Genomic DNA, 68,537 nt, shown 5'->3' on the forward strand with positions numbered 1-68,537 from the left:
CCTGCTATCTTGTTCTGAACCACATCACAGGTAGATGGGGCTCCATCACAAGAGCAAACCTCCAGAATAACCTACTTCATGTAGATATTGCAAGATAAAAGTAGTCCATGGCTATGTACAGGCTTCCTATGGGCATGGAAATGCAAAAAGTGACCAAAATTGTCATCTAGTGACAGAGCCCACAGTGATCAACCCTGAAAATTGATTTTTCAGAGAAATCTGTCCATATACATGGGACATGCAGAACTGTGATGTGAACATACAGCTGTGGTCCTTATAGGATGCAGGAGAAGCCCATATCCATACCCCTGCAAGAATACATTCAAAATGAAACCAGGTACTGCAACTGTAGCAGAAAGGAGGAAATATTTCATTGTCCCTATTGACTGATGCCACATGCTCATTGTTTAATAGTTTTTACAACAGGCCTTCAGTCTGCACATACATCAAGAATGAGAAAAACTGTACTATCTTCTCTTTTACAGAGCCCCCATGGTAAGTACTGACCATGAATATCACCCTGGACCTGCTTTGTCTCATTAATGTACATAGGAGAAAGCCAATTTCTGGAACTGGTCGGCAGAACAGTATCTCTGCCCAGCTCTGTGCATCCTGACACCAGGGCTTCACATAGTGTAAAAAACTCCCTGTCTTAACACAAGCACTGCCTTTCCCCTTTGCCTGCTTCCATGGCCTGGAAAGCTCTGCCAGCCTCAGTGGAGGTTACCTGATATATTGCCAATGCACCTGCTTTAAGAACTTGTCACTGCCTGGGGCTGCCACCTCCTGAGCCCTGTACAGACGTGACTTCCCCTTTCGCTTGCTTTCCTTCCGAAGGAGGATAGGGAGGCACGTTTCTGTGAAGATTTCTTTCTAGCTGTTCTAGACATTTTGCAGCAAGAGGCACTGTCTCTCATTAAAACAAACCTGAAGGATGCAATGAGCTGTGGCAATGACCTGATTCTCTGAAACGTTGTGGGCTATCAGGGCAGAGATGTAGACAGCAGCTGCTTCAGAAGAGGGACTCTTGACTTACATGGAAGATCCAAGATAGGTATCTACTTTTCAGTGACTTTTTTTCCATGAATCACCACGAACCTGACTCATTTTGCACCAGTATAAAACTGCCTCTTCCTCCCCTCAGCATAAGGAAATATACTCCTAATGGGAATCCTATGAAGATGTTCAGGAAATCTGAAAAACCTATTTTGTCTGCTTCATGACAAAGATACATTGCCTCTGGATGCTACCAAGAAGAGGACAGAAAATCAAACTAAGAGTACTTTCATTTGCATATCCACATCATGAAATCACATTACGTGAAGAAGAACTTCTTACTGTGCAGGTGACTGTGCACTGGAACAGGTTGCCCACAGAGGTTGTGGAGTCTCCCTCACCAGGGATATTCAAGAACTGTCTGGATGCAATCTTGTGCAATGTGCTCTAGGATGACCCTGCTTGAGGCAGGGAGGTTGGACCAGCTGACCGATTGTGGTACCTTCCAACCTGACCCATTCTGTAATTCTGTGATTCTGTGATTTGCTTTTAAAGGCCTTGTGAATCTTCTTTCCTTCTGGCAGGAAGCACAGATGTACAAATGTGACCTCACACCTTAAGATGACAGGTTTCGACAGAGTTCCTCTTGTTGTAAGTAAAGACCTATCCAGGTTTCCAAACAGCAACAAGCAACACAGAGATCAAGGTGTTGTTTCCTCATAATATAAATGAAAAAAAAAACCAAAAAACAAAACACTGAGCCCTCTTGGAAAATTATTTTACTCAGAGAACATGCATTTTCATGGAAAAGTTTTATTCGCTAGGCACTTCAGTACAATTACTTGACCATGTACAGTGAGGATGAGTTGCACTGAAAATTGATACTTTCCATAATGGTGTCTCATTACCGGTGATTCATTGGAGAGGTGCTGCTGTGATAATTAGTGTTTTATGGGTGAATGGGCCACACATTCTTTAGGTAGTCCACTTTCCTAACAATGATTTATTTAAGTGTTTGGTTTCTGATAGTCATATAAATAAATACATGGTAATGGAACATAGCGACAGCGTTTCAGTTGACAGATTTCTGTGTCTTACCATAAAACAGCTGAAGAACCAAATCTGCATATACAAATCCATAATGGTTAGGGGCTTTTATGTGGTTTTGCAGGACCAGTTTTGACTGAATGCACAAAAAGATGCAAATTTCTCATCTCCTTCAATTTTTACCTCCCAGGCTGGCTTCAAAGCTTACTTTTTAACTTAGATATTTGGAGAGGCTGATGTTGGATGAATGAGGACTGCGATGCATCTGTTGACAGCCTGTGCTGTTTTGGAGGCTGGCTTGCCCCTCCCATTCCATTAACGCACTTTGTCTGTGAAGATGCTGGGCTAGATGCTTTGAGCAATGCCCTACCAAACCAATCCTGTTTGGTCAGTAAAAGATTTTAACACTGGCTGTAGTGGGCAGCAGGGCACAGGATGCAGCACATCCTATCCTGGCTGCTTCTGCTCCAGTGGCAAAGGTCACCAGCCCCAAGAACTTGTCACTACTGCTTTGCTGAAATTACTACCCCCTGCATTTACCAGCTGAGCTACCCCATGTGAAAATGAGCCAGAAATGGTAGGTCTCTGCTAAGTCATCTTTTGAGGTGGACAGGGGTTAGGGGTTGTTCACAGCAGCAGAGAGCTGGCAGGTCCAAGGGCAGCCAAACCTGGGAAATTTTTTGTGCAGAACTGCTGCAGGCAGGAAAGAAAAAAAAAACAAAAATAAACAAAAATCAGCTGAACCAGCAGCTTGGCAGGTTTTACTTCCCTGGCCTAAGAGCCCCCCCTCGGGAGCCCCTCTTGGATCAAAACCTGTCCGAAGGCTCATGGGACAGGGTGCAGTGAGCAAAGCTGGCACAGCTCTTCCACTCTGTCATTCTCTGATCACCATGAGACAGCCAAAATAAGGGCTCACAAGTAGTCCTCATTCAATCAGCTCCAGAAAAGAATGCAAATAAGCTGAACAACAACAGCAAAAAACCCTGGAATTTTTCTGGTGCAGTTATGGTGCCTATAAACACAACTTGGGCTTCAGTCTCACAGTTTATATAGCTTCTGGAAACTCCTGAGATATGTGTAATCTCATTGAGCAAAATCCTGGCCCCACATAAGTAATTAGCAAAACTCCCACCCATTTTGATGAGCAGAATTTTGAGCACCATGAGCAGTTTTTGCTTAAATCCAGAATTCAAGCATGAATACATGAAATTAAGATAGATTATTATAGCTGTAATAAAAAATATATACAAGTGCATTCATAGGAAATAAAGGAGGGATATTTGCTAATAGAATGCATAACAGTTTACATCTGCTAGTATAGTTGCAGGGAATTAGACCAGATGTTGAAAGTCTGTCATCTTTTATTTTGAAAGATATTCTTTCAATGTATATTATCTGGTGTGTCAATTAAAATATGTTCAAGAGTAAATTTCTTCCTCAGCATTATAAACTCACTGTGACAGGGTGGCTGAGTCATGCTTGTCTGAATCACTTCAGATTTTCTGTGTTCCTTCAGCCAGCCTTAATTCCCTGCGGACATGAAGAGAGCCAGTTCCTTGGTCGTGCCAGCTGGGAGGGCATGATATGGCTTTCAAAAGCTGGCAGGCAGTGTGGGATGTCCTTCCCCTGAGTTTGTCATCAGAAACCTGTGTGCTCCCCAGGGACAGAAAGTGTTTCTTCTTGAGGTGAGACTGGTAGCAGGCTCTTTTCATTGCTTTCCATTTTCATTTTCATTTCCATTTCTTTTCATTTTCTTTTAAAGCATAAGATGTCTGGTGAATGTGCCATGCCCTCTGACTAGATGGAGGAAAGGGAGCAAAGCAAGAGACTATTTTAAGAAAGGTTAGATGTTAGTGCCCTGCACCTCAGCTCATGATACCAGCGTATGTTTGAGAGTTTCAAACTGTGGGACTCCACACAGCCCACTACTTGTTTCCTCCCTAAGACTCAATACTTTAAATGGCACTTTCTTGTGAAAAACAACCTTGTAACTGTGCTATTAGAGCAACATACAGATAAATCTTACAGAAACTTGAAGACAGGTGCTGACCCAAACACAGATTGTTGTCATACAGACCTCAAGGTAGAAGCATGCGTGTGCAGATACATGCAAGGCAGGGAGCACAGCAAGGTCATTGCTTGCATATACTTCCTAGGTGCCAAGTACAACTTTATCCCTTTCAATAGCATTTTCCATTATTTTTCTCATCACTTAGCAGGGGAAACAAGTGGTGTTTAAGAGCTGGAAGAAGGGTGGCTGTCCTGACCACTAGTCTCAGCAAAACGGTGGATGTCTTTAAACCTGTGCATGGGTGCTGGCAGCTGCTGGGTGGCTCCAGCAGAACTGGCTGCCCTCCTTGCAGGGTCACCTACCACTGCCCTCACCCACTTTGGGTCTGCTGTGTGGGGCTGCTACATGCCTAAGGTCTCCTTCAGCTGCCAGTAATAAGGCCTGACAATCTCTCCCGATAGCCCCTGACTCAGCAAGGGAGGGCTTGTGTTATATCTAACCTCATCGCTGAAACATTGGTCCACTCCTAGTTGTCTCCTCAGTAATAGGCATGAAGGGCAGATTAGCTGTCTCTCCTAAGGCTAAACTGCACTGATGTCTTTCAGCCTTGGCTAATGGATCCTGCTTTCTTGGCTCTGCCTTTTCCAGTAGTCTCTTCTGAGTTGTCTCCAGATGGGTTTCACCTTTCTTCAAGTGCAGTACCCCATAACCTTCCAGCTGAGACCACATCGGGGATGAACAGAGCTAAAGTGTTGCTTTACATGTTCTTACATAAATGCAGGAATATGAAGTTTGCTTTTCTCATTACAGCATGACACAGTAGACTCCTGTTCAGCATCTCAGATTTATTTATTTGCAGAGCTGATCCCTCTCTGGCATTTGCCATTAGTACTTTAGACGTTTCCCTGTTAAATTGCATTTTTTTTTCTTTTTCTTTTTTTAGGCGGCCATGTCTTACATACATCAAGCCTTTTGAAGCCTGCTCCCAGCACCTCAGAGGATGCTCACCCCTTGCTGCTGTCTGTAAATGCAACAGGCTCATTCTCGAGTCCATCATCGGCACCGTTGGCTGCACTGCCGAAGACACTGAGCAATCACAGGGCCACAGCAGCCTCCCGCAGAGCCTTCTTGATCAAAACTTCCATTTTGATAATGAGTTAATCAGTGTTACTCTCCAAGTAGTATTTTTCCAGCCTGTTTTGTGCCCACCATGCAGTAGATCTGTCTAGACCACACACTTGCTCCACTTGCCTGTGAGCGCTCTGCGGGAGACATCGTGACCAGACATGCATTTGCTTCTGTCAGCGAGATCTGTCACCCTGTCACATAAAGAAATAAGACTAGCTTGACAAGTCCACGTTGGCAGCTACTCCTTCCCTGTTCCCTTCCAGGTGTCAGATTATTTGTTTCAGTATTTTTTGAAGGAACTGGTGTTGCACTGATGGGGATACACTTCCCCAGAGGCTGCTGCCCTTGACTTCAATGACAGGAACCCTCCTCTCCTTTTACAGTCCTTCAGAAGATGTGGCAAAAGCTCAGCATTTGCAAATTCTTGCGGAAAATCCCCAATGGCTCTGAAATTTTAGCACAGTCCCCCTCCTCTCTTCCCTAGTTCTTTTGAGCATCTTAAGATTTAGATCGTGAGGTCTAGACGAGCTTGAAAGCACCATATTTATTTAGAAAGTACGTGTTAACCTGCTGCTTTGAACTTGGTTGGAGGGCTTGTTTGTTTTCAGTGTTATATTAGTTACATAAATCTCTTTTTTATGTTTCTACATGAAAACTTTGCTGTCAACCAAGACTGTATACAAAGACTGAGTCACTTCCTTTGAGGCATACTATGTTAAAACATGGGATGAGTATCTGAGATCTCCATTTTGTGGTGAAGAGCTAAAATAAGGAAATCTTCCAAGAGCAGCTGGCAGAAAATATTTGTAATGAAAGCTGCCAACTACTACAGGAAAGTGGCTTATTTATGCAGGGGCACCACTGAGACAGACTGAAGAGACAGACTGCATTGGATTTAGAAAATGAAAATCACCCAAGTGGACAAGGCTGTAAAAACTATATAATGTAAAAAATGAGTCTTGTAACGCAGCAGCACCTGCATCTGGCAATCTTATTCATGCCTTTGCAGGAGATAAACCTTCTTGCTCTATCAAATAAACCCCATAATTACATTGCTTAAGTAGGATATTAAGTGGCATCATATTAAGCCATTACATGACCCTTGTCATCATCAGCCCTGCCAGGCGGTGGGGAAAACTGTTGCTCCCTGCTGATTTCTCTGGGTATCTATTTAAACATACTGTGGTAATTAGAAACATCTAAATAAAGCCCTGCCCAGGATTACAAGAGCTGAATTGAAGAAACCTTTCTTTCCGGTGGCTACAATGCCCTTACCTGCTGTTGTTGTGTGTGCACATGCATCCTCATCAATATCCCTCATTTGATATGATCCAAAGCTCTATGGGGTAAGAAAGAAAAGAGGTTCAAAGGCAGCATACTTTTCCTCTTCCGATTAATAGAGCCTCTGCCACTGGCAAAGAGGATCTTTCCACAGGGTTTGAAAGCCAAATGTGCTATTTCCCTCTGCTTTATTCCTTTATGCCTTTCTCTGAAGGGAAACCTGCAGGTTTCAGATCCCAGCTTCATTCTAGGCGTCCTTCCTAATTACCTGAACTGCCATCATTAAATGCAGCACATATATTGATCACTATCATGAATGTTGCCTTTCTAATATTCAGCAACTGTGAATCAAACTGTGTCGCAGATGTGGATTTCAATGACAAGCTATATCTGAGAGCATCCCACAGCTTTCCCTTCCTTGTAATAACTATAACTGAATCAGGAAAAAAAAAAAATCACTCAAGTTCCTGTCCTTTAGTTATTATCTAAGGTAATATGATTAGCTCAGGAACACTACTGGGCATCTAGTCCTGGGAAAAATTTCAGCTTCAGGTGGGAGAAACCCCTTGCTGATTATGAAAGGTGTTTGGGAACACGCTTCCAGACTGGATTGCTTCCCAGATTTAGGAAGCAGATGGCCTAGAAAGGTTTATGTTCATTTTTCAAAGCACCGGTTTTAGCATTTGCCTTTCACTTAATTGTGTGTCAAGAGAAAATTTCTTTACTTCCCACAGGAAAACCACCACAAAAGGATTTCCAGCTCTGTGCTGTGCTGCCATCCCTGCTTTTCTCTCACTCACAGGATTTACCCCTCCGATGCCTGGGCTCAGATGCTGCTGTGCTTTCCATCAACTGCAAAAATTGTTCACGAGCAAGCTCACAAACAAGCTGTACTTCAAGCCACTGTTAAGTAATTACAGTGGTAGACACAGTTTGTAAAAGTGTCTTAATGAAAGGAAAAATTCAGATATATTAATGATCTTTGTCAAAAGGGAGATTTAAAGATTTTAAGATACATAAGGAGAAATTGAAGTTGTCCATTTCAATCTCAAAGGCAACCTTACATTTTACAGCCAAGGGCCAAAGCATCGTGCGTTGAGATATGACATTAATGCAAATGATTTTGCCTGAACAATTTGACACAGTTATGTGAAAAGGGCTTGTCTGACAGTTATTTTGGTCTATTTAATGCATTGCCTGTTAACAACCCATTCCCTTGTTTCCTTCTTTCATGACTGGGTTGTATCCCAGCCTGGGAGGATCCAGTTCTAGCCATGAGGTGGTCCAAACCTTATATTGCCAGGTCCTGCACTTGGATTAAAACAACTCCGTGCAAGTGCTACAGGCTGGGGACAAAGTGGCTGGAAAATGCCCAGCAGAAAAGGACCTGGGAGTGCTGGTGGACAGCAGTTGAACATGAGCCAACAGTGTGCCCACGTGGCCAAGAAGGCCAATGGTATCCTGGCTTGGATCAGCAATAGTGCAGCCAACAGGATCAGGACAGTGATTGTCCCTCTGTACTCAGCACTGGTGAGGCCACACTTCGAGTACTGTGTCCAGTTTTGTGTCCCTTACTACAAGAATGACATGGAGGTACTGGAGGTATGTCCAGAGAAGGGCAATGGAGCTGGTGAAGGGTCTGGAGCAGAAGTCTTATGAGGAACAGCTGAGGGAGTTGGGGTTGTTTAGCCTGGAGAAAAGGAGGCTCAGGGGAACCTTATTGATCTCTACAACCACCTGAAAGTATATTGTGACAAGGTGGGGGTCGGCCTCTTCTCTCAAGTAACAAGTGACAGGACAAGAGGAAATGGCCTTAAGTTGCACCTGGCAAGGTTTATATTGGACAGTAGGAAAAATTTCTTAACAAAAAGGGTTGCCAGGCATTGGAACAGGCTGTCTAGGGAAGTGGTGGAATCACCCTCCCTGGAAGTGTTCAAAAAACATGTGGATGTGGCACTCAGGGACATGGTTTAGTAGTGAATAAGACAGTGTAAGGGTAATGATTTGACTTGATGATCTTAAAGATATTTTCCAACCTTAACAATTCTATGATTCTATGATATGAACAACTATGACACTTGGTCAACACCTCCCCCTGCATACAGAGGACATCATCTGCAATCGAAAAGGGCCACACACCACTAAAACTTCTCAGTGGCTGGGCATGTAATTTTTCCACATAATTGCCTAGATAGGTGCACGACTGTAGACTCCCAGCCAGCTGGGGTGGATGTGTGTGTGTGTGTGTGTGTGTGTGTGTGTCTGTACATTAGGTTATCTGGTAATCCTCCAGCCTTTTTAGACCAGAATAGCTGTTCCAAAACAAACACGCTCCAATAGCTGTTCCAGAATAGCTCATCAGGTGGCTTTGCTTTCCTGAAAAAGATTATTTCTCATGAATAATCACTGCCCTCTGGAAATACAGTGGCTTTTCCTCAACTAGCATGCCCTAGTTAGAACTACCCCCAAGCAACTACTGGGAGATGATGTATTCTGTAGTAGTTATTATAGCAAATTTGCTCAGGTGGAGAAGGTCAGGAGAGGTGTTGACTAGAAATGCTCTTTGACCAACTTACCCAGAGGTTAAGGAGCAATAAGGAACAGAGTGGAAGATTTTACCTAAGCACTTGCCGCTGGCACAAAATTGATGCTGAAAAAAAGCAAAGTCTATTTTTGTCTCTTGTCGTCTGCACCTCAATCACAGTATAGAATTACTCTGGTCCAGCGATGCCTGCTCGGAGAAGGGCCCATATTCATTCCACCTCCAGGGTTTCCATTAACACAGCAGTTACACCGTCATTTGGGCAGAAGGATCTAGTCAAAGCACTGCTTCATTTGATCTGCATCTGTCCTAAAGTAATATCCCTCTGCCCTTTCCATTCTGTTTCCCTGTGAGGAAGTGGACTGCTGTTTTTGTGAGGAATGACTGCCTCCATTTGACAGCAGAATACTTTGGAGCAATCACACTAAGCAGGCACACTGCTGCTATGAATTACTGTCTACAGCACATTATGGTGACCTCCCTACTTTCCTTTTCCATTTCATATGAGGACGTAGAAAGGAAAGGCACCTTTGTGTGCATCTTAATCATTCAAATATAGTGCTTTTCAATGATTCTTTCAAGGTAACAGAAAGCAATTTTGTTGAAAAAAGAGAATGTTCAAATAACATGGATCCTACTCTCCCCTTGTGTTTGTCATGGTGGAATTTACAGGCAGCCCCTTTATTTCTACAGTGTTGAAAATTTGGTATTCCAAAGGTCCCAGTTCAAAATTTTCCCTTTTTTTAACCATCAAATTTTACTGTCAGGGTATCAGGTTACCATTTCATATAACCTCTCTCTAAGAAAATGTATGGATCTGATATTGTAATGGATGCTTTTACTTCTACTGTCAATTTTACATATTTTCCCCAGTCTCTGTGTCTTTTAAGAGAAGAAAAGGCCCCAGCTAGAAAAGGAACCTATAACACAGGGAGTTTGCCATCCTCTGCCAACCTAAGAAAGACAAAATTTTGAGGCTTATTTATTTATATTTTTTGCTGTAGTACCCTGGGAAACCATGAACCAAACCATGCACACATCCCCAGAAAACCTTCTAATTAAAATATTTTGATTTGCAAAGGTCATTCTTTGACAGGGAAAATGTTGAATAGTCTTAGCATCTTTAAAATCTAGGATTCTTATAACTAATTTAGGAATGAAAAACTGTTATCTCAGGGGTTTTCTTTTGTAAGATAGATGAGAGAGATATTATGTAGGGAACATTTATTCTGAATGACCTTATGTTTTCTCTAAGGGAGAAAGGATGCTCAGCTCTCAAGTTCTATTTAGCTATTGTTAATGATAACAGTGACCTCTTGTGGATATTTCTAAAACCTTTTCTAATTCAAGTTATTTTAACCTTGTGGTATTTTTGGACCTGGGTTTTTTGGGCATTTCTAATACATTTGTTACTGTCAATAAAAGAATAAACAATTTCTCCCTTGGCCAAGTTTATGACTAGACCCCTAATTTCAGTGTAGCAGATCTTTATGTTACAAAGGAAAATAGTACATATATTGAAGAAGAAGAGAGTTGTTTTAAAAAAGAAATGGATGGTCTTCAGGTTTATTAATTAAGCATGATACTGTATTCAGAAGTCACAAACAGATTTTGGTATTTCCAATTAAAGCTCTTGCATCTGTTTGAGCAAAACAAACAGATTGCTTGCTTGTTTTTCCTTAATTAAAAATGCCACTGACCATTAAATTGGCTTCTAATGAGTCAGTAATAACTGCACCTGGGCTAAAAAATTTGTCTTGTGACTTCAGACACAAAAGATATATTCAGACTAGTGTCACAGGTATTCTGTACCATACGTCTCTTTTTGGTTTTCATTTTAGACGTGGGTTTAGTCATGCTATGGTTTCTCAAAGTCATAGACAGACACCTAGTCTACAATTAGCATTCATCAGTGTTTTAACCCAAGAGCCTGAGGTTTATACCAAAGCACCTGAGTCTCATATACACTTAAGTGACTGGTAGGTTTTTGCAGAAAAATGGGATGAATAAATACGGGATACCAACATCTCTTCCATTGAATCATAGAATGGTTTGTGTTGGAAGACAGCTTAAAGATCATCTAGTTCCAACACCCCCGCTATGGGCAGGGACACCTTCCATTAGATCAGGTTGCTCAAAGCCTCATCCAGCCTGGCCTTGAACACTTCCAGCGATGGGGATCCACAGCTTCACTGGGCAACCTGTTCCAGTGTCTCATCACCCTCACAGTAAAGAATTTCCTCTAGGTTAGTGTCTAACCTGAATGTACTCTCTTTGCCACTCTTGTAAAAAGTCCTTCTCCATCTTTCTTGTAGGCTCCCTTCAGGTACTGAAAGGCTGCAATTAGGTCACCCCAAAGCCTTCTCTTTTTTAGGCTGAACAAACCCAACTCTCTCAGCCTTTCCTCGTAGGAGAGGTGCTCCATCTATCAGGTTGAAAAGTAATTATGTGGCTGGAGATGGGAAAAAATACCTAGTGGTTTTTCCTAAGGACCAGTCTTGGGAGAAGCCCCTCCTGTTTAATAACTCCTGAGGTTTACATAACTGTGGAAGTGTTTTAAAAAGCTGAAAGACATCAGCACAGAGGAGGACAAGAATAATGTGTATGAAGACCCACAGGACTGAACTGAATGGAAATGAAATTCAGTCATGCAAAATATCTTTTGGAAGTAGCAATGAAAAGTTATTTGGAAGATAGGAACACAAACTTGGAAATGATGAAAGGAGAGAAAGAGTGAGCTTATGATGATCTATCAGTGGCACTGGAATCCATTAAGGGGAAGGTTCAGTTTTGAGGGAGGTATGTCCTATCCAGGTGGAGAAATATTGGAATATAGTATAGTGTGCCTTTCTAGGCATGTATATTAAAGTCACAGGAATTCAAAAGAGGATCTAATGCAGAGATGGGTTACTCTGGCCATCAGGGAAGAGGAGGAAGCTATCTTGTTCCTGCCAGCAAAAGGAGGGCTGATGAAAGTTATGGTTACTCTGCACAGTTCCAGTTGGGCTGGAGGGCATGGAAGGGAAAATATGCAGATCATACAACAACCACTAAGTCTAGAGGCTTTTGCAGCCTTTGCTTTGACCAGTCAGTGTCTGCAGTAGGGGAAGAATCAGAGTCCCACCATGGTGTGAGAAGCCTGAAGGGACCACAAACAGAATGATATGTAGCAAACGGAAGAATAGACACACCTTCCATATATATCATTGGATAGACATAAGCAAGAATTTATATTTATGTAAAAAAGCAGTCTGTTTCATGAACAGCAACTAAAAGGAGCATGCACGTGGCTGAAACAAGCAGTCATTTGAGATGTGAACCAGGGTTTGCTAGAGGACTTCTGGCACACGCTGTCAGTCGCAGTTATTAGCAGTGAATGATGCCAATTGTACACAATCATCTCATATTCGGAGGACTTACAGCAGAGAATACATAGCAAGTTTTACAAAGTGCCACTGTAGTTGCTTCCTTTATCCAGAGACCACTTATTAACACAAATAACAATTTTGCCCCCCATCCTGGCAAAAAAAAAAAAAAGTCATACTCTGAAAAGAAAAGGGAAAAAAGTGCAAAAATTTATCTTCCTGATATTGACTGTCCTCTGTAGCTTTTTTCAGGATCCTGTGAAGTTTAACTGACTGGTAATGAATTTTTCCTTTTCTTTACTTATACAGTTAATTCACAGTGAAAATACCATATATATATATAAATATATATTCAGTAAAGCAGATAGCTGATAAACAGCCTAACCACAACATACTCATATTATTTTTTGTACACATCGTACTGAGCATTGTGAAACTGGGACACACAGTACTTAAAGCATTACATTACAATAGGAAACCATATTCCATTACCATTTCACATGGGGGAGGAAGGGAAAAAATACACTGTTCATTTTGCTTGTTTTTCTTTTTCTGTAATTACTTCTTAACATTCATCACTTAATATGATTTCAAAATTTCCACAGGTCTCAAAACCTCTCTCTCAAGTTTCAGAAACAGCAGCATGGCAGCAGAACAGCCAGGTGATCACCATTTCATGTAGGCAGTGTCACTGCCCCACAGCTTTTGGTTGAGCCTTCTTGTCATTAAACCAAGTCTCTGGCCTTCAGATGTTTAATTACCTTTCTTCCAAGTGATGCATGGTCATTTACAGTAATGTAATTGTTCTCCTGGCCAATGTCTGAGACATGAAGTTCTCCTTGAGAGAAGAGGCTGAGGCAGAGTATCCCTGTGATTCCTGGGCTAAACTGCTCCACCAGTGTAGGACTAGCATCAGGGTGCTGCACCCCCAGGCAACCAACACTCATTTGTCAGAGGAGCATCATTGTGTCCCACAGTTCAGCAAAAGGGTAAGGGGAAAACTGTGATAGTCTGGGTGAGGGGGCAGGAGGGATACAATGGCAGGATCCCCAGGTTCCTGCCTGGGAGCCTACAAACATAGAAGCAGTGCTGAATACTGCTGTGGTCACACTGGGTCAGAGCAACATCCAGACCCTTGCAGTGTACTGTAGGGATTAGTCATGCTCTGAGGGCAAAAGACAACACAGAAGACTTAATACTAAAACAAGTAGTTCCCAGGGCTCTCAGAACCATCCCAGCCTCATTTTCTCAGTATTTCTTTCTCCTTCTTGATCAATAGCCTCTAAAAATACAGATTTTTCCTTAGCAGGAACAGTAATTGGAATTAACGTCTCTCTCCTCTGCTTGGTCAACGATTTTCATCAAAGTTCCAAGAACTGAGACTTCTCTATCACTGAGAAATCTTGCTGAAATCACCAAGCAACTTAAAATTTTGTGGTGGGAAGAGCTGCCCCTCCAGCTGTGAGGCCTTATGAAGTCCCACTGTTGTCACTGCTGGCAGGAACATTTGGAGCCCTCTAGAAAGATGGGACGGATTATTTCATGTTTTACATGCTCTGGGTATATTTTAACCACAATAATAATTAGTGATTGCAACATAGCACTGTCTCTGTCAGTGGTTGTTATGGTTCAGTCCCAGCAGTCTGCAGGGGCAGGATAATGTATTTACCTCCCAGGAGCTGTAAGGAGAAGAAGCTGGTTTCAGTCATCTGGCACTGGGTGGCTGAAAGCAGAGGCACAGCCTTACACCCAGGCAGAGTTTCCTATCTAAAACTCTAGCAAGAGAAATTAAGCATTAAAAGGAGCCTCAGTGTCTCTTTCCAGAAGCAATCAGGATCTGAGTTTCTCTGTTGGCCGCTAAGCAGGATGTGTTGATGCAGTCAGGTTCACAGGGCTTTTTCTAAGCTTCTTTTGGGAATCCACAGGGGACTCATGGCTCCAAGGAGAAGGGATGAATTTTCCCAAAGTACAAATATTATACTTAAACTCCCAGAGGAACGCAGAACATACAGGCAGTAACTGTCTGCACAAATGTGCCTAGGAAAAATACTTGCATATGTACAGCCCTCAAAGGCATAAAGTTACAGACAGGAACAGAGTCAGTGGGACACAGCACAGTGTGGAGGATTGCTGTGGGGCCCTTCTCCCAGCTGTCGGGGAGGGTGGCAGGGTAGGGTCAGGGTGAAGCCCTTGGGCTGGCTTGGTGCAGAACAGGCAGCTGCCTTTTTGCCTGTGCCTTTTTGCAAAAGGCAAGAGCTAAGCAGAGGTGAGAGAAGAGAGGGTGACAAGTCACCTGGTGTTCCTGTTAGTTGTTATGCAATGAGGGGAGCTGGGTAACCAGTGGTAACCAAAGTAAAGGCTTCATGTGCTGGCTGTATGTCATGGTTCAATCCCAGCTGACAACTAAGCACCACACAGCCTCTCACTGCCCTCTTCCCGGTGGGATGGAGGTGAGAATTGCAGGGGTAAAAGTGAGAAAACTTGTGGGTTCAGATAAAGATAGTTTAATAGGTAAAGCAAAAGCCATGCATGCCAGCAAACGAAAAGAAGGAATTTTTTTCACCCCTTTCCATGAACAGGCAGGTGTTCAGTCACCTCTAGAAAAGCCAGGCTCCAGCATGTGTAATGGTGACTTGGGAAGACAAAGCCATCACTCTGAACCTCCCCTCATTCTCCTTCTTCCTCCAGCTTTATATGCTGAGCATGATACCATATGGTATTGGGATATCCCTGTGGTCAATTGGGGTCAGCTGTCCTGGCTGTGTCCTCTCCCTACTCCTTGTGCATTCCCAGCCTGCCTGTGGGTCTGGTGGGGTGAGGGGCAGAACAGGCCTTGACTTTGCCTGAGAACTGCCCAGCTGTCGCTAAAGCATCCCAGTGTTATCAACACTGTTTCCTGCACAAATCCAAAATACAGCCCCACACTAGCTACTGTGAAGAAAATTAACTCTACCCAAGCCAAAACCAGCACACCATAACAACAGCTACACACAGCTCTGCGACTGCCTGTGTTGTTCAGGAGGGGCTGGAGTGAGTGAGGAGTGCAGTGACTCAGGTTGGGATAGCAATGAGATGGCTTAGCAAAACCACTCAAGTTCTGGCTTTTTTTCAGACTCCCCCTGCTCCCCTCCTTACCTGTACAAGTTCCTTTGTATCACAGTACAGGAAAGAGAAAGATAGACAGAAAAGGTGTAGGGAAAGAAGAGCAGGGAAACTTGTCAAGGGTTTGCTAGATTTGGAAGATTTCAGAAGGAAAACATTTTTATAAATCATAGACTAATAGCATCATTTAGGTTGAAAAGACCCTTTAGGTCAACACATCCAACCGTTATCCCAGCACTGCCAAGTCCACCACTAAAACTGCCACATCTTCACGTCTTTTAAATATCTCTACCACTTCCCTGGGCAGCCTGTCCCAATGCTTGACAATCCTTTTGGTGAAAAAATTTTTCCTAATACCCGGTATAAATCTCCCTTGGTGTAAACTGAGGCTGTTTTTTCTTGTCCTCTTGCTTATTACTTGTGAGAAGAGAACCACCACCTTGCCACAGTCTTCTTTCAGGTGGTTGTGGAGCAGGTCTCCTCCTGAGCCTCCTTTTCTCCAGGCTAAACAACCCCAGTTCCCTCAGCTGCTCCTCATAAGACTTTGTTCCAGACCCTCCACCAGCTCCATTGCCCTTCTCTGGACATGCTCCAGCACCTCCATGTCTTTCTTGTAGTGAGGGGCCCAAAACTGAACACAGGATTTGAGGTGCAGCCTCACCAGTACCGAGTACAAGAGGACGATCCCTGCCCTGGTCCTACTGGCCACACTATTTCTGATCCAAGCCAGGATGCCATTGTCCTTCTTGGCCACCTGGGCACACTGCTGGTTTGTGTTCAACTGCTGTCAACCAGCATTCCCCAGGTCCTTTTCCACTGGGCAGCTTTCCAGCCACTCTGCCCCCAGCCTGTAGCTCTGCATGGGGTTATTGTGACCCAAGTACAGGACCCGGCACTTGGACTTGTTAAACCTCATACAATTGGTCTTGGCCCATTGATCCAGCCTGTCCAGATCCTTCTGTGCAGAAGAGCCTTTCTGCCCTCCAGCAGGTCAACACTCCCACACAACTTGGTGTTGTCTTTGAACTGACTGAGGATGCACTCAATCCTCTTGTCCAGATCATTGATGAAGATATTAAACAGGACTGGCCCCAAAACTGAGCCATGGGGAACCCCACTACTCACCACCACTCCCTGGCCTCAGCCAACCAGCCAGTTTTTATTCAGTGAAGAGTATGCCCATCCAAGCCACAAGCAGCTAATTAGTCCAGGAGAATGCTTTGGGAAACAGTGTCAAAGGCTTTACAAAAGTCCACAGCCTTTGCATCACCACTAAGAGGGTCACTTTGTCAGAGAAGGAGATTAGGTTAGTCACGGTAATGAAGAATACTTTGACTAGACCTTGTTCTGCTGAGGTTTCCCTCTTATCCTCAAAGGCATGGCTGTACTTGAGGAAGAATATGGGAAGCAGCCTCAGCTGAAATACTCATGGTCCCTCTGGCACAGTGTGATCACACAGGTCTCCCCTGCCAGCCCTCATCCCCAGGTGGTACCGCATCCAGCTCATAGCAGAATCAGCACTACTTACAGCAGTCAAATCACACCAGGAAGTCTCCAGAATCAATTCTCTTTTCCTTGTCTTGTGAATAGCTCTCTCATTGACATGCTTTTGATAGGCTGGGAGGGGAAGAAACACATCAAGCTTCAACTGGTGACAGAAATGTGGGATCCAGAGGAAGGGCTGAAGTAGAAGCCAGCAGGCAGGACGGGCCCAGCTCTGGACCAGAACAAAGCTGGCCTGCGCAGAATGCAGATGCTGAGAACATCTCTGACTCTCCCAAGTATGAGGTAACAGCCAAGTATTCCCACAGTGCCTAACTCATAACTCTAGCATGGTCTGCTGTGAGCTGATGCTTATAAAGCTCAGAGGTGACCTCTCAGCTTCCATCTTTCATGGAAGCTGAGAATTGAAGTGAATTGAAGCATTTGAGGTACATGGTTTTAGTCTGATTAGCATCTGTATTTTGTGGCCACTTCCCTCACAGATAGCAAAAACATCTTCTACTTCATGTGAATGCTGCAGGCTGATTTCTATCTATCATGTGTTCTGTGTTGCTGTTTGGCTTTCTAAAGCAGAGGAAATGGCAAAATTACCTGTTGAATAGAAAAAAAACCCCAAAAATGGCTAAAAATATGCTTCTATCACATCATGCAAACTCTGCTGCCAGCACAAACATCTCTAACTCATTCTGGCAAAGACCATCGATCCAGCTGCCTTTGGGGTTGCCTGGCTGCTTGGCTCACTTGGGCCTCCATGAACCCACCACAGACTTTGTGTGGAGATCTCTCTTTTCTCTTGATAATGCTGAGTCATTTAAGGTTATTAAGGAATTACAGAAAGGGTCTGAGTGAGAGGCCAAGCCTGGACTCTCTGGTCTGACAAAGGTCTATGCCAGCCCTAGAAGCGCAACAAAAGTGGAAAACACAAAGATAGATTGTGGCTTAGAGGAAGAATCCCTTTTCTTGTTCAGCTCCTGGTGCCTCCTGTTGGTGCCTGTTGTATCTTTCAATACAAGAGCAAGGGAGAAGCTGGTAAGATCCTAGTCCAAAATGAAAAGTAGTCCTTTCCCCCCACCCCCAGACACCCTGTGGACATCTGCACCAAACAAAGCTGTGGGTTCAAAAAGGTGTTCATAAAAATACAGAACTGAGATCTACTGAGGGCTCTGAAACACACAGACATCACATCTGGCTTAAGAAGTCTCTTCATTCTGGAGGCTAAGAGATGAAGTATTAGTGTTACCCTGTACTCCTCTGGGTTTTGGCTACTGCTGAAAACAGAGCACTGAGTCAGACAGGCTTTTATTCCAGTCCAGACTGGTGGCCTTATGCTCCTTTATGGTGCAGTGTACTCCAGGCCCTTTGGTCATCATCAGCCCTGTATGCAAGAGCCTGGGATTGTATGCTGTCCTCATTCAGTGGGAAACATGACAAAGAGGCAAATCCCTTAGGACACTTTCCTGTGATTTCTTCCAAAATTTATCACCACTTCTCCAGTCCTCTACTCCTTCCCCTTCACACACACCTAGCAGACCAAGACCTTATATTCCACTTAGGGAGATCAAGCCAAAACACTGTAAAGCCCTGCATATGTGCTTCTCTAGGAGATGCCTGCTAAAGTTCCCTATGCTAGCCACCAGTGTCGTATCCAAAGCCAGCTGGAGCCAAACTGCTCCCCTCACAGTCCCACCCCTGGCTGTGCTCACCCCCCACACACCCAGGGCCCCTCATTGTGAAACTTCTCATTACCTAAAAAAACAATCCTCAAGGCTATACCTATACAAGCAAATTAAGAAGAGCTGAGGAAAGCTTTAGGCTCCTGCCAGATAACGTTACACCCCCTTTCTCCTCACCTCCTTAAATTTGGACAATGCAGGACCCATTCCCAACAGGTAGTTTGTGTGAAGTTGCACATTTTGGATGGGAAAGAGGATTTAACACACACACAGCTGCTCTGTGCCAAGAGTGCCTGTGCCAGAGAACAATCTCACACACAGCTTATGAACAGAGGCAGAGCCAAAAACGTCTGGTTTCCCTGTGTTCCTTCTTCCACCTTGAATGAATGCAGGCAAAGCAATAGCATCACTGGCTAATTCTTCCCTGAGTCTTGTGCTTCCCCTCCCCTCTCTATGTGTTTTGATTTGCAGTGGCTGTTGCTTGGTTTCTGCCCAGACTGGTGCATGTCGGACGTGAGCCGTGCACTCCTGTTCCAGGACCAGCTCCAAACCAATACGTGCTTGCAAGCAAACCCACTCCCCATTTGGGGACATATGACTCAAACAAGAGCACAGAAATATTTAACTCCTCCATGCCAAGAGATTTTCCAGCACTACGCACAGAAGGCACAGAGTGCTGAGCAAAAGGCAGACTGCAATCAGCAGCTGTCTGTCTAAAGGGGAACAGATATCACTGCTAAAAAAAAGATGTACACCCAGGCTGTCTTACAACTGGAAGAACATCAACTCTTACCAATGTTTTAGTACACATTCTCCAAGAGGAATTACCTATTATGACTCATAAAGATAAAATGAAGAAGCCTTTGCACTGTATAATTAGCACATATTGACAATATTTGAAAGGATCTGGCCAAAGCTGACACTTATGCAGAGTCAATTGCTGCTAAGTAAACATGAAAATTACTTGCTTGAAAGGACCATCTGGTAAAGAAGCACCTCTGTGAAACGAGAAGCCTGCAATTCAGACACACAGTTCTGAACACAACCCTGTAACTGTCTATGCAGCAAACAAAACATTCAAAAGCGTGAAGAGTGGGGGGCACATTTTTTTTTACAATTCCTTTATTTAGAAAAGTGTGATCGATTTGGGCCTCTCCAGCAACAGAAAACATACTAGAAATAATAGTAGTTCTGAGATTGGATAAAACAATACAAAAACAAAAATGAAGGGAAATTGTAAGATCTTTGTGCACAATTAATTTGAGGAATGTATTGGTACACTGTGGTACTGAGGTCACAATATTGTAGGATTAAAGAAGGAAAGATGCCATGATTATACCACATTACTTGCTCCAGGTCAGAGCCTCCCTCAAATTCTGTATACAAATTTGGAAAATTAAAAGCTTTCCAGGACATATAGAAGACTCAAATTGAGGTTTGTAAGTACACCTGGCGTGGGGGAGAGGCAACAGAGAACTGATTCATAACAACAGTGAACAAAAGAATAAAAACTTACTCTATCTTCCAAAGTTTTTCCACACATACACTTAACCTTTGGGAATGGTGCACCTTAAGCAAATGAGACTGGATACTTCAATATTAGCCATTCATCTGGGATTGCTCTGGTCCCACCACAGAGCACAGTGCTTGAGCTTCGGGTGTTCCCCTCACATGCTCTCCTGCACTCCAGTTCCAGCAGAGATCAAGGAATAAAAGAACCAAGAGGAGGGGAAGGAGGCTGGGATGGAAACGCACATGGCACACATACTCATTGATTTCTGGTTCTGGGTAAGTATCTTCTGTTTTCTTTGAATACCTCTATTTGAACCTCAGTTTCCACTGACAATGAAATTTTAGGGTCTACATCCTTTGGGTCTTGCATCCACGTAAGACCTCACAGGTTTACTTAAAACAAAGTTGCTCTGAGAGTGCTGCACATGAAGAAGCACCCGTTGATGTGCCTGTAGAGAACAGTATCCTTTTCAGATGCTACAGCATGTTTTCTGAAAGTATGGGCAGGGCTCCAGGCAGCTACCTGAGGGTGTCAGGAATGAAGTCACGCTTTAGCAAAGCCCCTGATGCAGCTTAGGCTCTGGTGACACGTACTTGAGAGGCAGAAACCAAATTTACTTTGATAGCCTTGTTATACTTCTTGATATAGAACCTGTTCCCTGTAACGAGAGACTCAAGACTGCTGGTTTAACTGGAACTGCTGAAAGACGTGTTGGTGCCAGGTTCAGATCTCCATACAACCTCATGGCGGTAGATCTCATCTGAACACTACAAAACAGAGGGAATGGGGAAATCTCATTGGTGCTGGGGCCCTTGCTAAGTAGACTTCCATTCTGGCAATGGATGATCTTTCTCCTTCTGCCCAAGCTAAGTAATTTCAGCTAAGAGAAAATAAAGCTGGCATGGAGCATTTAGGCATTTTTCTGACACTGACTCCTTAGCAACAACAAGTCCATTTTCTGTTAGCCAGCAAGGGCAACCAGCCAGCACTGTGAGGTGCCTCAGCCACCAGCAGAAAACAGAAGGTACTTGCTCCAGGGCAGAGCTGAGCTCAAAGTTGGATCTCTCTCCTCTTATGATGAAGGACACCATATTACATATTCCTCCCTCTTTTACTTTAAAAGCCACCAGTCAGCAAAACCTTCCTGGGTGTTTGGTTTATTTACCTTTTCTCTCTTTTCTCGCTTGAAATGAAAACCAGTGGATCAGCAAGGGAAGAACAAGATCTTGTGATGAGAAGGGGCTGGGAATCAGAAGAAATACCTAGGATGATGAGCAGCGTGTCTCCTGTGGGCTTCATGAGCTGAAGTGAGGGTGGGAGGATTAAATGCTGTGGTGAACATGAATAGGTTGATGGGCTGAAGGGGCTATGGCCACTTTCCATATACCATCCTAAAGATGCCATTCTCAGGTTTGCACAGACACAAGACAGTAACTTGAGAAGTTTCAGCTCTGCCTCTGGAGTATACTGCGTAGAAGAAAAGGGACCAGAATTGTTTCTCTAACTTCATCTGTGGTGAGGTTAACCGGCCTGACCCCAGGACCAGTTTCTCTGCTGAAAACCCAGGTCCTCCCAGAAGCAGGGCTCCAACGTGGCTGTTGCACAAAAAGAGCAGCAGATGTTTATGAGAAAAAATGTAAGCAACATTTACAAGTAAAGACATTTCTTCCATGTATGCAGGAAGTCCCAAATTTAGCAGACAAGGCAGAACCCCACATATGGCAGAACAGAGCTATAAAAGTTGTCAGCAAGTGATATTCATCTCAATTTAGAAACAACTTGTTCCTACCAAGTAACGTAAATGCGACTGAAAACATGCTTGTCTTTTAGCTGCAAGTGCAGTATGCACATTTGTTAGAAGAACTAAGGAAAGTGCTGGCATGGATTCACTTTTTTGCACCTCACTTGATAGTATCAGATTTTTTGCTCCAGATTACTCATCTTTCCTATTCTATGATTCAATAGCCAACAGCTTCCAGCAAGTGCTGCTGGACAGAATTAAGCAGCATTAGTTTTGGTTCCTGGTTTGATGAAGCAGAGTGATACAAATAGCACAACAGACCACTAGGGTCTCCACACTCTAAGAATGGCATTACTCAGGGAAGTAGGCACTGAGATGCTGTCTTTCCACGGCTCAACATCTACTAACACAGGACATGCAGGTTGAGGAAAAAAACTACTTATTAACTTCATGCAGTTACTTTATTTACTTCTGTTCTCAAGTCTCAGGGTGCACAAGGATCTGGGTTATAAAAAGGAAACCTTGATCAGTCATCTTTCCCCACCTCCTTCCTTTGGTGAATGATGTTTCAAAAATGCTGTTGTCCAGTGTACCAAAGCAGCTCAAGCAGCATTTACACACACTTGCAAGCAAAAGAGCAGTCCTGTAACTGATGTTTGTTTGCTCAGACATTCAGTGAATACAGGTGCAAAGGCCAAAGTCAATCCAACACCGAAAGAAAAAAAAAAGGCTAGTATTTACAAAAAATACCTTCACAATGGTTTTGCTCAGCAGCTTGCTGGCAGCAAGACGTAACTGAGAGATGGGATATTCCCTGCACAATCTGGCTCAACTTTGCCCTCACACAACTCTATTTTAGAACAGAACATTCTGAGTTGGAAGGAACCCACAAGGATCCTCAAAGCTTTGCTGCTTCTGCTGCTGAAGCCTGACCAATGTCCCACCACCCCCTACAGTGGCGCCAGCCATGGCCAGTGTCTTAGTCTGAAACATTGCCTCTACCTTGCAACACCCTGAAGGCATTTTAATTCACTGGGCTTAAACAAAAAAGCATTTTTTGTTCTTCATTGTAACCACATATTTTTTTTGCTTTTATTCTGTGGGGCCAGTCAGGTCATGCTTAGGGCTAAAAAATAACCAAGAAGCTACAAAAGGAAAAGCCCACTTCATGATCCTACCCCATCTTTGTCACAACTCACTTCTGAGGAAGCTAAAGGTTCATCTCCTCCATCCTACCTCCTCCAAGGGCCCCTTCCTCTTCCCCCTCACCCTGTATTTTGGGGACCTCCAGCTCCCCTTCAAATCCACCCCTAACATTCACACCCAGTGCCACAGGCTGCCCTGGGTCCCCAGCAAACCCCACTGTGCCACCATCTCTACAGCCTCCCCCACTTCTCTTGTACTGGGGCTAAAACCATTGCCATGCAACTTATGAGCCCCAACGTCCAACCACTGCTTCTCAGATGCCATTTGCTTCTTAAAACCTCATGAGGCCAATGCTCAGCCCTTGGGCTCCCATAAGGGAAATCAAACTATCATCCCCCTTCTGACAGCAGCACATCAGTGGCTTGTTTCTGCTCAGACCACATTTACCACACCTCTAGCTTTTAATCCTCCAGTGATAAAGCTTTCTCCATGAACTCACACTCTTATAAATTCAACCTGGTTTATTCCAAATATCACATAAATTAAATACATTTCCCATGAATATTGCAAATATACATGAAATGAACATTGCAATCTTTAAAAAAAGTTTTGGCTTTGTTTATGCAACAAAAAGTGCCAAATGTGGTTAGAACATGAACTTCTCCTGTATTTACTAGATACAAAAAGGTGCAGATTAATAATTTATATTTATACATATGTACACACTCCATTTAATTTCTAGCTTTAAAACAGTAAAAAATGGTTTCAAGTTTATCTACATTAAACATACTCGTTTACATCTGGTCAGAAGCCCCAGATAAGAGTTGATACAATCATTTCACAACTGCAAAATTAAGGCGCTACCAAATTACCAGTTCCACTGTGTAAAATGTAACAGGAATAGAGAGTGTACAGCTTTCTATTTACCAATTTAAAAGTGGACTGGAGAACAAGGAAAAAAGAGCAGTAAGAAACATGACAAGTTCTACAGGTTAGAAGTACAAAGAGATCTTGATGACTATCAAATGAACATATTAAAATACAGTAGATAAAAGGCCTCAGTGGCAAACAATTAGTATGCTTCTGAAAGACAAAAAAGTTTAAAATATATATATCATTTTGTAGCTTGAAATTTTACAGGTGAACAACAGGTGTAGAGGTAGAGGGATTTTTTTTTTCTTTTTGGCCTCTTTACGATGTATAAAGAAGGGCCACATTCACCACAGTGAAAAGACTCATCATATATCCCAGCATCCTTGCTTGGACAGCAAGCAAGAAAAGTGTAATGAGCTAGAAAGGCAACAAATCCTGTCTATCTCTTCCAGGAGCTCAGCTCCAATGCTTTCACATGTACCTTGGCGACAAGTTACACCTAAGCATAGACTGGCTGTAACATGGACATCTCCTCTAGAGAGCAATAAGATAGCTAGCTTTTCCTGTGAGGTACTACTGGATGCTGTAGATATTATATGGCAGAGGTGATTTGGTAAAAATGAAACTGGTACTTTCCCTTAGAAAGCAAGTACCACAGGGCAGTGGTGATTTCATTTATTTATTAAAGCTTTGCTATTTGATCAGCATTCAATGTTTTGGAGGAAAAGTCAGCTTTGGGCTGCTAATATGATTATTTGCATCCATACACAGACAATTCCCTTGTTATTATCATTTATCCAAAACATCAGTCACTGAAATATTCACAAACCGCTTTAAACCTTGACTAAAAAAAAATCCCTCTACAGTTCAGCTTTCTTTTCAATATCAATCATTCCATTAACTATGCAGGCCTTCATAAACACAGTAATGTCACTTCCCATGTAGAATGTCTTTACACATTACAGAACAGCAGTAAACAACTTCTCTTTTTCCATAGGGTTTTCTCTCAGAAGTACCTCAAAAGTAGGTATCTTGAACAAATCACTTTTGCAAAGAAGAATATTAACATTAACATTTACTGAGGCAAAGCCAAGAAGACACTAACTAGCACCTTGATATTTTTTTTCTTAAATGCACTCCTATCTGTAAAATTAAGCACATATAAGATCAGGGACCAGCAATATACAAATACGATTGGCGTCCTCTTTCAGCTAAGCTAGTAATACTCAAAACTAGGCAGACACACAAACAAGCAAGATGAGTGAGTCTCGAAGAAATACACAGCATGGAAAGGAATGGGAAGAATAGGAAGCTGAACAGAAAGGACTGCAAGATCAAATACAGTCCATCTTCTGGTCCGAGAATTAGTTTGTGAAATCACCTTTCAGTAGCTCAGCTGACAGTGGGCTGAAGACCTACTGACTTCTCACATTTCCTCCCCCACGTATGTAACCAGTCCTTTACACTTCAGTGAATTCCTCTTCCTCATCTTCAAATCCTGGAGGAAATGCATTTAACTTGAATTTTGAGTATTTTGGTGGTGGTAGCAGAACTTGCAGAAGGCTACTGTAGAGGTTATGACATCATTGGTTGTACATTATGCACTTCACAATTCAGAGAATATACTTACAAACTACTTAAATAGAAAAGGCGTGTTCAAGGTAGAGGCAGTTACAGTACATTCAGGGTATGTTACAGAAACCATTTGTGGTAGCCATTTGCTGAAAGGAAAAAAAACTCTCAATTTTTGTTTCCCAGACCACACAGGCTATAACTACAATACCCAAAGAGAGCAGGTAATATATCTCAATCACGGCATTTTAATGCAGTCTTCTTCCAGAATTCATGTGCAAAGTGGAAAAAAAAAGTTTAAATACCTCTTCATTGACAAATAAGGACAAAAGAACTAAAAAAGAAACCAGGCACTTTGACCATGTAGGTAAGCAGCCATTTCTTCTTACCAGACTTCTGCACATGAACAAGTCTTTACATTGGTCTTGCTATGCTTGCAGCACATGGAGATTCAAGTCAAATTTTTTTCCCTGTTGGTAGTATCAGTTCTAGTTATAGGAAACTGTGCCAACTGAATTGGTAACACTGAGTTATTTCATTGGCAGTTGAGCTAATATTGATCATTTGACTGACAAGCGATCAATTTAATAGCTATCAAAATTAGATAATAACAAAATAATACATAAAAAATAATCAAAGAGACAAATGAAGGTTAACACCTGACTTAAGCTTGCATTGAGACTTGCCTTTATAGGTTCGGTTTGTGACTCCTTTCACGGTGTTACTGTGGACTGAGTCCCATCACATACAGCAACTGGTACTAAACTACAATACTTCTGGTTTGAAACACGTTCAGTAGAGATCACCTCAATGTAACGGGAGGTTGGCACGACATGGCAGGAAGGAGGGAGATGGAAACCTCCCCACCTTTCATCCTCGCTGGTCCCACTCGCAGAGCAGGTGCTCAGAGTAAACTGCAGCATGCCTCCCTCCTACTTGGGGTGAAATCATTATTTCACAGCAGTGTTTATCATACTTTAGGGAGCGGCTTGATTTGAATTTAGCGGTAAGACCAGCTAGGATTACTTTGGTTTTTCTTTTCAAAGAAACCAAAGTACACCTTTCCAAACATTTTGTACATACTCATTCTGCTACAACACATAAATCACAAAGGAGGGATTACCTAAGGCTACTTAATAGTGTACTTATTCAGTAGCTATTATTCTTTCATCCAAACATCCTCAGATGCCTTGACCACAAATGCTTAACTTGTTTTTTCCTCAGACTACTATTTGCTGAAGAGAGAGAGAGAGAGAGAGAGAGAGAGAGAGAGAGAGAAAGCGAGATGTGGGTTTATGACAGAGTGCCTTCCAATTCACTGACAGACAGTAGTGTCAGTTATAGTCTTCATGCATACTTCTGCTGGGCATCAATAACTCCTCTTCTGTTCACTACAAGTCTAGGAAACACCTCTTCAATCCGTTGTCCAGTTTCCTTTTCTTACCAAGTGAAAATCCAAATCACATGCAGGCCAATGGTGCTACTCTAGTACTTAACTCTCTTGCAGGCTAGGAACATCAACTCTATCACAGTACTTTGAAGCAATTATCCACATCCATCAGCTACACTCTAAATGTAGCACAGCTTTGTAGAGGCTCAGTTTTCATCAGGATAACAGGAGAGTGTGCAAGGTTTGGTGAATACCCAGGATAACAAACTGATGCAATCAATGGATGCAGGACATAGTCAGAAAGGGCTGCTTTTTTTTTGAAGGAATCTTTAAAAAATACAAAAGCAACCCCTCCCCTTTGCCCTCCCCTAGAACAATCTATCATGAGATGTTTTTTCAGTGCCCACTCAACTGAAGTCCATGTTATCTGGGTCTTTTGCGAGTCACAAATATCAATACGCGTCTGATGGCAACAAGACGATCTTTAAGGGAGGTCATAGCCAATATAGCCAGCTGAGCTCTGTTTTCCAGAGGCAACACTGCCAAGAGCCACCAGTACCAGGCAGGACCACTGGGGTTGCTCTGCAAAAGAACGGAAAGATGTATTCACCAATTATGTATCCACCAGCACTGCTCCATTAAGAACATCACCTTCCTTCTCACCTTGTATTTGCTAAAAAAGTTACCACAAAACAGTTCAAGCAACAATTAAACACTTAATTGCAGGTGTTCTCTTTGTCTATATGTACCACTAAGAACTTATTTCTGCAGCTATCAAGTTACATAGATACACTGTTTTCCATGCTTCGTGCCAACAGACCAAAATTGGGTAAATAAGATTTAGAATGTACAAAACCACAGCAAAAATCTGTCAGAAAACAGTCTACTGTAAAAATTTGGTATAGTATAAGGCTGTTTAAGTAGGAAGGTTTTATTACCTGTGGCTCTGGTTCTTTTCCTGGCATGGACCCAAAATGATTGAGAATTTGCACTTTCATATTGTCTTTAAGAGAAGTAAACCAGGCAACGGCTTGATCATAAACTGAATCATGAAGACGGACAAGTTCTTCATATTCTGGTCCTTCAACCTTATTGTTAAAAGAAGGGAGATGGAACAAAACAGGTTTGATACCGTGGAGCCCGTATGCTTCCCCAGAAGCAAACGAAGCAAAATAATGCAGTGACTACAGCTGTTCAAGTGCGCTTATCTAAACCAACTGTGCCTAAGTCTCAGATTTCAAACCTGTGATGCTGGAGTTTTTTTACCCTCCCCTAGGTGTTCTGAAGTTATATTTCTTGGAGCAGTAACTGCCCTGCTAATACATATTCCTAAATACTGGCACAACAGAAGATTCTGCTCTCTAATCCTGGGACATCATACTAATCATCTCAAACCCACAACCTCGAGTCCCTATCACAGAACAACCCTTAACAGTGGTATATCGTCTGGCAAGACAAAACAAGCACTACTGCCACCAAGCACAGAGATGGGGGGGGTCTATGGCCCTTAAGAGACCAGCAGTATTCCACAGAAGTGTTAAGGCCATGGTGGGATGGCCAAGGAGAAGGAGGAGGACAGACACCTGAGCAGGCAGGAAGCAGGAAAAGTGGATGCTTTCCCAATACCAGAAACACCATGAAGAAACACACCCTCAGTGAAGCAAAGAGTGTTTTAGTTGCACAGCCCTAACTATTAGCTATTAAGGGGAAAAAAAGCATAGGCAAAACCCACTACAAAATGGTGATTTGTGGGGGCTTTTTGAGTTTTGATTTTTGTGGTTTGTTTTTTGTTTGAGTTGTTTTGGTTTTTGGGGGGGGGGGTTGTTTAGGTTTCTTTCCCCTTTAACATGTACATATCAATGGTGTGATTTCAGCTATGCTACCCAGATGCACATCTGATGTAGCTGCTGTGGATGCCTTTCACAGTTGAGGAGAAACAGCTCTAAAGGGCAATTAATCTCATCTTAAGGTAGGTATCTAAGAGCAGATAAAACAGGCATCTTTGGACTGAGATTTCTCACCATCTGATATAACATGAATGTAGGGTGCTGAACACAGGGACCAGTCTCTCACTTGAGACAAGGTAAATCTCACTCTAATTAGGAAGAGGTGGGTCTCTGGCACCATCTACAAACACTGCCTTGATACCTGTGTTCCACCACTCTTCGCTGGGGATTTAAACACAGCAGAGCTCTCGCTCTGAGCAGACTACCTACTCCAGCCTTTCACAGGCAGACACCTCCATGAGATCTACCCTTCATGCCCTGACAAACAACTGCATCATTCTGCACACGTTAGAAAAGCCCTACTAAGACTTTACAGACTTTCACTTCAACTATGAGAGTGAGCTAAAGAGCTGTATGACCCAACCAACTCCATCAACTGGCATGAGAATACTACTAAACTCGATGTTAAGAGCTATCAGGGTTTTACAGACATGGTCTGAAGATGATCCGGGAACCTATTATTAAGCATGGCCAAAAATTCACCCTTTGGCCAACATCCATCATAAGCACCTCACTTGATGCAGGTTTTCTAAGAGGACCTGTTTTTAAAAGCTACTCCCCTCTCTGCATTTCTCTGCTCTCAGTCAGCTCTGACAGAGGTTTGTACATGGCACAGTTAACTTACATGTCACTCAGAACTCATTCTAAGAGCAGACCCCCACATTTACTTGAGGCCTAGTTCTGTAAATGAGAGTCTGGAGGACATAGGAAGTGTGCCAACTGTTTGTTCAGTGCAAGAGAACAGTCAGTTCTCTACCAACAGGAGCATGTGCTTTTAGAAGACTTTAAATTCTGTACCAGTTTTAAAATGTTACTCCGACCTCACCTACACATCATGACAGACCTCAGCATCTCAGAAGCTACTCTGAGATCCATGAAGGGAGTGTAACACTTTAAGCAGAGATAATTATACGGGCAGAAAGGAAGAAAGGGAAAGAAGAGACAAAGTTTGTTCTACGTTTTTTAAAATAGAGCTTTAGTGTATTTGTAATGATATTGGTTTAAAAATAATGCACAGCTAGCTTGAAATGCAACAAGGAAAGGCTATTTAAGTGAATCCAGCAATACATGGGTATGAACAACTTTGCACCATAGATCACCTTTTTATCTTCAAGATACTCGATGTTTGCTGTGTTATATCCATCTCGCTGGCCATGGCTTAAGACCCTAAAACGACGGACACCAACTGTATCAACAACTGAGCGTCCATCAGGAAAAAACTTTACGTCCCTGATCTCTAATATACAGCCATGATCTGCAAATCTGAAATGACAGAAGGGCATAAAAGTGGAAGTCATCAACACGTGTTTACAGACATCAGGACAAATACTGGGCCTAATTGAGCACTTCTTATTTGAAAGAGGATCCTGCTTTGGTGACAATACATTTCTGCTTATTCCCATAAGCCACACAACCCCCACCCTTTCTGCCTTCCCTCAGAGGACCTGGACAGCAGTATTTTCAGGGCATGTTTGTGGGGTGGGATGGTTGGAAAGGGACAGGAAACTAAATGAAGCATGTTTCATGCTGGGAGTTGCCAGCTGCTGGTGGCAAATTCACCTGGTTTGCAAAGAAAACAAGATGGGTAAAAATACCATAAGGAAGTCCAGAAACTGAGGAACAAATGTGAGGGCTATCCCCCTACTCCAACATGTAAGCAGAGGATTGCAGGCTTTAGAAGAAAAAGGCTTCTGTATAGCAAGATTTTTGTTGCATCTGTTTCCTTAAAAAAAAAAAAATCAAAACAACCCCAAAATACTCTCTTTACAAAAGCACATTTGTATCCATTATATTTAAAGTAGGCACAGGTTTTAATCACACCCTGGAAACAAGCATGCAATAAATTTTTACTTTATCAAGCTTACCTACTCTACCTTTGTGCTGTAGTGATTTCACTAGAGAGGGTGATTGCACAATGACTCTTCACCACAATACATTTGCAGCTCTACACCTCAGCCAACTGCTAAGCAGGAGAAAGTACTGCATGTATCTAGTCTCATCTCAAGATACCAAATCCCTGCAGGGTGTGATAAATTCTTTATCAGGAAACACTTGTTTTACCAGGGCTTGGTCATTTCTCACAATGGAGTGATGAAGAAATGACTTCTGTTTCTGCTCTACCAGAAATTGCGGGTTTGTGAGGGGCAGAGGGGAAGCTCACCACTGTGGACAACTGTTCTCTTCCAGCCACCCCACAGGAAAAAAATCAGGACAAGCAAGAAGAGTACAGCTGCAAACAGCTAAGCCTTGGTGCTTTACCAGTAGGATTGATTTATAAAAAAGGCGAGTTTATTAGTTTATTACAGTAGCATTACACTAAACACTATTTAAACAGCTACATGACAATTGTTTTTAATTAAGGATTTTAGTGACATTCATACTGGATTTAGAAAATAATACAGAAGTGATGATTTTTTTCTTTTTTGTTGTTCTTTGAGAAGTTACTTTTGGCTAGAAAGTGACCTTAATCAAAGGTCAAGAAAGCACCTGGAGACAGGTATAAAATGTTAAAAGTTTGTATTCTTCTCCCAGCTTTAACTTAAAATGGAGAAATAAAACAGAGGAAGGTAATGAACTGAACATGTTTTGTCACTGTGTTTTTCAAGGGAGGTATGTATCCATGTCTTAGTAGATGAGGCAAAACAAGTTTCCCCACTTGTATTCTCAAGCTGATTTCGCAATTTTGAATAAACAAAAGAACTTCTTTACTTGTGTAAGAAGCTGCAACAGCCTGCCTAGGTGTCTACAGCTAAAGGCTTTCTTCGCTTCAGTGTTTGATTTAAATTATCATGCTCAAAAAGTTTAATTACTTTAGTAACTTAAAACAGACCACACACAGAAACCTAACCACACTGGTTGCATTTTAAAATATCCTTCATAATGTTTTCTAACAAACCAATTATTGTGTTTTGGGGACTGTAAGCCCTTGGCCCTCTGTATTATACCTGACTCCAAGTAAGTTTGGCTCTTCACTAAGCCTTCATGGATATAAGGAGAGTTTCATTAATGTCCTAGGGTCATTCTGTCCTCACTCTTACAAGTATTTGCTTCCACAAAATTGGTAACAGGCCTGAAAGGAACTGTGGAGCATCAGCTACTGTTGGAACCTGAACTCCAGAGTGCAGCACTGACAACATGCCAAATGGCATTGCAGCACAGCCACAGTTGACTGGAAGCTGTAGCATCTCCTGTATTCCTATAGCCACCTTACTGTCCAGTTGGGGAGAAAAATAAAAAAATCCTCCCCAAGAAAACATGAAGTGGACAAAGCAAGGCTGCCAATCCTCAGTATGACTGCCCTCCTCTCACCTCCAATGATGATCACTATAAAAATGCTGCTCCTGAGGATGCCTGTTTAATGTGTTCTTAAAAATTCCTATGCCTGTCATCCATTCTACAGCCTGCATCATGCCAACGCATCTTCTGAAGTCAGCAACTATCACATCTCATACGGCAGACCTCTCAAGACCACCTCATATTTCTCCAATGAGCATAGTCTTATCACCTTCACCCAAAAGCCTATTATCTGTAAAGTACATAAAACTTGAAAGTTTTCACAGGATCATAGAATAGTTTTGTGTTGTAAGGGACCTTTAACTGTCATCTACTCAGTCTCTGCATAGGAGCTGGAAACACATCAATGTCAGAATTCACAACAATGAATTACAGGTAAAATCATATAGAAAGACAATGTAACTCACTTGCTCACTGCAGATAGTTTAGACATTGCAACACAGAGGTAAAGACAAACATCAAAATTCAACATTCAGCAGCAAAACAGACTTCTCAGCCAAGGGTATACTTTGTCTCATTCAAATGATACCACTCATGCGGGAAACCTATGGGAGGTCTGGATTTTTTACCTTATTTTTGTTTTGTTTTGTTTTTTTAAACTGAGCAGACAGAGGAAGAACCTTATACAGTCAGTCAGCTTTCACTGGAACAAACAGGCCAGCAAGCTTTCCAACCACACAACCAATTAAGTGCTATTTTTGGAGCCTGCAGTAGCAGGATGAGTTGCATTCTTGCTATCCATCCAACAGGGGAGCAGTAAAATTACATCTTTGTGTCAAAAGGAATGTTTAAAGTACAGAACTAAGAAGTAAGCAACTTTAGTATTGGTTCACATAGGACTGGAAGGAACCACAGCAGTTTGGGGAGACAAGTATACTGTGCTGTAGTATTTCCTTATCATCACAACAGCCTCTGCAACAACAGGACATTCTTAGCTCATCTCCTTACCCTTTTAATTCATCAGCTAAGCACATGCCAAACTGCTTGGTACCAGTTTCCATGCATCTTCTTATCATTAGGCGATAACGAGGTTCAAAGACATGTAGCGGACAAGGGATGGTAGGAAAGGCCATGGTACATACGAAGATGGGAACATCTTTATTCAAACTGCAAGATAATTGTTTAAAAAAATTTACTGTTTTTTCTGGCTACTGCTATATTCAGCATGAACCCTTAATACAAGACTGATTCCAGTGGTTTCCTTAGACTCATTCTTCATAAATGTATGTCTGTTAAAGGTTTGTCATTTTTACAAGACAAATATATTTCAGACTCTTTCAGTTTATACATAAGTAAACAATTTCACTAATCTACTTTCATTGAGGAAAAGTCAGGAAATAATAGCCAATTTTCCAAATATGTGCATGCTGATACATCTATATTAGATAAATATTGCAAGATTTTGGTGATAACTTTTCACGGTGACTAAGTACTTAACAACAAGCCACAATCAAAACAAAATGGTAGAGAATCCCCAAGCTCAGTAAAACCCTTTTGATTTTGAAGCCCACTAATCCACTTAATTTTTTCAGGCTTAATAATTTTTAGTTGAGTTATGGCATAAAATTCACCAGTCACTGACAAAAACTAGATCCTTGAATTTTTCCTGACCTGAAGTATAATCCATTCATAATTTGAATTTTACTCCCAGAAAAACCCCATTATAACTTTTAAAGCTATTATATTGTTTCAGAGGAAAAAGCAATTATCTTTAAGAATATTGTTGCGTCTCTCCAACATCCATGCATATTGTTACTTGTTTATCTGCAATAAACATGTAAAAAATACAAAACATCTGGCAGGTTTGTTTACAAATTCATTCCTTTTACGCATTTTCATAAGCAAATGAAGCTTCTACAGTAATTTAGATTGAAAAATACAGCTGTCAGTAGTATAAAGAGAGCCTACTTTGACAATTCCTTCATTTCTTCCTCATAAACTTTCTTTCTTTCAGATAACTCCTCCGGCAGGTAACGGACTATCAGTTCTTCTGTAAGGACGGTCTTCTTATAAGTTCTGCTTGCCAGAAACTGCAAGGAAGAGTCAACTCTTAAGTCTGATAACAAGAAGACAGGTAACATCTCTTCCTCCCAAGCCATTCTTTCCTAAGGCCAAAGAGCACATTAGTTAGGACCATACTGATTTCTCATCCTTTTCAGCCTTAGGCATTGAAACTTCCACTTCAGGATACGTGGTTCACTCCCATGTCCTTTTACCTGTAACCCCCCCCCACCCTTTTTTTGGCAGAAGTTGTACTACCAGGAAAAAAAGGCAGTCCTTCCTCACTTTTGCAGAAGATACATATATTTTTTTCACCTAGAGCTGTCAAGTTACCGGCAAGAAATATTTTAAGAAATATCATGTCTGCAGGAGCAGAAGTGTTCACCAAGGAGTGACCATTCACCACAGGCAGATATAGAGTCTGGAGATGCTGTATGAACAGGACTATGGCTGGCACTCCCCAGGCATGAGCCTGACAAGATACTGGAAGCCTCTATTTCTTTAAGAACCAGCAAAACCCCTTGTCTTCCAAGAAATACCAAATATATCTTGGAGAAAATGAGGTCTGTGCACAGCTTGATGCTGTTGGTAATACTGTGTTGTTCTGGTTTCACAGAATCATAGAATAGTTTGGCTTGGAAGAGACCTTTAAAAGTCATCTAGTTCAACCCCCCTCGCAGTGAGCAGGGACAACTTCAACTAGATCAGGTTGCTTGGAGCCCCATCCAGCCTGACCTTGAACGTTTCCAGGGATGGAGTATCTGCCACCTCTCCAAGCAACCTGTTTCACTGTTTTACTACCCTTCATGGTAAAAAATTTCTGCCTCATATCTAGTCTAAACTGACCCTCCTTTAGTTTAAAACTATGACCAGCAACAGGCCCCACTAAAAAGTCTGTCCCCGTATTTCTTATAAGCCCCCTTGAAGTACTGAAAGGCTGCAGTCAGGTCTCCCTGGAGTCTCCTCTTCACCAGGCTGAACAACCTCAATGCTCAGCCTGTCCTCGTGGTCCACCTTCAGATCATGTTCGTGGCCCTCCTCTAGACCCACCCCAACAGCTCCATGTCCTTCCTGTGCTGAGGACGCCAGATCTTGACACAATACTCCAGCTGGGGTGTCATCAGAGCGGAGTAGAGGGGCAGAATCATCTCCCTTGACCTGCTGATGCGGCTCACAAGTAGAGCACAAAAGATCCCCACATAGATGCTTTCAGAAGAACACAACTTTGTGCAGTTTTGTTAATTGGGTCAAGGACATACTTACTTCTGACAGCTTTTCTTTGCAGAGTGGGCAAAGTGGATTATGGTCAAGGCAACGCTCAAGGCATTTGAGGCAAAAGGTGTGTCCACAGGGTGTGGTAACAGGTTCGTAGAACAACCTTAACATGAAAACATGGAACACAGAAGCTAAGCTGCCAACAAAAACAATGCAGATTCCCAAAGAGTGAGAGGAGTGACTACTCCTAGCTCTCTCTTTCTTTCCTGCTTTTGTATAAAGTATGGGTGACAATTTTATCTAAGGATATAAAAAAGATTTTCATTTTTAGAAGTGGTAAACAATGGAGAACACCATGCATAATGGAGAAAACTGAATCTGTAAAGATTCATCAGATGTAAGTTTCAGCAAAAAAGAAACAGAGTAATGATTTAGATATTCTCTCGCAGGTTTCTCTTCTGACACCATGAAAACTTTTTTCAGAAGCTAGAAAGGCTTTCTAATATTAATTCCAGGTCAGCGCAGTCATACCTCATGCAGAGGGAACACTCAAAGTCTGATGCATCCACCAGAGTTGTTGGTATCTCACTTGAAGTGTCGGTGGTGTTTTCAGGTAAAACATCTGCATCTAAGTAGTTCAGAAAATTATTAGAGTAAATATTTAAGTATTGTTACATTTTCAGATGGGTTTTAGGCTGTTTTTTCATAAAGAAAAGAACCTGATTTATGTCTTCTACTTTTTAAGTTTTATTCCAAACAAACATATATCCCATCTGAGTCTTAGGTTTTTTGACAAAAGATCTTTTGGACAACAGAGGATGATGTCTATAGCCAGAGAATGCACTTTAGAGCTGAACACCCATTATTTGCTTCTCTAAAAATGATTGTGTTGTGTGTTTTTTTTAGTCTAGTTTTTAAAATACTCTGCTAGTGCTTTCCTACTACCATCACCACCTCCACATCAGCCAGGCCAGATGTTTTAAAGTACATTAAGTCCAGAATTTAATTTGTTTACATCCAGTCAACATATTTCATCAGCATTTCTTATAGATTTCTCAGCAGGGTTATTTTTTCTTACAAGTATAAAAAGCTTACATACTTCTAGACTAGGCTGCTGTGCAAATCCCACATTTCAGACAGCTTAAAGTTAAAGGACTATTGGAGTTGCATTAGCTAATACTGATTTTACTAGCTCAGCAATCTGCAAACACAGAGGCAAACACTTCACTTAAAATTCTGCCCAGACTGATGTTTTGGGGGTGCTTTATAGCCCTGTGGTGTTAGTGTATGAGCTTTAAACTTTACATCAGCATTATTTAAGCTCTGAAGCTCTCAGCTCCAGCTTTGGATGACATTTACATAGGCAATTTCTGCAACTTCTTTTACAATTCGTATCTTTGTTGCTCAGTGACAAGTTGCAACAGAGCCATGAATGGTGCCTTCACACTCTGTTCTGTTAAACAAATTCTTGACCATTTAAAAAAAAACAAAAAGCTCATCTTTTTATGTTAAGTTAAACCACTAGGAGATTTTGTTACATGATAGCTTATGCTCAGCATCTGGTTTATCTCAAGCACAGACAGGGTAGACGGTGTGTGGCCTACAAAGAAAAACAGCACTATCTTTAACCTACATCTCACCTGCTAGCATTTAGTAATAGCAAGAACCTAACTGTGTTAATTCTGCGAAAAGTAACATGGCACTGGGACCTAGCACAGACAAGAAATTAGTGGTTATGGGTAAAATGCAATCTCTGGCCTTTGCTGGGAAGATACAGGTGGGTCAGATTTCACAATCTATTTACTGAGTCTGCAGTTCACAAGCAAGTACACGGTTTTGCCTTCACAGCAACGTGATCAGAAAATGGCCATATATTGATCATTTGTAGAGGTGGCGGACAGACAGCAGCACTCAAAGACTCATAATATTTCAAGACAGAAGTCAAACTAATCAAGGTGTGGGTTGTTTTTCTTTTCTTTAAGGGAAAAAATGCAAACTAGTACAGAAGCATTTTTAAAGTTTCTTTTAATGAATCATTCCACTACTGTGAAATACTGCCTTCAGCATTTTGAGCCCTGAGTACTAAAACCACTCTGGAGGTCTTTGTTATAAGCTTGAGTAGCATACCAATTGTAAGCACAGTTATCAAGTAACAGAAAACTGGGTGGGCTTATTACCCTTTAAAAGGCTTCTTTGTTTGCTTGGAAAATTTCATGTAAAGTTGCATGTGACCGTTTCTGATGCCAGTTAAAGATCAGTTTCCAGGCTTACTGGATCTTTCAGTCATAAAGACAGACAATGAAGTTCAGCTATAGCTGAGACCTAGAAAATGGAAACGGCACTAGCAAAACAAAGACTAAACTGTGAGTGGGCTACACGTTGAAAATGGCCCATTTGAGAAAGAAAAATACAATTTTCATTCAATGAACTGAAACTGCTCTGAAATAAAATAAATAGGCTGTTATGCAGACACAGAGAACAAAATATCATTCCAATTCCAATAGGGAATATTTCATTGACACCTATATAAAGGGAGGAGTAAAAAAGTTTACAGTCTTTCAGTATGTTCAAGAGAAACTGCCTTTCTAAGCCACAACACAAACCTTTTTTAGGAATCTTACTGGGGACATCCAAACTCTGTAAATCTCTCATATCACTGGACAGCTTTCTTTTTAAGCCAACCCCAGGTAAACTGGAGAGAATAGCTCCCAAAGATTTCTTGTTGTCTTCAAAATAGAGATCCAGAACATGATGGGAAACAGGAGAATCAGTGCTTCTGAATACATCAGATTCTTGGGACGGGGTTTTTGTTAACCTGAACACAGTATCCTAAAACAATTAAGAACAGTTATATACAGCATGAGACAATTTTGCTTTGCTTTTTTCTATTAGTTTTATCAACAATAGATCAATGTCCCTACAACGAGCCTAGCAAGGGAAAAAGGTCCGAACCTGCCCAAAAATACAACTGACCCCCACATGAAGGTATCACATTGCTTTCTGAAGAAAAAGTTTCATTCTCTTATTCTTCTGAGAAAGTACATCCCAATAAGAGATACAACAGCAATGCAGAAAACAGGCTTACCATGAAAGTAAATGCCTACATGAGCGCAGACAAAGACAACGTCACACAGATCAGACAGATCCTTGTGTTACTTTTGGTATTTTTATGTTGAAAACTTTTTGCTTTACCTTTGAGGACCCAGCAACAGAGTTATCTTCCACAGCTGACTGTGTATTTATGCTACTCAGAAATGCAGGTTTCAATCTTGTATGGGATGTTCGACTAGAGAAAGGTGCTGTTAGACTATCATGCACATTTTCAAAGGCTGGGAAAAACATCTCACACATTATCTAGTCAATTAAGAGAAAAAAAAGAAAAAGTAATAATTACAACATAGATATTTATGTTTGTATGAACACAGATGCACAAACTTCACAGTGTCTAGATGCCAAGAAGCTTGCAACAACCAGGACACCCTGCATTCCCCAATGCCCATGGGAAACCTGAATGGCAGTCCCTACCACAACCACAGTCACATTCCAAGGTGCTCTTCAGGTGCCCACCTCATTCTCCAAAGGCTCTTCAGGAGCATCCAGGGCAGCAAGCAGGCTGTTGCATCCTTCTCCTGACCCTACCCATCTCTATTCTGACCCTGAGACCCTGCCTCCAGAAGTCTTCAGACCATGCTCTCCCAGTTGGTTAACAAAGATGTGTTTAAACATTCCTCGTGCCCTGCATCCACGTTCTCTATCCTCAAGCAGATTTAACCCCTAGCTAAAAGCTGTGTAGAGCCAGTTACCCCCCTCACCAGTCCCCACCAAGTTTGCCAAATCCTCACTGCATTTTTATAAAAAGCTGCCTGTATCGACTTTCACAGAATACCTGCTGGTGGTTGGTTAGCACTACGTGTGTCTAATTTCTCATAAGGGACAAACTGCTACAAAAACTGCAGGACTTTTCCAAGAAGGGCAGCACAAAGCTTCCCCTTCTCAACTCTATGCCACTCCTCACATAAAAGTGATTTTCTGACAGTACTAACATTAGCAGCCTCAAGCCTATGCAATCCAGGTGCTTGCGTACCAACCTACTCAAATTTGGCTGACACACTACAAGCTTAATTTACAAACTACAGCAGCCAAACCTGAAGATTTGCGGTGGAATTCACAAACATACAATTCCTCTAGTTGAGGCATCAAACCAAACCCAAGGGGTGCTTCACATAGCATAATGCTAGAAAGATTTACTAGGGAATCTACTGAATCAAATTATCATTTGGCTGTTTACTGTCACTTGAAATAACATGAATTTTACCTGGCTGTAGGAGTAAAAGAAGCATGATGGCCAAGTAGCCAGTAAATATTTTTTATACCTTTTGGGCTTCTTTCTTCATTGAGCTCCATTCAGGATTTAAGGCAACACAATAAAGAAACTCCTTCAATGCTTCCTCAGTCCTTTCCAATCCAGAAAGAGCTTTTGCTTTCACATAATGGCCCTGTTCACACAAAGGAAACGTACAAATCTATATATCATTTCTGAACTAGCAGCAAGACACCAGAAACAAACTTGAAAGTTCACATCGTTCTGCAGGTAAGAACAAGATGCTTTTTGGGTAACAAAAATGCACGTGACTGAAGGAAATTCAGTCCCTTCTGCTGAAAAAAGATTCCCCAGGAACCCACTGCTGCATCACCCCCTGCCAAAGGCATTGCTCTTTTCCTCAGAGGAGACTTGAAAATGAGAAAGTATATTTGTCTCCCCAAAGACAAAGTCTACTACACATCCCACTGGGCTTGGATACACCAGAAAACAGTTTCACATACCAAGGTAAACTTAACAGTAATTCAGCTGCATGGAAAAGGCAGTGATATGAGGAAAGCTGGAGGTGGCAGCTGAGGGAGTTCAGGACACTCCTCCTGGGTGTCTTACCAGGACAGAGGTGATTTTTCACATGTTTTATTTGGCTACAGAAGACCACAACATTATGAATTTAGGGCAATTTACCAAAGCTTAATCTGAAACTTTTTAGCCCATCCTACCTCTCCCATGTCCTGGAGTAACACATCCATTGCCAACAGGCATGGTAGCCAGCTTGGGAACAAGTCCCACTTTATTCACTACTAATAACAAGAGAAGAATGTCTCACCTCTGAATTTCCCTGTGGATGTCAAACGGCAGTTCAAATCTGGCTATGGAAATTACTTCCTTCACAATGAAAACAAACTAAGGGTGCATTTAAACATTTGCCTCTCACTTATTAGATAGAAGCGTGCTCTGGAAGTCCACCTCTGACCCACACGAACATCTACTGAAAGTACAGCTTTACTCATCTGAGGGACTGGCTAGATACACTTTTCTGTCCTTCATTCTAATGCCAAAAGATCCAGTACCACATAATCTTCCTGAGCAGGTAACTCCCTTGTTCTTTCAATACTGCCCTCCAAGCTGAGACCTATTAAGATCTTTACCTTTACACTGTTGGGTAGGAGGCTCGTACAAAAAGGAAGTAACAGGTACTGCCTAGGCCAGGTTAATTAGCACAATATCATTTGGTGACCTGAACAAGAAGCCTCAGTACACACCAACCTCTCCAGGTGACATAGTTTTTCTTTTCCTCAACGCAGTAAGAGAGGTACTGTGAGACCTGACCCTGACCTTCTTACCTTGATGCTTGCACAGCCTCTGTAAAACCTTAAGAGAGGTCTTAACACGCCTACAATCTCTGTCAGCATTACTTTCCTGCACTGGGGAGCTGACAAGCTTTTTTGGCCTCATCCTTTGGAGCCGTTAAGAGCACTGTCCTTATCCAACCTGCAAGGGAGGACTGACTTGGGCTGTCTACAGACAAAGTAACTAAAGATCCAACACTGGGTGTTAGGCCCAGGGACCAGAGGTCCCTTATACTTCAGAGACTACTGCTGCCACCTTCCCTTTCTTATTTTCACACAGCCCTGCAACTGAAAACTTCTCCCTGCCTCAGAGAGTCTATGGACCTGGTTTTCATAGCAACTGAAAAGAAACCAACTTTTCTATGCTGCAGTGACTACAGCAAACCAAAGAGCTTCACAGTAACTTGGCAAGTCTTTACATTTCAACTGTCAATAAGCCAAAAGGTACTGGTAGGTGAATGCTTGTATCCCAGGAGGTACTCCCAGAATTACTTTTATTGTTTGGTTTTGGTTTGTTGGTTTGTTTTTGTTTTTTTTTTTTAACTACACAGCAAATGTTCGAGCTAATCGCTGTCACTGGATGAGATTTTGCAAGATACAAAACAAAGCAGATGCCCAGAACTCCTGGAGAACACAAATTCTGGATCAGCACAGCTTATGTGGATGTCCTCACACACACAAAAGCACAAGTGAAGTACGTGTGAGACACTGCTGGTTATGCCATGATGACAAATTTCATTTTCAATTAACATTCTTCAGAGATGGGATTAATAAAACCTTTATCTGCCTATGACTGACACACATCACATTTCCAAAGATTCAGGAAAACAGAGAAGACACTTCAAGAAAACATTTGAACATGTGTTGCAGGATTTAAATTGTGAACAATTTCCATTGCATTTCTGTAGGCCTTGCTTGACATGACTAGAAGCTGTAAGCTGTAATGTTTATGCTTATAGACTGTGTGAAAATATGCAATGTTTATACTTGTTAGCTGTGTGTCTAATTATAAGGTTTGAGAACATAGTATGTTTAGAGCAAGAAAGCCTTGAGAAAGTATAGATAAGGGTGCACCTGCAGATTTCAGAAAGTTCCTAATTAGGAAGGCCTCTACATTCCAACTATGACTTCAGATCGCATGGACAGAACATCAGGTCCAATGAACTGGAGACATGAGACGCGTGCACAGACTGAGCTATCCAATCACCTTGTTGTAAGCATGTGCCCCAAACTAAACTGTATAAAAGTTGACTTAATTAAATAATAAAGGAACATATGGCTGACCACATTGGCCTGTATGCCTTATGTTTATGCCCCTCCATCAATAAACATGTGTAATTCATCTTTCTCCCCCAGCGCAGAAACACAGTCAGTGCCACCCGAGATGGGATTCCTAACTTCATGAGAAATAATCCTAGACAGAAAGGCAAACTGGATGTAGGGTAATGTTATGAACTGCCTTCCAACATGAAAGGTTTTAATGGGTGACAAGACACACAGCCTTCAGAGACTCAGTGCTTCTGAAAGCACCTCTCTGCTTGCCCCGCGTCATCCCTGGCTGGAAATGAGCACTAGCTGCAGCCCCCTTTGCTGAGGCAGGCAGCCAAGGCATTTATGCAACTCCTCCTTAGTCTCCACAGGAAGCCAAGGTCTGCCCTCCCCAATCCCCCATGTTACCCTCTCTCCAGAAACACCCAGAGGCTTTATTTGGTCAAACCTGTGCTGCAGTTTTGCTGCTGAAGGGAGAGGGACTGACTGAAGGTGTAATCCTAGGTGGGGTGAGTTGCTGGACACCTAGTCCAGCCTCGGGCAACCACTGGTAATGATGGGCATTTCTGATGCTTGCTTCAGACTGCCCACAAACCAGTGCTCTTTGTAGCACTTCCTTTCATTATGAAAAAAATCCCAACCCCTCTATGAGTCACCATGACAGAGGTGGAAATCACAGATATGAAATCTTAGGATTAAAGAAGGGGAAAAAATAATCCTGAAATACAGTCTGAGGTACTCCTCAGAAAGACACATTGGCCAACAGCCTGTCAAGACCACCCACTGCCTTGGAACATCATCCCAGAGGGACCTGCAGGGCCATCCTGGGCTGCTGGTGCCTTATAGACCCAATTCTGCTTCCAAGCTGCAGCACTACCTGTAACAGATAACAGGTGCCAGCACAAACAAAACCACATCACTGCCTGCCCACTACCAAAATACCACCAGCTGGAGAGATGCTAAGGACCTTCCAGACTTGTCCTATGAAAAATTGGCATACCAATAGACATTTTCAGCCCTCTTAATGCCACAGTGTTTTTCCAACAACACCCTCAGCAGCCACGCTGTCCCCAGCACAGAGAAAAGCCCAAGAAAAAGGAGTTTTCATTTTGTTCTTTACAGCATGCAAACACCGTACCGCAGGCCAGTGGGGTTTGTTTCGGCACAGGACATCTGCGTCGTGAAGAGCTTGCTGGTAGTTTTTCATCAACGTACAGAGTTCTGCCCGCTGTGCTATTAGTGAACACTTGCAAGGAGCTGGAAAACAAAAATGATTGCACGGAATTTCATTAAAGGAAGCACTAGGACATGCTAAATACAGTAACCTTATATCCAGCCACAGTAACTTAAAAAGCATTACTGCACAACGATTACATTTATACTCTCCTGTAAAGGAAAGAAAGGTCAATTCCTTCATTCTTTCCTTATCAAAATATATTCCTCTCAGCCTGGAAGCAACCTCTGTGTTTCATCTAGCAAGACAGCGTTCATATTCACATACAGGATGCCATCTGCTCTTTCCCTCACTTGCTTACAGGACATTTCAGAAAGCAAAAAGTGTTTCTCTCAAACACTCTTCAAGTGTTTCTCCCCTCAGTGAGAAATCACCAGTGAAGGACTTGAAAGAAATCACAAATGCAGGACTTCAGCTAAAACGTTCCTGGAAGCCATTCATTAAGAAAAATGCATGCAGCCTTCACACTTCATATTCACTTGCCTTCCTCGGGGCAGGCAAACCTTTCATGATCACACACCTTGCTTCAGTATCCACAAATTCATGAATCATTCAGTTTGTATGGATTATGAACTTCTCAAGCATTATTATTTTGTTCTTTGCTCAGGTCTCTAGAACACATTTTAAGCTGGAAATCTTCCTCCAGCATAAAATTTCATAGAATCACAAAAAAAACCTGGCTAATCTGCATTCAGCTGGTCCACCAGGACCTCCAGCTCTTTTCTGCAGATCTGCTGTCTAGCCCAGCCCGTCCTGTTGGACAGGGTTATTCTGTCTCACGTTCACCTGTGTTTGCAATAGGCAAGGCTGGCCAGCCCATGCCCCAGGTTGTTGGTCTGAATGGCAGCCCTGCCCTCCAGCTTGGTGGCATGGACAAACTCACTGACAGCGCACTCTTGGCTGCTGATGGAGGTTGTTAATAAGGTGCTGAGCTTTGCCAACCCCATTATCAACATCTGAGCAATGCCACTGGTCGTCCAGCAGCTCTGAAGCCACGAGACACCACCTCATGCCTCTGATGGTCCAGTCGATTCTCCACCTCCCCGCCACTACGTCCCCAGCTTGGCAAGAAGGACATTGCAGCAGGCTGAGGTAGCAGCCTTGCAAAACACACGCTAAGTCCCAAACAACGCTCAGCTTTTGTCCACTAAAACAGTTATCTCATCTTAGGAAATCAAATTTATAGGAGACTTACTCCTGGTCACTCTTGACCTTCATGTGTTGGGAAAGGCCTCCAGAGGGCTGGAAGCTGGCTGCTGGCAGCTAAGTACAGTAACTCTTACCAAAATGTGAGCTGGTTAAAACTGTCAGAACTAGTAATAAACTTTATAAAGGCTCCAAGGTGTTGAGAGATGGTATCGCATTTTTACAAATTTTAAACTTCACCTCCAAGCTAGCTCTCTCAAGACTTTTCCATTAAATGTCACCTTTTGAATGTCCTCACTCAGTGTTTCTCTCTCCATACCTTTCCTGCTCTCTCAAGCCTGCTTTGCTTCACCGTTTGCATCTCAATTCAGCCAGAGCATCCTAAACACGTGCTCAATAAGACCACATTGCCAATACAAAGCCTGGGCACATGCACACGTGTGCATGGACAGAGAGTAAGCACAACTGCTGCAGGTGTCACCACTCATTAAGTTCAAGCACCTACCAGGATAGATGGCCCAATATCACATCCCTCTCCCCCCTCCTCCCCTCCCTTGTGCTGGTGCTACCACTTGTGCAGCAAACCAGGCTCGCATGGTTGCACTGAGAACCAGAGCAAAGAATCAACTGACCAAATGCTAATTCAATAAAAACAATAAAAAGGTTTAAGAGGATCAGTTTCCCCTTAGCTAGTTCACTGCACAGCCACACAAATATGAGTGCCAGGACAAGGGATGAGAAGGAAAGTAACAGCAAGGAGTGCTGCTGCCTTTTTTGGCTGTAGCATGGACTGACACCAGATATACTAACTGCAGAATGATGTATCAGGGGTGATGCTGCTCCACTGGTCTCAGATGGTGACAGCTAGAGAAAACACTTATAATAAGGAGGTCTGCAAAAGCTAGTTCAAACTGGGGTTCTGCGTGGTTTTTTGTTTGGTTGGTTTTGTCTTGGTTTGCTAGGGTTTTTTTAACTATTACATTTGCAGGCTTCTGCAGTAATCCACATTTCTAGCTCATAATTCTTAAAGACTACAAATTGAATGCAATTGAAAGTAACTAACCGAAGATCTTCAGAAGCAAATTTTTTGTTTCTTTTAACAGATACTCAAATAGGAAATTATTTAACTTGGCTACATTCGAACAGTGCGTCTTACTTTACTTGTGTAAAGCCATCATTTTATCTGCTGTATGGTACCTGTGTGAAGAGTATGCTGAGGGGGATAAGGGCAGCAAGCAGAGGTAGGCACCTCAGCAGGCAGACAGGGCCCTGGGTGGGGCATTTTCTGGCACCATAGGGAAAGGAAGTAGTGGGAGATTAAGGGGCAAGGCAAATCAGCTTCCTGCTTCTGTTTACTACCACACGTTTTGAGCACGCTGATGCTTCCCTGCACACTATTCAACACAGTTCATACATTCAGCAGACCCAGCTTCATCCGCTCTTTTTCAGGATCTTGTCTCTGCTGCAGAACTTCTAAGCAAAAGAAAGCCATCACATAGCACAACAGTGTAGCAAAGGCTGCAGGTCCTCCAGAAGCAAAGTTCAAAGGGTCTCACAATATGAAAGGAAACAAGCTACTGAAAAAGAAAAAAAGAGAACCACCCCGAGGCAAACCAGAAAAGCTATGTGTGTATTCAGAGCTTGTACCTCTTGTTCACTGAGACTCAGTCAGAAAGTGCAAGCTGTGGCCTATCTTAAGGAGTAATTGGTAACTGGCAAGGAATGTTGAATTAACTGAGAGAAAGGATAAAAAACCCCAACAAACCAAACAGCATCGCTGAAGAGAGCAGTATTTATGAGACTACAGTATAACAGGTCTTCTAAAATGAAGCATCTAGACAAGATGCCATAGCTGGAGCAGTGCCCAGCCACCTCCATTCAGGCTCCCCCACTCCCAGAGCGGGTAGTGCAGCCTGAAATCTTGTCGGCTCTGCACCCAATCCATGCATCCCTCATTCCCAGCCTCCTGCTGTCAGCACGACTGTTCTGGGAAGATCTTTGGGGGGTCCACAACTGGTCAGGGCAACGCTAGATGGACTGAAACCTCATGTTCTTTGTCAGTGGAAGTGTGGCAGCAGCTGGCTGGCTCCAACTTAGGGTACATGTGGAAGTGTACACCACAGCAAGGATTGTGGTGATTATAATCTGTCACAGAAGGTGGACAGAGAGGGCTTGAGGACATACAGAGTTTGTGAACACTGCTAGATGCCAGTATATAAGTATGCCAGTATTCAAGGCCAGGTTGGAAAATGCCTTGAGCAACCTGGTCTAATGGGAGGTATCCTAGCCCACGGCAGGAGGGCGTTGGGACTGAATGATCTTTAAGGTCCCTTCCAACCCATAACATTCTATGATTCTATACTATAACAACTGTCAAGTTTATTTGGTAAAAAAAACAAAACAAAACAAAAAATCACACAACAAATAAACACAAATCAAAAAATTGCACAATAGCCAAGTTTGTTTTAAAATAATGCACCCACTCTTTCTTCAGGAGGTAAAGGAGGGGGAAAAAAGATTTTTTTTTTTTTTTATGAAACAATTTATTATTTCAGGCCAAATTAAAAAAGAAAAGCATAGAAAATGTTACTGTTTCCAAAATACCAACAGATGGCATTTCCTGAATCAAACTCCTTCTGGGAGTCTGCAGCTGCACAGCAAAATTTATGTCCTTGTCAGCATCAGGGATGCACTGCTGAGGCTCCCAGGATCTGCGGCTCCAGGCAGCTGGGACACAAAGACTTCCTCTGAGCCACAGGTCCTGGGAGCCTTCCCACGCTTCTCCCTCCCTCCCTCTCAGCCTCCCAGCCATAATGCCACTGCACCAGACAAAACTGGCCCATGTAGGGCCCAGAGCCGAGGGAGCTGAGTGGGTCTTTGCCTCCTGAAATTTCCTTTGGACCGTCAAATATTGCCTGCCCGAAGTGTGGTTGTCAGCTTGGATTTCTCCAAAATGGTTAACTTTCCACTCATACCACCTTTGTGCTCATCTCCAGACGTTTGTTTTGCATTGTGCTTTTACTTATTCAGAAGCTAACACTCAAAATTACTTTTACAGATATGCCCAAGCATTCAAGTTTTTAAAAAAATTATGCTGTTGAGTTCAAGAAGCTGGCAGGAGAACATGGCTCCCCCAAATCTCCTTGGGCCAGGAAGGGAATTAGAGCAATTAAGAGAATTTTGCCCAACTGACTGGAGATGATAATAGAAGTTTTATTGTAATAAACTACCACTGAGATTTCTTCCACGAACTCAGCAGAGAAAGAACAAGCTTAAAGTTACTAGAACTCCCTAATCCTCCTTATCTGACATTTCTTCCTAGAAAATCACATCTCGTTCAAACCTATTTCAATCCTAAGTGTATTTCCTGAAGGCATGAACAGAACTGAAACAGTGTCATCACAAACACCTTTCAGTCTTGCTTATAAGAGTAAGTCTGCACAGTACTTCAGGGGAAATTTTTCCCACATTTTGAAGAAACTTCTGCCCTAGAGAGATAAAGAAATCTGGCTTGCTCTGTTACGTTATGCATTCAGTTCTGAACAACTCAGTATTGAAAGCCCTTTCATAAGCTTGGAAAATAATAGGAAACATATATTTTCATTTCAGTGAGACATTAGCAAGGTTTAGTAATTAACTGAACAGAAACTAGTTTTTCTCCTCCAAACTTTATGGAAGCATGACAAGTACGCACACAAAAACTGGATGCACAGGGTTATTTGGTAGAGGGTGAGGGTGGCACAGAGAAAGGGCCACATTTGACAGAATTAACAGAAGCAGTAAAGACATTCAAATAAAACTTTATTTCACAGTGAAGATGAAAACCAGGATCAGCTTCCCAAACCTGATTAAGGGGGACAATGAAGATGACCACATCAGCAAGACCATGTTTTCTCAATAATCAGTCCACCTGTCATGGTTTGAGATTGGCCCCCCCTCGAGAAGAGGGGGACTCAGATGTGACTGGGTGCCAGGGCAGTGTTCCCTGAAAAGCCAATCACCACTCATGTTGTTTCGCTTCTGCTCAAAATCATATATACACAGCCCACTGGAAACTGTTGGCACTTCTGCTGTTGGTGTCTGCTGCGTGTAGGTGTGGAAGGCCGGGGGGTGGCTGGGCTCCTTCTTCCCCCTCCGGAGGGAAGAGGGGAGCCCTGCGGCCCCCCAGCTCTGCCTAGGCCAGAGCAGAGTTAGAGGCAGCATTTTGAGTGTGTGCAGTGAGGGAAGAGACTCACAGCACCTGAACCTGACCTGAGGTAAGAGGAGAGAGGCAAGTTTTTGTAGCCAAGCCTTCTCCCCCCTCCTTTTCTACAGCTAAGCTGTGGAGGGGGGCTTTTCCTTTCCCTCCGCTGGAAAGTGGAGGAGAGGCTCAGCATTGAAGCTGAGCCAAGTGGACAGGCCGTGGAGGTAGGCCCGGCGCTCAGGAGAAGAGTCCCAAGCGAAATTGGAGACGGACCCCCTCCCCAGAGAGAGAGAAAGGGGCCCGGAGGATGTCTCTGCCACGCAGGACAACCGAAAACCCGAAGAGAAATCCACATGCCAGGACGTGGATGCTTGATAAGCAGAACTACACTGCAGCAGCCTATGAACCGAAGTATGAGAGAAGAGAGATCACACGGCGGCAGGAGAGCAAGGACTCAAAGCTATCTTCTCAGACTTCATGAGGAGGAGAGACCACAACAAAACAACTGGAACTTGGTGAGGGGGGAGCGTTCAGGCCCAGAACACTCCCACAGAGGGACTGGTTACTTTCCAGCCTTGAAAAGGCTCTTTCCTGGACTAAACTTAATGGAGGGGCTTGAAAGGACTGATTGAGAGAGATGTAACATATACATAGTTGTCTTTAGTTTGTATAGTATTTATTTCTGTAAATAAATGTATATACTTCCCCTTTCCCCTACAGAAGCCTCTGGCCTGAAAGTTTCTCTCCGGTGTCAGGATAATTGTGGGAAGGGGTGGGGGAAGCCTGAAAATTGGATTTTAGATTTCTAACGTGGCTCAAACTGCCACACCACCTTAATTGAATTAGCAACTGGATTTTAAAAAAACCTATGTATTTTCTGAATATCATGGCTTTTCCTCCTTGCATTTACATCACTGGCAGTCTTCAGGAAGTGAAGTAACCAAAGACCCCACAGGAAATGTGCAAGAGCTTTTAGTGCACAGAGGATGCAATAAAAGATGCCTTTTCCTCTCTAAGTCCACTTCTGCAACCAAGCATCTTTCCACTGTAATTAAAGCAGGCACTTGCAGACAGTACTCTGCAAGCAAATATAAAACCCATTTCCACCGGATGACCAACACTGGCAGACAGCAGTGTACGACCTTAGGGGCTCCTGAAAGAGGCTGCAATAAGGACATGGAGCACAGGGCACCACCATTCTCTGCTTGGAGACTCTGACACTAGGCAGCAGCTGGTTTGTGCATGCAAAGGCCTCCTCCCTCATCCACACTCACACTGCCTACAACCCACAACCAGTGCAATAAAACAGACTCTATCAGAGGAGGCAATGTATATCCCATCAAGCTCTACTTCAAAATATTTTAATTTCTTTACCTTCATGCAGATATGAAGAATTCTTCATGTCTTTCCTCCTTCAGAAGTGCCCATTATGAATTTAAAAAAGCCACCCCAAGTCGAAGTTTTCTCTCCTGTTACTCCATGGGAAAGCTGATTCAGACACCACCAGAAAGCCCCAGTATAACTCATCTGCACTATGCAACTACAGAGCTGGTCTATGCCTGACTGGGATTTCACCTCTGCAGCCAACCTAAGCACACAGCACACCAAAATGAAAGAGGAGAGCAGGCCTTTTTAAACTGCAGTCACCACTTAATTAGCAGAACTGAAGTGGCAATGCTCTCCTCTTGCCCTCCCACCCAAAGACAGAGGACATCAACCCACTTGCTGCTTTGCCCTGCAGTAGGCTTACCCATGTGCTCGGTGGTCTGGGGCACAGGAGACAAAGTAACTCCCTTGTATTATTACTCTGACTCAAAGAAAAGGCACTGGCAATAGATGAGCTAGATTATTTTTAGGAAGATATAATTTTAAGATTGAACTAACTTCTCTCCTGGCCTCTGTATTTTGCTGTTCAAAAGCCCAGGCTGAAGAACACAGATCTTTCTGTGTGCTGAACAAAATGCTGTAGATTCCCAGCAGTTTTATTTCAGGCTCAGTAAGTCCTCAGCTATGTTATTTAAAGCTGGACTGTCATTACCACTAAGCACAGCTAATCAACTATTCCCATCATTACTCGGGAGAAACACTGTAATGGAAATTATATGCTACCTAGAAGAAGAGCTGCTACAGAGACAATGCAACTAGCTTTGTACCCTTGATTTTGTGTTGTACCTCCAGCCTCATGAGGCAGAAGCATGCCAGACCTACATTAACCTACAGTTTAGTCTACATTTCTGCAAAGCCAATGATAACCTTCTTCCCAAACCAATTAAAAAATGAAGTGCAGCAGCAGCAGAAGTCCTGATTTCAAGAATGTCCCAGCATATAGCTAAATGTAATGCATTAGATCATTGCTCCCTCCTATCCAAGTTCTAATGTTTCAACACTCTGCTAGATGCATGCTACTCTTTTCAGATAAGATAGCATGAAATAACACCCCCTCCCTGTATTTCCAGTTCCCACTCTACCCTTTGGACATTTGGGCACAGCTTCACATGATGTACCCCAAGTCCATCTGTGGCCACTTGGTACTGGCATAATAAAAACAGTAAGTACACAAATGTGACTCATTTTCGATGCTTACTAGTTCACTCAGCATTTAGTTCAAGGTTGGGAAAGGTTTCCGACCAAAGCCTCAGTCAGAATGGAACTATTATCTCAAACAGCAGGTACAGAAACTGTTCCAATCAAGATACCTATGGACTGAAGTAAGAAATAACGAGCAAGATCCAAAACCAAAACAAAACACCTCATGAGGTCAACCCCCTTGCCAGATCTCAAAAACACCCAAAGAAAATTCCTGACCCCCCCCAGAAACAGGGAACTATGCTAGGTGCATGTGAACCTGTGATTGCAAGGAGACTCCAAAGACACACTGTGCTTCCAGACAGGCAGGACCAGCAAAGTAGGTCTCCCATGATCACAGTTTAACAAGATCAATTTACAGACAGATATTCTATCATAAAATGACTTTAACAGTGATAATCTACTAGCTTTCTTTGACACAATTAGTACATAAGCAACCATTTCTACCAGTTACTTTTCAGGTCTTTATAACCTTTGCTTTTTCCAGTTAAAGCTTGTTTCAGAATCTCTGGCTTTTGCAAAAAGGGCCTTCTTGTTTCTCAGTGCCTACCTTACTGCTTCTGTCCTCAAACGGAGCTGATCATGTAACACACTTGTGGAAAAGAGAGAGTACCACAATACCCTAATAATTTTGAGAGAAGGAAGCACAAATCAGTTCTATAAATGTCTTCTACCAGAAACAAGACATTCTGTTATGCTTCATCAAAGAGAAAAAAAAAAAACAGAGTATGCTGTTTGAAGAGACTTCAAAAATTCTTCAGACTTTCTGATATGTATGTATAGTTCACTCTCTAGGATTGCTGAAATAGTTCAATTATTAATAGGAAGTTACATCTGGGTTGCATACATGAAGGGGGAAGGGAAAATACAGTTATATACCACTTAAGATACAGTAAGTTACATCAACAATGTAATTACTTAAAAAAAAAAACAAACACAAAACGACACAGACAAAGACTGTCTATAGTACAGTATGATGCCTCCTTCCCTTTGCCAGTGATGTATAAGCCTCCTGACCACCTTGGATGTGGCCTTGCAGTCCTGTAGTGCCTCTGTCTTCAGCAGATCCCCTGGAAGCAGCCAAAAACTTCCAGAGATCCAACTACAGGATCTCAGCAGTCAACCTCAAGCTCCGTACAAACCGAGAGTAACACGAGCTTCTGCTCCAAAGGACTTGACACATTTCCAGTTGTGTCATATATGAAGTATTTACTACTATTTTTCAAGCACTATTTCAGTAAAAGAGGAGGGGCAGCTATGGGACAGAACTCTGCAAAATATTTTAAGTTTAAAAATAACACTAGGATTACTGCAACAGTCAATTGGTAACCTTGACTCCTACTTTTACACATTTTTCTGTCCATGTAAAACAGAACTAACGAGTTTTGAAGACACACTTTAAGTGGATTCCAAGACATGATTTTACAGAGGGATAGGAAAGTTCCTCTTTTAGCACAAATCCTCTAAGCAGCAAGCATCTACTATTTCAGAAACACTACCTCTAATTCTTCTCCTATAGTCACCTTCCTTTAGGAGCTACAAAATTAAATATTCTTCTGATAAATTATTAAAATGACTGAACCATTTGCTGTTGCAGGAGTCATGACAGCTGTCTACCACGGCTTTTTTGTGGTTTTTGTTAAATGGCTGGGTACAGCATCAAAGACTTACTTCTTTACTACTGCAAACTGGAAAGTGTACCCAAGATCCTGTGAGGAAGGAAAATTTGGTCAGCCTCTTTTCTACCACATCAGAAAAAGATAAATGACCTTATCTTTTATCAGCAACCTTCTAGAAATGGTGTACAAAATAAGAGACCACTAAAGTGCACTAAATACACATAATCCAAATATAGGTACATGTGGAAGCTCTCTAGCAGTTTTCTTTGAACAACGCGACTTTGGTGTGCAAGTGCACCATTAACGAGTGCAAGACCTTTGAAAACAGCAGAATTAATAAAATGTATACTATGGCATCAGTCACCTCCGTAAAAATTTAAGCACAACTCTCTAAAGATTAGAGTTCAGCAGCTTCCCTTTATAGACTCTTCTTTGCTTCTTCTGGTCTTGACCCATGACTAACACAGAAATCCATCACCTCTCAGGGCTGCAGTAGGAAGTCACCAGGAGGCTGTTCCACCAGCCCACCAAGAAATTCTCATCATCCTTTCCCCCATTATCTGAAACAACTCAGAAGCAGGCTTGGAAGAAAAAATGCCTGAGCAAGTCATTTTTGAAGCATGGCAAAATGCTTGCCCATACCTATTTTACTCATGGCTGTAAGCACTCAGTGCAACTCTAACAATGCATGGCTGGAAGTTTACCTATCCATGCTCTTCAGGAAGCAGTGCAACCCCACAACCTGGCATTTACATAGCAGGAAAATCTACAGTTGTTGCTCCTGAATCACTGGAGGTCTGTAGCTCCCTTTATATCTATTTTCCACTGCCTCTTGGCCTGCCCCACCCCTTCATTCAATTCTTACACAGGGAGAATTTGGAAGGCATCAGATAAGTTTCCATTAATTGCTTGACCACAAAATAAATTAGTGCTGTCTGGCCACATTAAGCTTTCTTTTGGATCAGATCAATTTATGGTGAACATGCATTGGGATTAAAAGGGAGAGGTTTCTCCAAGGTCTGGCCAAGAAAGGCAGATTCTCCTCTTTCCACCAAAGCTCAGGAAAGCTCCTATATTTTGTTTCCAGAAATGCCCTAAACACCACCTCGTGGGTTAGAGCTCAGTGTGCGGCTCTCCATCCCAGGAGACTAGAGATGGAGCATCTCCAGTGCCCAGGCAGAAGCATCTCCCTTGCTTGCCCTGTAGCATGCTACCTCTGACACTATGGGCCTGGTACAAACTTGCCTTCTCTCCTTGGCCCTTCCTGCACCATCCTTTATCCTCTGGAAACAGAGATCCACGTAAAGGACTTAAGAAGAAAAGGCCTCCTTTACATATATATATATATATTTTTCACTGTGTTTTAAAACTCTGATACAGCTGAGCTTTATTTCCTACATGCTCATTCTGAAACCCTTGGCCGGGGTGGAATTAAAATGCTGGGCAATTTGAGCAGCTGCATGCATCAGCTATCCTCCCTCCTAGGACAAACCTATTTCTGCTCAGAAAGAGCCCATCACATCAGAAAGTAAACACAACCACTTTGAGGGTTTGCTGAGCTCTCACTGCTCTCTGGAAACAATAAACTTCTCAACCTTGATAAACTTTGCAGCAGCAGGTAATTACATACTGGAGCCAACACATCTCATTCAGAAACAGGGTGTCCTGGAACACCACTGTCCAGATACAGTGTGTGCCACTCTGTTGGGAGCCAGCCACAACTGCACAGCACAGAGCAGGCAAACAAGCAGCTACTTCATCACACCACAGGAGCCAGGGCATAGTCACCCCTTCATCCAAAAGAAGCTTGTTTTGGATTAGGGTCAGGTGGACACAGCAGGGACACAGCCCTTTCCAGCAGAGCTGCAGCTCTACATTCAGGATTGAGAGACCACCCAAGACTGCCAACTGCAGATACAACCCAGGAACCAGCACTACTACAAAACAGCAGCAGCAACAGGAGCCACAGGACTACACCACTGGGTTTTGTATCTCTGAGCAAACATCTTCAGGCTTATTTACAGGAAAGGCACAGGACGCTAACAGGCTTTCTCAGTACAAAGAAGGGCACAGAGAAATGCTGGCTGAAGACATGAGCCACTACCATCCCAACCCTCTGACACTCTGCATATGTGTTGGCTTACAAGTGCACCCTCATCCTGAGGAGAGATTGGTCTCCTTCAGAGCTCTGTACTTGGGAAAAGCTCTATTCACAAACTCCCTATGAAGCAATAGCCACCTGTTACCACCTCTGTAACTGGGAACTGCTTTGTAGAAACAAAAACAGAACTAAAACACACTACCAAAAGGACATCCTCAAAATACATTAATTTATCTGAAATCTAACTTTGTTTAGTTTCAGGTACACAGCTTAAAGGATCTGTATGCCTGGATACACAGAAACAACTGTACTCCTCCCAGGCACAAGCCCTCCAGAGAGCATCTCCATCAGAGAGCAGCAAGTGAGAGAAAAGAGGGTGCAGAAAGCGCTTACTAAACAAAAAGGCTCCAAATCCAAACAAAACAAAAACAAACGCAAAAACCAAAACACCAAATCCAAATAAACTAATCCTGCACATGTATATATTTCAGTTTAACTGACCTAATAGTTCATATAATCAAAAGACAAGTTAAAAGAGAAGGGATGTCAGAGAGGAAGCCCACCTCTGATCCCCACACAAATGAAATTCAGAAAGCTGGGGTAACAGCCAGGAGAACAATATTTGGACAATACTTGATATTATGATGGCTGAACAGCATAAAGCTTGGCACAAAAAGTGATCCAGCTGGAAACAAATGCTTCTTTTCAAGCAACCTGACATGTGTTTGCTTTGAAGCTGTCGTAATTAGATGCCTTTCAATAATGAGCGATCTATTCCAACATCTGTGGCAGCAAAAGAAAAGCCAGCAACTTTGTATAAAACATATAAAGCATAGATCACCAAGCTGTGGGCAGCTCACGAGGACTAAAAGGATCAAATAGCAAAGCTGATTTTCTTAAGAACAAAAAACCCCACGCAACCACACCTGAAACCATAGCAGACTATCAAGAGCACATGGGAGCAACAGTGATAGTGCAGATCCGATAGCTAAGGACAAAAGAGGAACATACTTGTTAAGAGTATGCTTTTGTAACACTAACTAGCTCAATTGGAAAAAAGTTGACAACTTGAAGGACACAGACCTCTTCCCAGACCTGAAATTAGTAGATATTCCAGATTACACCAGAAATAAGTGTACATAACAGGAGTCTTTTGTATTTAGAACTGAAGCACCCTAAGAACTAAAATGTAAATTGGAAGACAGAAGGTCACAGTCAAAGCAAGAACTAAAATGCAAACCAGAAGAGAGAAGATCACAATCAGAATGAAAGAAGTCATAGGTAACTGGAAAACTTGCTTTACTATTGCATCACGCAAAGCCAGTTGCTGCAGATGGAGCAAGAAAGTACTCCACAAAAAAACCCCAGTAAAAAACTGAACTGTGTGTCCTGCCAAGAAACCTGGAGTTTTACCTAACTTAATACCACAATTGTATAATCAATGTGTTCGTGTGCCTTCAGTCTCTAAAATGAAATTTTAAGGACACCCAGGCCCTTGACACTCAATAGTAGTACATAAACATTTGGAGGTTTTAAAAAGCAGTTATTTTCTCACACATTAGAAGTCTGCTCAGCCTGGAGAAGAGGAGACTGAGGGGAAATCTCATCACGGTCTACAGTTTCCTCATGAGGGGAAGCAGAGGGGCAGGCACTGATCTCTGCAGTGACCAGTGACAGGACCCACAGGAATGGCCTGAAGTGTCAGAGGTTTAGGCTGGATATTAGGAAAAGGTTCTTCACCCAAAGGGTGGTCAGGCACTAGAATAGGCTCCCCAAGGAAGCAGTCATGGTCCCAAGCCTAACAGAGTCAAAGAAGCGTTGGGACAATACTCTCAGGCACAGGGTGTGATTCTTGGGGTTGTTGTGTGCATTTTAAGTCGCCCATATGCTAACACAACTACTGAAAGGGCATGTGTTTCTTTTTTTTTCCTTCTTATTTACCCTGATATTTGACTAGAAAACAAGAAGGCAACTCCATCATGCCAAAAATCAGTACCTGATGAATATGTGGGAAGAATTTCAGAACATGAGGCTCATACAGCAGTTTAGCCTGTGAGAAATGGCATAGGCACACACAAAACATCAAAAAAGGTGAAGAGCTGGCAGGCGGGCTGCCCTTCAGCAGCAGGAATTTGGATCCACTACCGGGAAGTTACAACATGTAAGCCTGTGAGTTTTGGATTTCAAAAGCTAGCAAGATATCTACTATTATTTTATTTTTAAAAAGTCTTATTAAGCAATTTCAGTGCCACTGACAGAGTGAGGACTTTCTGAACAGATTCCTAGCATGCTTGGGAAATCACAGAAGACAGAAATAAGGACACTGCAAAGGAGTTATCTTGAGATCCTGATGCATAGCAGCCATAGCTGGAGACTGTGCTCCAGGGACAGGAAGGGGAAGGACATGCTGTGTGAGAGCACCAGCAGCACACTACAATCTTCCCTCTACTTTCACCCCCATGCAGACACAGCAAAAAGCACAGGCAACAGTGAGAACTAGTTCTTTAAAAACCACTTCAAACACTTATTTAGTTGATGAGAGGCTACTTTCCCCTGCATAGGGCCCTGAACTCAAAATATCAGGAGGCTCCACTACTGAAAACTCACTGTAACCACCAGTGACCTATATAAAGCCTCTCCCCTCCCTCTGCTTCACCTTCCTTCTTGGACTCTCCGTCCTGCCCTACTTTAATAGATTATTACTTCAGCTAAACCGCGTAATAGTTTTACAGGGACACTCGGCTAGGACTGAAAACTTGCACATCTAGCTGCAGCAGTGGAAGAAACAGCAGAAGTAATGGTTTCTGCAGCCGGCATCAGCTGTGAGGTGATAGTATGCCACACTATCCCATCTCAAACTCTTTCATCTTCAATGCCTATCATGCAACCGCCGTAAAAAAAGAGTGAGTCAACGACTAGCAAAAGAGTGTGTTTCTCTACACGACAAAATAAATTAAGAAAAAAAAAACCACCAAACCAGAGCCATTTATGTAACAACTAGGAACAAAGAAAGCAATTTTACTCAATGCAGGGAAGAAGCTCATTCACAGAGGAAACACATTTTTTTTTCTACACATGTCTTTCGAAGATATTTACCCGCAGGATTTCGCCTCTGTTAACATGATGGAGGCTTTCTGCTCCCCTCCTCCTCGATTAAATCGGACATCCATCACGCGCAGACCAGAGGAGTGGCAGATCCCGGGGGATTTGTCGAGATACCGGCTCTCCCCAGCTCCACGCCTCTCTCCAGGCGCTTCAGATATTCACGGTGTTGTACCACCCCCTGCGCTCGCAGGGCAAACAAGCCGGGCGCACGCACGCACACAACCACTACTACACGGCTACAACCGAGCGAACAGGATCCACCTACTACTCGGCGCACAGCCTGAAAACAACCCAGTTTTGATAAACTAAGGCTGCCATCGGTTTGGCAGAGAAGGAAGGCAGACAGTGCCATTTTTATTTAAAGCCAAGCTCCTCAGAGAACACTGCACGCAGAAATCCTTCGTGCCAACAAAGAGGCTACGCTCAAAACATGGGCGGACCATCTCCTCGAGGCAAAACGCAGATTTATCTTAAGTATTTTGAGCAGTGTAAGATAAAGGAAATTTTCTGAGCCTTTACGCCTACTGATACCTCATTAGGTGTTTTCAAAGACTCTGTCTTGCTGAAGGTGCAGCTGCACGTAGGTGAATGAATCCGATCCACACACTCATTTCTTCCATGAAGCCGCGGTGGGGCTCAACACGACCACTACTGCGTATCCTGCACTTAATGATGGCTTCCCCATAAATAGAAAAGCGGGTTTTCTAGAAATACTGCATAATGAGTCACCAGCAACGAGCAGCTAAACACCAGGCACCTTGAGAGCAAGGACAGAAATACCAGTGGAACAAAAATAGCCATTCGCTGGGAGGAGGCGGGTGAGAGGAGACCCGCTGGCAGGATTCCTGCTTGTAACCTCCACACCCCCCAGGTGCCTTCTCCCACCTTTCACCGCAAATCCCCTCCCCGCACGGCTGCGGGAGCCGAGGTCAGCGCTGCCCCTGCCTCGCCCCCTCCCCCTCCTCCCCCCCGCCGGTGCCACTCACCCATCTCCAGGGCCTGGTTGTACTTCTCCAGGGCGGCCGGCAGCTCCTGGCGCTCCCGCAGCGCGTCGCCCTCGGCGCGGAGGCGCCGCGCCCGGCTCTCGGCGCCGAACCACTTGTGCAGCAGGTTGCCCAGCACCACGTTGACCCGCGGGCGGGCGGCGGCAGGCGGCGGCGGCGCGGCGGCGGCGGGGGTCGGCTCGGCGGAGCGGCGCGGGCGGTGGCAGCGGCCGCAGTCACCGGGCTCGGCGCAGCGGCGGCAGTGGGTGTGCCCGCAGTGCAGAGTCACCGGCTCGCACAGCAGCCGCCGGCACAGCGGGCAGGCGAACAGCTCAGGGGGGCGGCAGCACGCCGGGTCGCCCAGACCCTCACCCTCCGCCCCGCCGCCGGCCGCGTCGCTCCCCCAGGGCGGCAGGCGCAGCTCCTTGTCGCGGATGCTGAGGGCGACGCTCTCCGCCAGCTCCCGCAGCTCCTCGGGCCGCAGCCGCGCCAGCCGCGCCGCCGCGCCGTAGGCGTCCAGCGCCTCGGCCATGCGGCCGGCCCTGGCCAGAGCATCGGCGCGGCGGAGGCACAGGCCCCGCTCGGGCTGCGGCAGCCCCGCCAGCTCCGAGCCGTAGATCTCGGCCGCCAGCTCGAAGTTGCCGCCGCGGAAGGCCTCCTCCGCCACCTGCAGCATCTCGGCGCAGGGTCCCCCCGCCGCCGCCCTGGCCCCGGCGGCGGGGGGCAGCGCGCAGGGCCCCGGGCCCAGTTCCATGCCCGCGCGGCGCCGCCAGCCCCGGGCCGCCCTACTCCATGCTGGGCCCGCGGCGCTGCCGACTCCGGCTCCTTCCTGGGAGGGGACGGCGACGGAAGGGAGGGAGGGAGGAAGGGATGGAGAGGGGGCGTGTCACATCGCTGCAGCAGGGGGGCGGCTCCCGGGAGGGGGAAGGGGGAACAGCAGAAGGGATGGGGGGCGGACTCGCTCCCGGCTTATGTAAGGGGCGAACGGTCGGGTAAAACCGCCCCCATCCGGCAGCCCGGCCGCCCTGCCCCGGGGCGGCGGGAGCGCCGCTTCCCTCCCTTCTCCGCTCCCTCCGGCGGCTGCTGCTGCTGCCGCACGTGCCCGCCCCGCACGTGCCCGCGCGCCGCCGCGCCCGCACGTGCGCCCGGTCCGGCGGCAGCTGCGGCCCTGAGGGAGTGGGGCCGGGGGGGCTTCCGCTGTGCGGCTCCTGCTGAGCTCAGCCTCTTCCTTCCCGTTTCCTGGTGCCCGGCATTAACTGCTTCCTCGCAGGCACTGCCGGACCTTGCTCTCCCGCCGTGTGCCGGGACCCCCTCGGCGCTGCCCGCCCGCCGGGCGCGGCCTCTCGGCCAGCAGCACCTCACGGGGTGGGTCGGGACACGTCTACCGGTTGCTGTTTGTTTTTATTTCCCCGGTCCCCGAGAAAGCAAGCAGGTGCTGTCTATTAAATAAATAAAGAAATGAGGAAAAACAAATTCCCAAACCCCCCAACTCTCAGGAAAAATCCTTTTCTGTAAGTGGCAGCCTCGCCAGCGCAGCTTGGGATCCGCGAGTCATGCTGAGCGCTGGCTTGTGCATCGGCAACAACAATAAAGATAATGCAGCTGGAAGTTAGTTAATCATGCGTGAGTCAGAAAGGAATCCAACTCGCTCCGCAGGAATAACAGGAGCGAAAAAAAAAAGGCAACGTTTATTTTAGACACAGCTGTAAACAAACCGCTTGGAGAAGCAGAGAGCCTGTCAGTCCAACTGGGGAAGGTACCCACATCCAGCTGCTTTTTGGACTGCAGCGAGACAGTGGAGGGTATTTTCGGCTTAGCCTCTCTCCTGCTAGGCCTCCAGCCCCCAAATGTTGGCCTCTTAGCCCACGTCAGGAAAATCTCATTCATTAACTATTGTACCAAATAGTCTTTATCCTATGAAGGTGTATTGATTTTCTAAATAGTATGACATTATCCTTCTTTAGATATATGTAGTTTATGTCATATACTGCACAGTCAGGCATAACTAAGCATCAGTATTCACGGTAAAATAAGCATGACCAAAGGACCCAGCTCATGGCAAGGAACAGGACCTTTGTTTCTCAGATCCTCAAAGCCATCCATGATGGATAAAGGATACCCCTGGACTACCAAGGTTGTGCCAGCCATCCTAACCCCTCCAATACCTCTGTGGAACTTTCCCCTTATCTGGCATAATAGATTAGAAGCTCTAGCAAGACTGGCTCCAGGGATATTCAGATCAATAAAGAAGCAGGTGGATGATGTCTGTAGAAGTATTGTTGTTTTCCAGAACAGTGATATGTTTGTGGTAAGTTGCTGCATGACTTACCCATTTTGCACTGTTTGTGTTTCTAGCAGTTGATTCTTTGAGCAATGCTCACTGCTCTAACACTTGTACTGTCCTCTTTGGCTCACGGTTTCTATCCAGAAGGTGACCTCAGCAGCCTGTCACTATTTCATCCTTCTCTTTCTTGACATGTTCACTTGGAATAAGAATGGAATCCCATTGCCATTTTACCAAAGTCACCTGGGGACATGATTCATAGGTTAGAGGACAGAAACGGTGTGGCCAGTTCTACTCTGAGGTATCAAGGACAAGCCATGGCATCTTGGACAGATGATGAAAATGTGGACTCACTGCTTAAGCCACCCTACAGCGTTATTCTCTGGTTCCTATAACCCCGACAAGGAGCGGTGGCACTTTTGCTGATTGCTCCCATCCCACTCACCTGGCCATTAGGCTCTTTGGTTGAGAACTCCCCAGCAGCCCTCCTTGCTTTCCTGCACGAGACAGCAGGGAAGTCTGTCCTGGCATGCTGCCTTTCCCCATGTGTCTTAGGATTGCTGCACGATGGTCCTTCAGCTTTAGCTGTCCCTTCTGATGGGTGACTCAGGAGGCAACAGCTCAGATGGTGGTACTGAACATTACCTGTCAGCCCCTCCATTTGCTGCTGTGCTTGTGTCAGATCATGCTGTGCTGGCACGCTGGAATGGCTGCAGTGCTTTCCTCATCAACGCTTAGCAGGTGCTTCTAGAAGAACCTACTGTGAAGCGAGGCTACTACTTTATTTAGCAACGTGATCAATAGCCTCTTGGCACGCAGCATCTATTTTTTCCCAAGACATATATTTGCAAGGAACAAAATTACCTCACTGCTGTTCAAACCGACTCAGTGTGCCATCTTTTCCCTGCTTCCCATGTGCAGAATTGCTTGCCACCTGCGTCTGAACACACCTGCGTCACTCTTCTCCTCGATGTCTATTTTGGGGCCCGTGTTCTTTCACAAGTCTTCTTGCTCCAGAGCATGGTTCATTTGTACATCTGTCTGCACTTTTATTTGTTGTTTCCCTATCTGAGCAACAAAGCCACTTTAATACATTTGCCTTTTGCAAAATCGATAAGAATTCACTGAGCTGCAGATCTTGGAGGGATGATGAAAACGTGGACTCACCACTTGAGCCACCCTGAAATATTAATAATTTTCAGGAAAGATGGAAGGACTAAGAAACAGCAAGAACCAGGGTTAAAGAAACCAATGTAAAATTATTAACAATCCAAACTTAAGAAGCTCATGCTTCTCACTGAAATTATCAGTATTATGACTACCCCACTGAATGTGACATAGGAGACTCCTGCCAAGAAATTCCAGTGGAACAGGTGCTCCATGACATGGTCATGTGGTTTATGGCTTCTTGCTGGATAAACTACAAGCAACAAATTGCAACAGCCACAAAACAGAATGAATTTGCCATAAAGGACCTGAAAGCTGACACCAAAAGAAACACCAAAGTTGGTTTATAACTTTTATTAGAAGAAAAGCTGTAGCTACTGCATAGGATTGAAATATTGTTTACCACAGGAGATAAAGGACCTTCTCTTGTTCTCACCAAAACCATGGCAAAACTTCTGCTGGCTTCATCAACTTAAAAAAAACCCACCCAAACCTGTTACCCCAAATTAGCTCCTATGTGGAAGGCTGTTAAGAGGTGCTCCCCGTTAGCAGTACTACTTTCCTGTTAATAGTACACTTCCCCTTAGGAGAGGCCTCATCACGCTCTCTCAAGCAACGTGTAGAAGTCCATTTGCTTTCCAAGGGTAGAATTATAGGTACTTACTCCACTGAGTCACTGTTACACACTTCAAAGTTGTCATGAGGTTTCCTTTAAGTTCATAGCCTAATTTTCAACTTCTTCCTGAGGCCCAGCTTCCACAGGGTTTTCCCCAGGGTAGAATTTACTTGAAGCTTGAAGGGGAAAGGAGAAGATGAAGCAACTTTGAAATGACAGCATTTACATATTTGGAGGGCATTTTTAATTTCTCTAACACTTTTCTAATCCAAGGTAGTTTGAAGTATTAAACTCCATTTTGTTTTGATGATTTTTTTGAGGAAATCTGTCTTTTATTGTTTCAGGATAAGTTAATTAGGATATAATCAGTGCACAGGGTCACATACAGGTACCGTGCTAAACTGTTACAGAAATTGTAAAGTCAAAGACAAAAATTAGGGTACATAATAATTAAGGCTGTATATGCTTATTTAATATAGCATTCATGCATTAACCTGATACGATTTTAATTAATGACATACTATTTTCTCTGCAGGATGCATGCCTGTCGTGGTTTAACCACAGGAAAGAAGATAATTATTGGGCATCCAAATTGTAATGTTCTCTCTGGTCACTGTGCAGTCCCCTTGTACCTTTTGATTTGTATTAGTCATACTTTGCTGTGGTAGCACAATTACAGATTTCCTTGTGTGCTTTTCTATAAAATTCAGGGTACAGCACTGGAATATTCCCAAATATGCACATATTTATATTTTCAGCAAGAGCATGAGTCAAAAGGAATAATAGTTTGCCCTTTAGCAGCTGGGAAGTTGAGGTAAGTCCAGAGTAGCCATTAACTTGGGGCACTGGATTTAGGGGATGAAATTTCAGAATATGATTTTTCAGATGCGCAGATTATTTCAGAAGTACATCTTCCTTCAGTTGAGCAGCAACTGGATGGAGGTGCTGAGACTTCAGCCTTTGGGCCTCAGCTAGAGCACTCTGCAAACAAGAGCTATGCAAAATACCAACACCACCACCACCACCCAACGCATGATGTAAATGCCTCACACTTTGGCAGAGAAGAAACCCACAGCAGAGTGCCGAATGCAGTCCTTCCAGCCAGGACTCAACTGCTTTTCTCTTTCCTTAATCACTGACTCATTTATTACAAACTTTCCAGCTTTTAAAAGAAAAGGTCACTGTATGATTATTACTACTAAAGTCTTTGCCAGCTTAATGAATTTGCCCCAACTGAAAAAGCAAAAATGTATTTTTTTTTCAAGAAAGCCTTTTTTTTCAGAGGTATTTTATAAGAAAGTTGCAGGATAGTGCCAATGACGAAAAAGTTGCAGAGGTGATACTTAAAATCTACCAATGTTAAACACAACAAAGATATTTTTTTCCCCCCCAGAAGAAATATAATATGTTAATCCAGCTGCTGTGAATCACAGGAGCTAGGATTATTTCTGGAGATTCTCATGGTTTTTTGCAACATCCTAAAGAGGGAGATGGGTCTTGTCTTTTCAGAGTGACACATGTATATTGTGTACAAAAGGTGTTATTCGTAACTACATCCTTCATGGGCCGATGGGAAGATTAAACAGCTTAATAATTGTCCAACAAATCATTAACACATCCTGTGATGCAAAAGGAGCCAATTAAAGTGTACTACCGTATTCCCTTCCAATAGCTTCTGAGATAAGCACTGCTAAGAAAATCCTCTTCCCTAACTATGATAACAATCAGTCTTTATAGAATGAGAATGTATTAGCTTTTGTAATTTGTGTATTAGTTCACATTATACACTGTAATGTAATGAGGTGGTATTGTTAATGCTTAAGTAAAACAAACTAAAGGACAGCCCAGTCCCAGTGGCTGTGCTACTTCCTAGCATAGAATCAGGGAATTTTTCAGTCTCATTCGGTAAACATCAGCTTGGATTTTTTGGAATAATACACAAATATTTTCCACTGTGCTGATTCACATACCTGAATAAATATCAAGACTTGCGTTTCTTTCTGTTGCTGGCACCACCAGGGCTGTTGTCAGGCACAGAGCTGAAGCAGGATCCCCTCAGGTTAAATGCTGATCTTCATCCACCTCTGGTTACACAGGGTCGGTCGGTTTGCCCACTGAGTGGGAGGGGGTTCTGCAAGCAAATCCATGGTGAAACTGGGTGAAGTTACACCTGTACGCAATCTCTGTTTAAACTTGGCTTAGCAAAGCAGAACTTGCACTCCTCTAGACTCCTGTACATGCTTAAGTGCAGCAGCACCTGGCCCAGGCTGAAAGCTAACAGCCCAAGCATTTACCCTGCATGGGTGGAAAGCGCTGTTGCCCATGACCATGTCACACCAGGGTGTCCTGGAGTTCAGTGAGATGACACACACTCTGGCAAGGGACTCTCCTGGCATCTGGTAATGAGCTCATTTTAAAAAGCAAGATAGCACGCTGCAGTTCATGACATCACAAATCCCTTCTGGTGCCAGCCACCCACATGGGTGGTCATCCAGCTGGTGGATGGTGGGCACAGCAGGTGGCACCTCCATGGGTACAGCAGACATCTATTGGCATCTGGGGACCTCTCCCATTTCTTGAGCCCTGCACAAATATTTTTCAGGGAGATGGTCTGCCTTGGAAATATGGATGGGGAGAAGCTTTTCTCAAGGTATGATCTCTCCCAGTCCTGCTAGGCCACCATTTTCTTCTCAAATGTTTTATCTCCTTCACGTTATGCTTGACTTTTGAAACATTATTAATCTTACATCTCTCTTTTTACATGGCATTTTTTCATCCTGTTTTCTGGCTAATATTACTAGTGGAAAAAGGACCCATTGAAATGCAGCACCTTGATCCAATTCATAAGGGGGTTCCCCTATAGTTTTACAGTGTTGGTGTGACACCACCAGCAAGTCTTCTCTGAGAATGTGTTTGGGAATAAATTTTCTAGAAGCGGGGTAGAAGGACATCCTGGTGTTGTGTTCGAGCATCTTATCTTTGGTCACAGCTTCTCATGCCTTACGGGCTGTGGTCCAGGTACTACCCTTATTAATAGAGGTGTGAGGGCTTTCATTTCAGGAGTGCTGCCTGGGATTCACCAAAGGGAAAGCTGGACCTCAGGCATGAACTTCTTTCCCAAATTTAAAATTCTTGGTTGGTGGCAATCTAGCGTGAGAAAGGCAAATAACATCAGTTAGATGCACACGTGAAATACTGTTTTGCCTGAAATTTTCTTGTCCTGTTTTGATCAATTCTTTACTGTGAGTCAGCCTATGACACATTTTCCCAAAAATCCCAGACATTATGCTAACAAAATTAAATGTGGGTCAAATGGGAAAAACATTGCAAAGAGCTGACAGTGTTAGGGCAGAAAAGAGATCACGTTCTTACAGGTAGAGAGCACTGCCATGTTTTGTTCCCCCTGTAAACTGCTGATTGCTGTCTTCATGACCGTGCTCAAGGAATACACTCTGGGAGTCTCTGCTGCAGCTATCAGTGATTCCTGGTAAGGTGTTTAGCGTGGGTCCTTTACAGACCACCCATCACCTTGTGCCTCATTGCTATCATCAGCTCAAGCACCAGAAACCTCGTGATGACATCCCTGGCCCTAGAAGTCGAGCAGCCTACAAAATGCATAGGCAGGTTGGACAATAAAATCTGGAGAGAACATAGTAAAATAAAAATATATCTGCTGATCTTTTCCAGCCAAGCCCAGACAGGACAAGGCAAGTTTCCACCTTCTAAACAAAAGTGTTTGTCTTTTTCTTTTTTTTTTTTTTTGACAGAGCCAATTATTGAAAGACGAATATAGTGTTTTTTCATATTTTGATTAAACACTGATTTTGGGTCACCACAGCAGAGCAGGCTGCTACAGTGGAAAGGTCAGCCATCCTGTTCTACAGGGTGCAGCTGAGGGGGTGAATTTCATCAGCCTGCCCAAATCAGGGCATCGCTATTTCCGAGTCAGAACCTCCAACATTTCTACTCAGTGGGCTAGGCTTTGGAAACATGGGCTCAAGAGAAGATCACTGGATGGTCACTGGGTGACTTAGAGAAGGAGCTGGCTCCAAGCACCTCAGCCAAAAAGGCAAACTGGATGTTTGCTACTCCAAGAAATGAAAACCCATGTGCTGAGACTCTGCTGCAGTGCGAGGAGGATGCTGAGCCACGATGAAGAGTGAGGTTACACGGCAGGGTTCAGCACGGATGACAGCTTTAGGATGGTGTCACCAAGCCAGTAGGTTTGGTTGCACACATGTCCCCAAACTCAGCCATCAGGACACAGGCAGGACCACCTGCCTCCTTTGCCAGGCATTGGGGAGGGCAGCAGCACCGCAGCCACATTACCCATCAGAGATATGGCCTTCAGCAAGGGAGCAGCCATTACCTCAGAAGCCAAAAAGCCAGACAAGCAGGGCTGAACAAAGCTACAGAAGAGTCTGAGGAGATTTCTGCTCACACAGAAGAAGTGAGGCAATAAGATGACCTGAAGAAGGAATAAGAGAGTAACGAACAAAGAGGGAAGGAGGTTTGAACAACTGATTAGTAAATGAGCACCATCAGAAAATAGGCCAGAGAAGAGCAGCCAACTCAGTTGTAGGAACAGCATGGCTGAGACCAGGAAAATGATACAAGAGTGTGAAGAGACAGGATATCTTGTTTGGAAAACACAGTGCAGACAGGAATAAAAATATTTAGACAAAACCAGAACATTAGGGCCAAACTGTAGGAAAACAAGATTACAGGTCTGAGTAACAAGAAATACAATGATACAGATGGTTCTGATCAAACAGGTTAGCCAAGGCTAGGTACCCACCAAGGGCTGTAATGAGCATGCATCATGACTTATTTTAGCTGTGGGGAGAAAAGCTAATAGCTGAAGCTGTGTTTGGGCTGACATCACTCAGAGGAGCGTTGAAGAGGAAAGCTCAAGGGACAGCATCCTTCTGCCTTAGGACATGAAAGAAAGGGAATCAGGAGACAATGGCCAGAGCACTTCCATGGAGGATAGGATGTAACTGCAAAACACATTGGGTAGGACAAAAAAACCAGACTGGGATGACCTATAGTAGAATTAGAGTAGCACATTGATAGCATTTGGAGGTGAAGGGGCAGGCAGGCAGGAAGGGCAGCGTTGTGTGACAGCTGCAAAAAGTGACGTTTACCACATAGGCTGGTAAGAAGCTGAGGGAA

At 43.5% G+C, this 68,537-nt stretch overlaps 1 protein-coding gene across 3 annotated transcripts; it reads right to left on the minus strand.

The window, feature by feature from the left end:
* Positions 1-23,549: 23,549 nt before the first annotated feature.
* Positions 23,550-60,334, minus strand: LONRF2 (LON peptidase N-terminal domain and ring finger 2). 3 transcript variants are annotated; one of them, XM_027674909.1, is made up of 12 exons: positions 59,299-60,319; positions 43,477-43,595; positions 39,773-39,895; positions 38,592-38,753; positions 38,003-38,228; positions 35,931-36,027; positions 35,448-35,562; positions 34,092-34,288; positions 33,132-33,290; positions 29,990-30,152; positions 27,822-27,971; positions 23,550-27,465 (listed from the first exon to the last, which is right to left on the minus strand). In XM_027674909.1, the coding sequence occupies exons 1-12, from the start codon at positions 60,047-60,049 to the stop codon at positions 27,307-27,309; spliced, it is 2,421 nt and encodes an 806-aa protein (XP_027530710.1). In that variant the 5' UTR covers positions 60,050-60,319; the 3' UTR covers positions 23,550-27,306. The 3 variants fall into 3 exon arrangements, 2 of the variants coding, with proteins under 2 accessions (XP_027530710.1, XP_027530711.1); XM_027674910.1 differs by having other exon boundaries at positions 34,092-34,213; positions 59,299-60,302; XR_003532873.1 differs by lacking the exon at positions 29,990-30,152 and having other exon boundaries at positions 27,349-27,465; positions 59,299-60,334.
* Positions 60,335-68,537: the final 8,203 nt, after the last annotated feature.

Source organism: Neopelma chrysocephalum, unplaced genomic scaffold (genome assembly GCF_003984885.1).
Source record: "Neopelma chrysocephalum unplaced genomic scaffold, ASM398488v2 Primary Assembly neopelma1_25, whole genome shotgun sequence".
Taxonomy (NCBI): domain Eukaryota; kingdom Metazoa; phylum Chordata; class Aves; order Passeriformes; family Pipridae; genus Neopelma; species Neopelma chrysocephalum.

Excerpts from the sequence above, each read along its gene's own strand:
- LONRF2 (XM_027674909.1), bottom strand. The coding sequence starts at position 60,049 with ATGGAACTGGGCCCGGGGCCCTGCGCGCTGCCCCCCGCCGCCGGGGCC. Across the intron at positions 30,153-33,131 it reads TTAGCTGATGAATTAAAAGG|ATTTGCAGATCATGGCTGTA; the intron begins GTAAGGAGATGA and ends CTGTCATTTCAG. Across the intron at positions 27,972-29,989 it reads AGTATCTTGAAGATAAAAAG|GTTGAAGGACCAGAATATGA; the intron begins GTGATCTATGGT and ends TTTAACAATAAG.